The 71,667-nt window shown below is 46.3% G+C and overlaps 4 protein-coding genes across 4 annotated transcripts; 2 read left to right on the top strand and 2 right to left on the bottom strand.

The window, feature by feature from the left end:
• Window positions 1–5,328: 5,328 nt before the first annotated feature.
• LOC136521224 (protein CYTOKININ-RESPONSIVE GATA TRANSCRIPTION FACTOR 1-like) lies at window positions 5,329–7,578 on the bottom strand. The gene is made up of 3 exons (XM_066514931.1): window positions 7,019–7,578; window positions 6,532–6,906; window positions 5,329–6,371 (listed from the first exon to the last, which is right to left on the bottom strand). The coding sequence occupies exons 1-3, from the start codon at window positions 7,265–7,267 to the stop codon at window positions 5,850–5,852; spliced, it is 1,146 nt and encodes a 381-aa protein (XP_066371028.1). The 5' UTR covers window positions 7,268–7,578; the 3' UTR covers window positions 5,329–5,849.
• A 12,590-nt stretch (window positions 7,579–20,168) lies between these two features.
• LOC136520464 (elongation factor 1-gamma 2-like) lies at window positions 20,169–23,744 on the top strand. The gene is made up of 7 exons (XM_066514000.1): window positions 20,169–20,324; window positions 21,441–21,590; window positions 21,663–21,723; window positions 21,807–21,859; window positions 21,934–22,035; window positions 22,120–22,618; window positions 23,225–23,744. The coding sequence occupies exons 1-7, from the start codon at window positions 20,316–20,318 to the stop codon at window positions 23,602–23,604; spliced, it is 1,254 nt and encodes a 417-aa protein (XP_066370097.1). The 5' UTR covers window positions 20,169–20,315; the 3' UTR covers window positions 23,605–23,744.
• A 408-nt stretch (window positions 23,745–24,152) lies between these two features.
• On the bottom strand, window positions 24,153–27,925 carry LOC136522666 (uncharacterized). Its single transcript, XM_066516477.1, has 8 exons — window positions 27,739–27,925; window positions 27,527–27,658; window positions 26,583–26,791; window positions 25,898–26,041; window positions 25,529–25,743; window positions 25,197–25,455; window positions 24,615–24,768; window positions 24,153–24,505 (listed from the first exon to the last, which is right to left on the bottom strand). The coding sequence occupies exons 1-7, from the start codon at window positions 27,818–27,820 to the stop codon at window positions 24,640–24,642; spliced, it is 1,170 nt and encodes a 389-aa protein (XP_066372574.1). The 5' UTR covers window positions 27,821–27,925; the 3' UTR covers window positions 24,153–24,505; window positions 24,615–24,639.
• Window positions 27,926–58,645: 30,720 nt separating this feature from the next.
• Window positions 58,646–58,954, top strand: LOC136524126 (uncharacterized). Its single transcript, XM_066517593.1, has one exon. It carries the CDS (start codon window positions 58,646–58,648, stop codon window positions 58,952–58,954), a length of 309 nt encoding a protein of 102 aa, XP_066373690.1.
• Window positions 58,955–71,667: the final 12,713 nt, after the last annotated feature.

Here is a 71,667-nt window from a genome sequence, read left to right as displayed (position 1 = left end):
TTTCCATCGTAGGGGCATGACAACTTTGATTGCCCGATTGATCTCCATTACCATGACCTAACTTAATTGCATCTGCAAAACACACGTTAGTCATAGTAATCTTGTATTGTCATTAATCACCGAAACCCAACTAGGGGCCTAGATGCTTTCACACATGAGAAGAACAGTGTCAGTGTAGGGGCGGCCGGTACTTAGTACTTACCCAAGGAGGAGGAGATGAAAGTGGGTGTGGACGGTTATGGAGTTGGCCGACGTCATGTGAAGGGAATGGCGGCGCGTGCAAGGGACTTGCTCGGGCGGCGGTGGAGGAGGACCTCGCCTGCTGACATCCTCGGGCCTCGGGCTTGTGGAAGACGACGACCTCGGGCTTAACTTGAAGACGACGGTGCTGGCAAACTATGGCTGCACGCATGGTGGAATCACGGCAGCGTGGCGGCACGCTTCCTACTCAGGTTCCTAGAGTCAATGGTTGGAGAGGGGTGGCGGTGCTCTCTGCTCAGGAGGGTCTTGGTGCGGCGGAAGACAAAATTACGAGATGAGAGAACCTGAGACTTGGACTTATACGAGATGATGAGAGAGCCTGAGACTGGACTTTTTTTTATTGACAGACAGAGACACCTGGACTTGGACTTGAAAATTTATGCCCCGCACCAGCGCGAAAGGGTATTCTTTTTCAGCTTTCCTTAAAAATCCAGATCTTTTTTTGAAATGTTAAAAATACATATTGAGAAAACTAGTAAATTGTAGAGCATAGATGATATTAGAAGAACGTCCCGCGCGTTGCTGTGGGAATAGTAGGTGAAATTATACTCTTTATATTTACTACTATGAATAAATAAATATCATAATACTACAGGGTAGTGGATGTGGACAACTAAATATATATATGCTAGTAAATGATGTCGTTTGCTGAATAGCTTGAATGAAGACATAATGACATGTGTTAGTTGGATGTGTTAGTGGATGCTGATGTGGACACTTTGCATGGTGAGATAGTTGCATCTGCTAGTGTGTTGTTCTGGTGGATACTGATGTGGACACTTTGTATGGCAAGATAAATTGCTAGTGCGGTTTGAAAATATAAGATATATATATATATATATATATATATATATATATATATATATATATATATATATATATATATATATATATATATATATTAGATTATTAAAAAGATTCATCCTTTCTATAGGTGGGGGACTCGTATGCCCGTGGTAAATAAATCTCTCTTAGGCTAGTTTAGAAACTCAAATCCTTTTGGGATCCATGACTTTTTCTAGGGCGAGAAATCCATGGGATATCATTTAAATAACCATTTTTAGTTCTTCATGGAGGGTTTTCCATCACCGAGTGTGCCCCCTTGTCCAAATTAGCGATTATTTTTCTTTTCTCTTCTATCATTTCTCTCCATCGCCATGGTGCCATAGGCGAGCCGCAAGCCAGCACGATGCCGTTTGCCTGGCTTGGCGGCGCGGAGGCTGAGGGTTAGTTTGGCAAAACATATTCATGATTCTTAAGTTTCACTTCTTGATTCTTTGATGAATTGATTCTGGTGGAAGAGTGAATAGATTCTGAAGTGATTCTAGTAGTGATTAAATGGGGAGCAGCAGGGAGTGGTGGAGAGCACATAGTTTTTACTCCCAGATCGTAGTGTAAATATAGAAGTGACTCTCGTCAGCTTTCCACCAAAATCCAGATACATTTTAAGTGTTTGGTTTGCCAAAATGGCTCTAAGAGCATCTCCAGCGGTGCTACCCAAATCAGACACCCTACTTGTCTGTTTGGGTAGCCCCTATTTCAACGGGGCCCATTTTTCTTCCAACTCCAGCAGTACTACCTAACCAGGCCACCTAAACTCATCGTAGTAGTCATCCTCTCTCATGTTCTTCTCACCATGGATGGAACAGAGAGATGGAGCACCACTGTGCCGGGGTAGAACAGCTATGACGGGGGTATGCCCACCGCGCTGAGGACCTCCGCCCATAGGAGCTCGCCCACGGGAGCCGTCAAGGCAGCACCGCCATGCCGAGGAGGGCCGGGGAGGCACCGTCGGTTGGAGAAGGCGGGTTGTCAGGCAAGGCCACTCCACCAGGAGGGGAAGCTGCCAGGGCTGGGGGCAGTCGCGGGGGAAGAAGTCATGGAGAAAGAAAATTTTAGGTAGTCCACAGTAGGGGGCCAACAGGAATGGGTAGTGGGAGGGGAAAATTAAAGACTACTAACAGGAATGGGTATAATGATTCGAATCTACCAAATTAAAGACTAGATGCTTTGATTTATGAGAATTCTTTTTTCTAGCACGTTTGGCGATAATTAACGTGGTGCCTCCGTTTGGGCCTTTAATTAGTAATAGCAAGACGGTAAATTATTTAAGTTTGCTTTGGTTGGAAATTATCTCATAGTATATCTAGCGATACATCATACCGATTTTGTTCTAATTAAAAAATGGTCAATTAGTTATATTTGCTTTAAGATATGTGTAATTTTGTTTCAAAAATGAGTGGGGGCATGTGCACCCCTCCTTGTCTACCAAATTAGTTATCATCTCACTTTTTTATTGTAGGAAGCCTCATAGCAGGCACATTCCACAAGGCGTGATAATCTTCCTCGTCAGCTCCGCGGGGTCATGTTTGCGCTCATCCTCCTAGTGAGTGTCTTGAACTACTATCAACAATGCAAGAAGTCCCGGCGTCCCCTCCTCTTCGGCAGTGCTTCGAGAGGCTGGCGTCTTCGCAAGCTCCAACGTGCTGCGACAGACGCCTCCCTAAACTACTAAACGGCTACAGACACCTCCCCAAACTACTACACAGTCGAAGGCGAGGTGGAGATCCTGTTGGAGTCAGAGGATTAGAGGCCCGTGGCGGCACACTCTAGGTCCAGGCTGGAGGATGCCCAACGTTCCACCTCATCCGCCGCTGCGTCCTTAGCGACCTTCCACTCCGCCACCATGCAGATGTAGTATGAGTATAAGTTAATTGTGTTAGTTTATTATAGTTGATTATATGTATATATCAGCACCATAATCGCATAATAATTATGCAGTTCTAATCTATCGCCGCCCTAGTCGCCCGACATTCGACACCCTGTCCCTTAGTGCACGCTGCTATGGTGCGATCGTCTTCTTACAGCTACATGAAAGAAGACATATTTTCTTTGAAACCCAGAATTTGAGTGGGGGCACGTGCCCCCGCTCCTTATTTACTTGGTTCGCCAAGACATGCTAGTGCTGCTAAAACTCATGATTTGTCTTCCTATGTTACTAATAACTATAGCCGAATCAATAAAAATTCAGCAACATATGCAAGTGCTAATTAATACTCATGATTCGGCTTCATATGTTACCAATAACCATGGCCGAATCAATGAAAATTCAACACCATATGCAAAGATCAATTATCACAATTCGTCTTCATATTTAACTCATGACCATAGCCGAATTAGTGAAATTTTAGCAAGCATGCATGTGCCATCAACCAACAGTGTAGCATACGATTTATTCACTAAACCTGGGAGTATTAAGTGGTGGTTTTATTTTGCTGGAACATATGATGCTTTTCATGCTCGGACTAGGAAATTTGATAAATACTATTTTGAAAAGTTGAAAGGTCAAGAGTATCGAGATCCTGATGAGAGTGAAGCCAGAATTATGCAAGAAGAAAGGCATTGTTAGCTAGCACCATTGGCAAAGAAAGAGTTGATTCGGATAGAAGCGAGTGTTCGGCTGACAAAACTGAACAAAACAATATTCATTCCAAATCAATCTCATCTCAAGAAACAAATCTAGTTATAGCAAAGCATGGGAATGCAAGAAATTAGCTAGACTTAACTTTTCAAGAGCCAAAGGAGTTGTGTATTTATCTAGTGACTATCGTGTTGTTCATAGTTCGCAAATTATAGCCGAACTACGCTTGTTGACAAAGAACACTGAGTCACTAAGGATGAAACCCCTGGAGACAAGGAGATAGTGTCAGAGTGCCAGCAGTTGGTGGCTTATGATGGTGCTAGAAGGGGCAACAACACTAAAATTAGGGACCTGCACTTCTCCGACATGATCAACAAGGTACAGAGTATAAGTAGTTTACCAAATTCCCAATTTGGTCATATTGTTTCAATTGCTACATCTATTAGCGATGCTCTTGCTAGTAGTGTTAAGACACTAATTGAATAAGGTATTTTAATTGTCGATGATGGAATAAATTTATATTGTATCTGCCATCATATTATGCCTTATCAAGAGACCGATAACAATATTTTGTCAACGTTAAAGCTTTCCCCAATGTTCATCTTGGATTCTATATCTACGTGGGTTGCTTTACTTGCTTTAAATTCAGTTCTATACTTGGTCCCAAATGAGATACAAATTCTATAATTATTTTGGGTTTAATGATTCAGGGCAAGATTGAGAAATTTTGCAGATGCCGATGTTGGTTTTATGATCAATTATAGAACATCTGGCAAGAAAGACAAGTGCAAAGGTGTGGTTGAATGGATTGTTGTCAAATTTAACCCATTTGTTTGCCTAGCTTTAAAGCTGATTCCACAAAAGAGTCGGTTAAAGAAATCAAGTACACTATTGACTTTACTTTTTGTGATCATGTCTTTGATATTTTGTTGAAGAATAATTTTATTAGAATCGTTGATCACAAAGCTTTGCTATCACCTCCAAACTTAGAAGAGCTTACATGCATATTGCAAGTGACATAATTCATTTGATCATAATATTTCTAATTGCAATATGTTTCGTCAAGTGATCCAATCGGTCATTAATAAAGGGCGATTGAGATTTCCTAAAGCTCAATAAATTGACCAATTGAATTCAATTAGTCTTGATATGGCAAACAAACTTTGAATTTGCTAACACCAACCGATTCATCTGAAGCTACAATTTCAAATGCCACAGAGAGATTGGAGTCCTCAAGTGGAAACGAGGCCGTTCTCCATGAATTGCAAATTGGAGATATTATAGAGAGGACAGCGAGGTGATTACAATTCCAGAAGATACAGGGATTAGGCGAAGTCTCTCCAGCTAAAGAAAAATAGAAACGCTGAATCTCTCTCGGCGTTTCTCTCTGAACCTATCCTGTTCGTGCTAATTCTCCCCTAAACTCTACTCCACTTCCAGATTCCATCAGGATCTTGACCTGAGTCCTGACAAGATGGCATATGATAAAGGAGATTAGGAGAATGTTGCATGAAAACCAGTGAAATGGAGACCACCAGACAAGCTGACAAAAACTTTATATACTGCAGCTCAAAGCAGACCATACTGACAGAACCAAAGCAAAAGTCATGAACGAGTCGCGATGAACACAAGCACGCTTTGCATCGATATGTCTTCAGATTGCCATTACTTTTAACTCCCTTACAAGAAACTCAACCAAGACGAAGAATAAATAACAATAGCAGCCATTGACCAGATTATAGGGGGGGAGGGGGAGGGGGAGGGGGGGGGGGGGGGGGGCACTAGTGCGCTCAAAACTGAAACACCTCACGGTCTCACACTACATGCAATTATATCGCCGTCCTGGCTATTGTAGCTAGAGATGATAATCACGATTTTGCCTCATCACTTCCACTCGTGATCTTCTCGCTCCAATATATCATCTCAACTAGATCTCTTCTCTCTCTCATCAAACGAATCACATGACTTGAACAGTGACACGGGTTACACTGGCAACAAGAACAAGAAGCCAAATAAAAAACACTACAGGTCGTACGGTAGGCGGCGATGGTAACACCACTAACAGTAACACACTAACAGTAACGCTAACAGTCAAAGGCACTAGCTAGGTAGCTAGCTGCAAAAAGCCACGCTGCTGGGGCCTTTGTAGAGGTAGATCGATCGTCGATCAACTCCGGACAAGACCGCAGGACAGCGTCATCAGCAACATGGCAGCGTCCGTGATCTCGTCCTGCTGCACCGGCAACGCCGGCGACGCCCGGAATAAGCTGTAGGAGGCAGCAGCTGCAGATGCGGGAGCCGCTGGACTCCTGCTCCAGCTGATGAGCCCGCCAATGTCGTCGACAAGCAGGTCCCTGCTCGGACAGGCGTCGTCGTCACCAACCTCGGCTGCGGCGGCCTGCACGACGACAGCCGCCCTGTCAGTGGCAGCGGCAGGAGCTGCGACGGCCGCAGCGTGATGATCCTGCTGGACCTGGACCACCTTGCACCGTTTCTTGAACGGCAGCGACCGGTCCACGTCCACTCTCTTCTCCTTGTTCACCTTGGGGTGTGCTGCCGCGGCCGCGGCGGCGTTGCTGGGCGAGGCCTTGCCGCTGTCGGTGGGCATTGCTGGCCCCGAGCCGGAGGCGGCGGCCATCATCGCCCGCCGCGCCTTCCGCTGCCTGATACCGCACGCGTTGCAGAGCGACTGCGCCATGAAAAACAAGATACAGTCATTGGCTTGCAATAATATAATTATATATGCAGCATGCATCTCTTCTCTCTAATTAATCGTACTGATACATGGTGCAAGGACCACGACATCACGTAGTACGAGTTGGATTGCAAGAGGCAACAAACAAAGATACCTTGGGGCCGCAAGGACCACTCCTCCACAAGGGCGTCTTGGTGGTGTTGCAGTCGGAGCACACCCTAATAACACCCAAATTTGGTTGGCCGCTCATGTTCATGTCGGCGTCGTACCCTGCCTGATGCGCCCTTCTCCTCGGCTTCTTCCCCGCAGCACCACTGGGATCGGCAGTGGCCTTCCTCGTGATCCTCATCTTGGCCGCCGGCGGCGTCCAGCTGCAAGCATCCATCGACCCGCCACCGACCACCTGGTGCAGCTTCCCCATATCGTATGGATCGTACGAGGCAGGCTCGATCATGTCGTCACGGATGCTCTCCATAGTCGGGAACGGCGTCGTGAAGACACTACTCGCAGCTGATGATCCACCAATCATCTGATATATATAACAGAAATTATAAAAGGGCAGCATGAGTGACGAAATTAAATCTGTGAAGATATGATTGGGAAATTGAACACATACTATTGTACAGTTAAGTAACACGTACATGTTGGGGCTCGAGCATAGCTTGATGACGATGCTGCCTCAACAAGTGATGGTCTGCTGATCCATAGCTCAGACTGCTTTCGCTGGCGCTACTATTGCTGATCACAAAGGGAAAAAGGATTGGGGGATCCTTTGGCAGCGTGAAGGCTTGGAAGTGGCCTTGGTGGTGGTGATGATGATGATCTTGGTGATGATCTCCCTCCATGAGAGGGAGGGCAGTGGAGAGCTGGCTCATGTAGATGGCAGACATATGGGAGCTAGCTAGGGACTGATGAGAGGAATTTGCTTGCGCTCGAGATCTGGATAGAGCTATGGACGACCTAGCAGGATCTCGTATATATAGCTAGGTGATGATGAGTGAAGATCAGATGAAAGATATGGAGAGAGGAGGAGGAAAACAGCAGCCGCGGCGGCGGCTGGTGCTGTGTGTATGTCAGAATAATGGCAATTTGTTGGAGCGAGGGATCAAAAGGCAAGCGAACTAGCGATCATGAACGAAAGGGGGAGGCATGTCCCTTTTATAAAGGGACAAGGAGGGAGGTGCCTAGGCTGTGTAGATCATTCGTGTGTGATCCCTTTCACAGACACACGCACGAGAGAGAGAGAGAGAGAGAGAGAGAGAGAGAGAGAGAGAGAGAGAGATGTGGAGGGACCGAGGGTGCAGTGCAAAGAGATAGATGAGCTATAGATCGGAGGGGAACAGTAAAACACGTCGGCTGCAGTGCAACACACGTTATTCCTAGGCGGTCCGATCGGCCAGGAGAAGATGTGTGATCGAGGAGGTCCAATCCAAGGGAGGGAGGCGCTTCGGCGGCTTCGCTTGCATATCACCCGTACGTTTGTCACTGGCACTCAATCATCGCCTGCAACTGTGCCATGCTCTCGGCTTAATTAGGGCAAAAACAAGGGACTCTCTGTAACACAAATGGTTTGTACTCGTCAGTTGCAGAGAACATTATTGTCTAGCTAGATTTAATTAGTGCTTGCTTACACTTCAGATCCCAAGGTTTGGATTTGGACCTAATCATATCTCATGATCGATCTCATGATCATACCCAATACCATCATATTGATTGGGAAATTAAATTAATTATATGCTTACACTTCAGATCCCAAGGTTTGGATTTGGACCTAATCATATATATATGTGCTCTCATCTGAGGCCTTGCTGGGATGTAGTCAAATTGACATCAATCCACATGTGTTTTGGAGCGGATTGGAGTGAAACTTGAACTAAATTTCACCCCAACACATGCGAATTCAGGTGAATCCGATAACATCCAAATAAGGTCTAAAGTCCTGTCAAGGTTCTACTCAGTCTGCATCAAAACCTGGAGTAGCCGTTTGGAAGGAGGATAATCCCCCTCCAACTATTCATGCTCACTATGAGAAGGATTGACACATGAAAAATAGTTTGCTTTCCACACTGATATTCTAGCACTATTTGTCCAATTGCCTTTGGATGATCACTTTTATTACTTTGGAACCTTTGGACTCCAGCAATCTCAAATGATCGAGCAGGGGAGGATTGGCATCAAACTAGTCATTTCGCCAATGGAAAACTTTCTTTTACAAGCGTCAAGATCCAATGTCTTTTGAACCTTGGTCTCAACTAGCTACTAACTCACACACTTGTGAATACTGGATGATCTGGACCCGTTTGGTAGAGCTCCATATGATTCTGATTCTCTATGAGAGCTGATTCTCCAAGAGAAGTGATCTTGTGGCTCAAAGTTATTCTCTTTGATTTTTTTAGCATAAACTCTCAAAATCACGATGGAGAATCACTTCACAGAATTAAGAGAATCTACTTTTTTCAGCTCTCAACCCCTTAGTTTATTTATGATAATCACTTCATAGAATCGGCAAAGAATCATTTTTCTCTGAAAAAATATTTGACAGAGCTACTACTGGATTCAACAGATAATCAACTCTGAGAGCTCTGCCAAACGGAGCCAAGCGTCTTGACTACCCTCCACGTGCTGGAACCATTTCGATGTAAACACTTCATCTCTCCACTCAATCGCTGCTTCAGTTGTTCAAGTGTCTAACATGCATGTTCAGTCTTTACAGCGCCGGGCATGCATGCACACCACGCCAAACTTAACTGTTGCACACCCAAAAAGAAATTTTTAGTGGACACAGCATGCAGGTCTTGAACCTGTGCACATCTCTAGATCAAAGTCCAGCGAAGCCTCCAGGGTTCACATTGGTCCATTCAGCATTCTAATCTTTCATGTGTTTCTCCATTTCTCTAGCATCAACAATAATCTCCAAACACTTGAATAATATTCACCGCGTCCAAGAATACAAAGGCCAATGCTCCAACATGTACTTTTTCCTCCTCGTGGATAATCCGGTGTGTACGATGTTCCCACGACGTCAATTCAATTTAACCCTTGTTCCTGCTAGCTTGTCTTGTATAGCGTATCCATGAGACCTACTGAGATATATACTTGACAAACTAACCTCAATAATTATATTGTTGTCCAATCACCAAAATTAAATCACAATATGCCTAAAATGAGGCCGTACTTTGGATGTGTTTGGTTGAGCTATAGTTTCTGAAAAAGCTGTTAAGGTTGGGGGTAGTGGAAAAGTTGTAAGCTATTTATTCTTGAAACAACTGTGAAATAGCTCTCTATTTTCACCATTTCAAAAGCACAAGTTGGTTTCAAAATTGTACTAGCTGCTTCAGAAAAAACAGCTTCTAATTTTCACACCTTTGGCAGACTTTTGGCTTTTTGGAAGCAAAAGCAGCTCCCATAAAGTCCAACCAAAGGCACCCTTAATTTGCTCCAATGGCCATGGCCATAAGGGCATCCACAATGTATATGGACCAAGTAGTCCATATGTATGAGACCCACATGGCCAGTCTATAGCTACTATTGTTTTCTTGCAATGTTCAGCCAACAAGCAGTCTATTAGAAGAGTCCCACTAGAAACCTTCCATCATTTCAGCCAACAAGAAAGAGAGAGAGGAGTGGGAAACAATTCATTGCTTGTGGGTAGTCCGTAAGCTTATGGTTAGCTTTTACTAAGGACAACTCTATAGATAGGTTCCACAATATTTCAGTTAGTTGGTAGGTAATATTTTGGTCCTATGAACTGTTCTAATTGACACAGTGTGGTTGCTCCATACTCTATATTTTACTGTACATGAACTCCATTGGGCATGGCCACATAACATTTCAGAACCCACACGCAGCTACTAGCCTCACTACAACGCTAGATGCCAGCATCGTACCTCTTCTTTAAAACATGCTATTTGTAGTGGAAAATGATGTGACAGTTGGGAAGATCTAGCATGTTCAAATTAAAAAGAAAAATAAAGCTTTTCATGTGCCTTTGGACGCTCACGAGCTGTGCACGCTCAGAGATTTGCATGAAGACAGCCTATACATCTTCCTCTAGCTTCATGGCCCTATTTCTGTTTGGGTGTACAGACAAAGAACACCACTACTAAAAAACGATTTGTAGCAACTGGAGGCTTTTCTTAGAAGCCGCCTCTACAGTGGCCCTTCAAAACTGAGCCTTTTTAGAAATATATTTGTAAAAGCGGTTGTTGTTTTGAGCCGCCTTTAAAAGTGCTCCTAATTTTAGAAGTGGCTGAGGTGGCTGGAAATAGAGTCGTCTTTAAATAGGAGCTACCCAATAAAATTTTAATTTTTCAAATGATCTCAATGGAAAATGACCAAAGCAAAAGGTTTAGATCTTGAAAAGTTATGCAACTTTGTAGTTGATAATTTTTTTATTTGAAATCATCTATGCAAAGAAAATTATGATTGAATTTATCACATTTGAAATCAAAATTTTCAAACGATCTCAGATGGAGAAACGACTAAAACTAAAGTTAGTTATAGATCTCAAAAGGTTATAAAACTTTATAGTTGGCAGATTTTTTATTTAAATTTGTTTAGGGTCTAAAATACTCATTTCAAAACCGAATAAAAATAAAATGAGGAAGACAAATATCCTAAATAGACAAAAGTGTTTTATGGGTAAAGTGCTTAAAAGAGGAACATGCGGTAGAGGCATCCCAGCCATCTCTAAAAATATAAATGGCTTCGGCAGGTAAAGAGGCATTCGTTGCCTCCAATACCCACCGCGAGCACAGTCGGTACTTGTTCTTTGTAGACAAAGCACCAAACAAAATCTTTACATTACATAGATTTGTGTAACTTTCCGAATGTGTTCATTTTGCTGTTCACAAATAAATCCAAACCTCTGGAATCATGGCCCTCAAGGGACCAGAACTAGATACTAAAACCAACCCTTACCAAGAAAAGGAAAACACCAGTAACGATAATGAGTCATCCATTATAAGCAGACATTTCTCTATAATTGACAGGTAATATATGTGGAAAACAATTTGCTTGTTTGACTATCCAAGTGGGATGTACTTCGATGGTCAATAACATCCTTAATAATTGTCCGAGCAATGGTTGTCTCATTTTTTATTGCGGAGTAAAATGCTGAAGTTTCTTATAATCTATCGTGCACTTAAGCTTTCTCTAGCGTCTACTAGTACTTTTTTTTTACTGCTAACACTTCAAGAGCCTTCTCCACCACATAGATGATGCGGAGTGAGTAGCCACGGTAAGCCTGAGCTCCAGCCAACATCCTCACCGCCTCCTTCCTCACCCTGACAATATTCTCCTCTACATCCTTATGCCTACTTTTACCCTTTATTACACGACTCCGATCGGCGACTTTTGTGTGCCAACCCACCTATTCATGATGCATCCACCTTTGTGGCTCCAAACTTTTTCTCGACATACTTTTTATAATTTGCCACACTTATCTAAGGTTAGTTGCAGCAAATTAAGGTTGGAAAGATGGTAACGGATACCCGAAACCCGACGTGTTTTTACCCTATTAAGGCAAGGACGTGGGTTAATTTCTCTACCCATGTTGGATTCGTTAATGGGCAAAAAGCCAGACCCAATAAGTTGGCAGCGTAGTCTAGCACCCGAACTCGTACACCCATAGGTTTTTAAACCCGATCCATCATAGAAGAGTAGCTTATATCAGTCCACAATACTCTAAATTTCTCAACTAGATCGATCCATTAGAGGCGTATATAAAACGACTTTTTCCATCCTAAACCTTAACCTACCTCACCCCTTCCCCCCATCACCCACCCAGCCATACTACAACGACGGTGGGCGTGCATCTAGATCACACATTTACACTCAAGCTTGCTCATCACGTGCATATGAGAGGCTGAGATCCCAACTAATTGATATATGTTGGTCGGCTTATGTATGGTTGGTGAAATGTGATTTCTCATTTAATTACATTTCATTGCACTATGCATACATGAGTATACCAATTGTGAATGTGTATACCTATTGGTGATGATGTGGTGTGTTTGCTGTTGTGGGCACGGACGACCCATTGGGTACCTATGACCCAAGTGGGCATGGGTCTGGACACGAATTAAACCCGTCATGGGCCATGGGTTTTCTAGTGAGCATATTTTATATTCATGGGAACTCCTGCGAGTTTGTATTATATTTGACTCCCACAGGCCACAAAATATCTAGCTACATGGCTTGCTGAATTCTCTGCATTTATATCAGATCTTGTGTACGTCCAAACGATCATGATGGGCTGCAAGTGCATGCACCAGCGCGAATAGAGGAAAAGTAAAAAACAGTACTTTCCCACAAGGATTACCAAAAAAAGGCAAGGCACGGCATGCAAAGGCGCAAAGCTCACCCATACCGGACATACTCTCTCTCTCCTTATTACCACAGCGCGACTGCTTTCTCCTGGTCCATTCCATCTATCCTCTGTTACGAACGACCAGAATGTCCAGTGAAACGAATCCGGAGAGCGACGGCTCTTCCCCGGCATGACGGAGCCCATACGCCCCCAACAGCGTGCGTCCAAAATCAGCTGGGCGACTTGTTCCTCGCGCCTCTCCCCTCGTGATCTGGCCCTTAATGGGGACAGATGCACGTCCAAACAAGAGACTGATTGGCCCGAATCTATGCACAAGGGCACGCGGGCCGCGCCCACTTCACAACTCAAACCTTGCCCCGTCCTGTCCGGTCCTTTACAGCCGGATATACTCCTACTCAGGGATGAGTCCTAATCGGATCACGGTGGTTGCATCAAAATAAGATGGGAATTAAATTATTCATAACGAGGGAGGAAAAGCAATTGGCAACATTGTGTGTTTGACACACTTACAAGGGAGATCTTTCAACGATGTAGGTATGTTTCCTCCGCGCATGGAGATTGGAGCTGGATCTCTGAACTTCTTGTTGGCAGGTAGAGACGCGGAGCTGCAGAATCTGACCAGAAATCTGCAGGTTTATCATCAAACATGCTTTAGTGGTTCAGTAGTCAGCACCAGTTCCATATCTATACAAACGTATTCGTAATCAGTGATTAAACAGCCCAATTAACATGAGTTTGGTAAAGGAAGGATAACGCGAAACAGCCACAAGAAAAACAGAGGAACATTTGAGGGTTAAATTAGCTGATAAGAAGAGTCCTAATCCCTGACACTACATAGCATTCGAAAAGGGACAAGACTGAAGCTATTATATAAAGCAGTGCAGGCCAAGTATATCAGCATGGTATTGTTATCCAAGTCATACAGTGACCGAAGATCCCACTTCCAGGAAGGCACAACTGTTTACTAGCAAACCATGTCTATGGCAGCACAAGAAAACCCAACTGCAAGACTGATGCCCAGTAAAAGGGGTGATCTAAGGGCAGCATATCCATCAAAATCCTATATATATTTGGACACTTCAGAAACGCAAGGGCAAAAAGCATTCAGGGCAAGCACCGTCAAGGTTCTTATCATATCATTCCTACAGCTGGATAATGTTTCTAACAGAAACGCAGCTACAGCTAGATTGTATGATGGTTAGGCTGGATACGTATGCGGTCTATGAATCACTCCTAGAGCGAGCAAGACAGAGAGAGTAACTCACTATCACAAGTTGTAAGGTGGTAAGGCAAGGTTCAATCATAGACATGCGCCCAACAGATACCCAACAAATACGTAACTTTCAGAAGGCTCTGCAAATCCAAAGGGATCATGGCGTTGAGCAAAAGGACACTGTGCTGCCATCTCTACAGGGACCCTCTCTGTAGGGGTAACAGCAAATGCATGGTTGGTGATCCAAGAACTAAACAATTACGGTACACATACAGGTACCTCATCAATCAAAGGGTGAGGGCTGTACGGTGCAGCACAGGATTATATACATAGCAAACTAAACTTATTTTAGAGTGCTTGCACAATGAGTTGTGTCGGTTGTCGGCGCTCAAATGAGACAAAGAAACTATAAGACATACGTGGGTAGACCAGCTAATTAAAAATAGTTTTGATGGGATCACGTTAATAGGGATCTCCAGATACTAACATGAAATATCCATTCTTTTAATAAATTTTCATGATCCCTTTCAAGGTACCAGGAAAAAGATGGGCCAAGATATTTGAGATGGTATTGCACTAAACTCTCTACCACCAGAAAATCTAAAGCAAAAGTGACAGATTAGGTCATATCTGGTTAATCAGAAAGGTAGAGAAGATCCTGCTGCTCAGGAATTATTTAATATAAAAATGAAAAGGCACATGTACAAACTGTAATAGTTTATCCAATTAGTATAAGAATTAAACTAAAATGTGACATTGACTAGTCAGATGATAGGGATGTGATCAGGCCATAATGTTGTAAGTGGTTGTGGATGGCACACACCCGCAAGGCCGCAACTGCAGCAACCGGTTGCTATCAGAGGATCAACAAAAAAACAGAATAAGCAAAGGGAGGAGGATTAAGGATAAGGTTAGCCTACGGGTAGGATGAAGGGAGGAACCACAGCCACTTATTTCAGGGCTAAATGCTTGACATTCTTGCATAATGTTAACCAACAAAGAAAAAATAATAATAATAATAATAAATATGAAAGAGATTTCTGTGCCAGGCAGATTAGGGAAGAAAGTGAATTGGTCAGTATCTTAATTCAGCTACTTTGTAAGGAAAAAAGCTCTACATGGTCCATATGAATCATCAGTTTGAGTAGAAACAGAGTTCACAAGTAAAAGTTATGTCCAAGTCCTTTTGTAAATTTGTCAGACTAAATAGAGGTCTGGTGACAGGTTCATTTCTTGATTACTGACAACAGCAACAAAGCATTTCAGGGATGGGTGGCTAGTTTCATACTTCTGGCTTGCCTTTTATGAATTGAGATACATGGTGTGTACCCAACTACCCATGTATGTTGTTTGATATGAAAAGCCTTTATATCTCTGCAACTATCTATTAACAAGAAATATAACAATAGTGGAAAAAAATATTGCATGAGCAAAGGCTTTGAAGGGAAGACCCTGTCTTATACTTCTACTGCATTATCAGTAATATTCTCACAATACATTAGTCATTTTTCTAAAAAAGAAAAGATAAAGGACCTAACTTCTAGATTGTGCGGCAAGTTGGCAACATAGCAATCACAGGTACGATTTCTGATAGAACGCTTTGAAATGAATAACTTTATTTGGAGAATGGGGAATCATATGACCTTTCCTGTTTCCAAAAGAGGAAAAATATGTCCATCATTGCCATATCTTTTTTTCCCTTCTACATATTCTCTTTGTTCTTGGGTTAACTATCAAGAAAGGGAGGCAGAACACACAGAAACGTTAAAAAGGTTGAGTCCCCAGGCCCTTTTCCAATGTTACTGCATTGTGCATCTCTGCATTTCTTCTTGTTGCTTCAATACTAACAGGTACAAGTGTGCACAAGCTATCTTTGTTAGAAAGAAATAACTTACTTAGAATGTGTGACCCTGACTGGTCCAGATATTCTGACAACTGGTATCTGGCTACAATCTCAAATTATTCTACCAGTGTCGCACCACCACCAGCAATATTGATACTTATTCTAAATTACTAAAATAGCATCCTGAAACTGACAGGAAAAATAAATAAATTCGCATCCAGTAGAGCGTCCACTCCATGGTATCTGCTTTGCGTTGCTCCAAGCTCTATGAGTAATTTGTGCATTCTGCACTAAAGCCAAGGATTCTTCATCAGGTAGCTCTTTTGGTTGTGGCAATGGGACTTAGCAATTATAGTTACTGTTACAATGAAATGGACAAAGAATGAGCTTTTCTCTGTAAAGGGCTGCAATGATACGAAATCTCCAAGAATTGATACCTCAAAGAAGGTAGGCTGCAATATTTGGTACTTCTCTCTTTGAAATATGTTGATGAGTCAAATGCTTCTCTATTTCGTTATCGTTATGTGTTTATAGTATCATTGTTATCTATGAGCATATTTGCAATCATTTGCTTTGCCCTTTTAGAAATCTGTTGTGCAACATTTGTTGGAGTTAAATTATATATAATATTTTATTTTTCTTATTCATCCTTTACATTCTTATATGTCTTTATATTTATCTTCATGTGCTGATTCTTTCCTCTCACCATAACCAATTTTTTGCCCTTTTTTCATAGGTAATTCAGCATTTATAGAAAGTTAATATATAAGTTTTGTACAGACTCTGACACAACAACAATGCTGTGGATTCCAGCTTACAAGTTTCAGCGCCAAGCAATAGAGCTAAGCAACAACCTTCCAGTCAACAAGTTAACATCCAACCAAACGAACGAGATGAGTCTAGACAAATGAAGTCAACTAAAATGAAAAAAAAAAAAACTAAAGAACTGCCTCCAATAGACTACACCTTCCACCTCAATCTCATAATCAGTTAATTCTATTTAGTTTAGACTGAAAAAAGGGTGTGGATGTTTTTCTTACTGTAATCGCATGCAAGAAAATTACCTCAAAAATTGTGTAAAAGCTCCTAAATTAAGAAAAGATAGCTGACAACCCATATAACAAATGAACTTTCTGCAATAACATGATACTATTTTACCATAAAATACATCAAACAGAAAAGAAGGATATGGTCCATCAACCTATTACTTTTCACTTGTGTCAAGAAAAAAACTCAGTTTCATGATGCAAATCTCAACCTTTGTGGGTTTTTTCCCTCCATGAGTGACTATGTGAATTACATGGGTATTAAAAAGTTCAAATGTGCAAGCCCATTTCATGCATATGTATCTTGCTACGGAACAATGAATTTTCATAATTTCATCAAACATAGCATAGCACGACACAAAGAATCAGGACTAGCAAAAAAGAAAGACTTTAATGGCACAGAAATTGCTGAGCTACAGGGAGGGTGATGCATGCATGCATGTTTCATTCTAAAAGTCAAGACCTTCTTCCCTGAAGGGAACAAAGGGAGGAGGGGAGGAGTATGTTAGTTGTATTTTACTCTCATAGTATTGGGTTGGTCCCAGACTTGTCCCTTCAAATCTCAACAGCAACGACCCACCAGTAACCACTTACCAGTACCAGTCAAATTCCCAAGAACATTGACCCTTAACCTCACTGAAAAAGAAAGTATACTTGACACTCCTCTATATCACTGAGACTAAACTTTGTCAAACAGTCTCACATTTTTCTGAACATTTGCAAAGGAAGGAGTTCCATAGGTTTCACTTTTTTTCTTCATTTTCTTAAAAGGGACACGTGACGCTTTGCAATAGAATCAATTAGCAGTTACTCTGCTTACCTGGAACAGAGCTAAAAATAACATAGCTCACTACAAATTTGTAACTCCGTGGCCTGCAGAAGCTAGTACAAGAAAACACAACGGGCAAATCTGTTCTGTAACAACCACCTAAGAACATCCCCACGCTGCACGCTGCAGCATTTGGGTAGGGGGTAGGTTAGTTACGGAACTCCTGCAGATTTGTATAGCCAATGCTTATACTGAATAAGAACAAAGCATCCATACTAACAAGTAACAACCACCTAAGAACATCCCCATCCTACATCCTAGATCCCAGGAAGCAGGTGAGGACACCAGAAACACTTCGATCGCATTTCGTCGAACATCTCGATCGCGCACAACGCGAGCAACATCGATCGCCAGCTGTAAGAGGGATGGTTGGATGGAGGATGGGAATGGGGGAGGGGGGTTCACCCATGGCAGCCTTCTGTGAGCCGGAGGACACGCCGTCGCCATGGCCGCGAGCACGCGACTTGCGTCGCGTGTTACCGTTGGCTTTCGCCGTTCGCCATGGCCAGGCACCTCGCGCTCGCGGGGCGCACGCACTGACGAACGGTGCGGTCTGTCGAAGCGCGTAGCAAAAACTCGACTTCAGAAACGCTGGGCCATGTACGGCCCGAAAGTCAAAGGCCATGAGCTTTATGGGCCGAAAGCCCAACGGGACTGCATGTTCTTTCGGATGGTCGAGGAGATGCTGTTGCTGCCAGGCGATACGGAATATCTGCTTCAGGCTTCATTCCTGATGCCTTCTCGGTATTAAGCTGATTCCTTTTCTTTTTCTTCCTTTTTTTTTCATTGAAGTCATAGTACATACAGTATGTAGTCATGTGATTATATGGATATGCGCTCGGACGTCCGCGTCTGGACGCCCCGCGGCTGCTCTGTTTTCCCTTGGGGCCGGCGACGACGTAGAGGATGGGTGGGGCACGGGCAGCAATGGGCAGAGGATAGCAGCAATAGACGCGGATCTCAGCGGCAAAGCGGAGCTCGCCGGCGACGTGGACCTTTGCAGCGCGCAGAAGGCAGCGCATACGGAGTTGGGCGACGATGCGCAGAGGGCAAGATGGGACACGATGGTGATGCAGAGAACGGGAGGGGGAGGGCGGCAACGGTACGCAGAGGGCGGGGTTGGCGCACGGCGATGATGCAGAGGACGGGTGGGACAGCGGCAGCGCGTAGAGGATTTTGGCTTCCGCACGGACGCCCCTGGGGCCCACCACTGCAATATCAGCGATGTACTACTGAAACATGTCCAGATTGTGGTTGAAACATGTATAATATCGTTGTTGCAATATTCATAAACACAACACTTGCAACATATGTCTAAAGCACCTGCAACATACTCTCAAAACACTTGGAACTGTTGAAACATAGGCTTTTAGAGCAACATCCCCTTGCAACACAGCATCTGCAACATGCGTCTGAAAGCACTTGCAACGTGCGCTCGAAACATATGCTGCAACATAAGTTTTTCATAGTAACATTTCCTTTTGCTGGGTGAATGGAGGCTTATCGGCATGGAGAGCTCGACGGCGGTGCGTGGAGCTCCCTGGTGGTGTAGATGTCGGTGGCGCAGATCTTGGCGGCACGCAGAAGGTGATGCCGCACGGAGCTGGGCGACGGCGCGCGAGGGTAGGGTGGGGCGGGCGTGATGACGCATGGGGTGTGGCGACGATGCAAAGGACTGGTGAGGGCTACGACGGCGGTGCTCAAACGACACACGCATTTTGGAATGGAGCGTGGGGCGTATCATTATCATTTCTTATATATATATATATATGTACTGTCACTTTTTATAATCACCTCGGAAGGAATCCAGCGAAATACGAGTAACATTAGTTGTAAACAAAGCGAATGAAAAACGAGCAAAAATCATGTGATAAAGCTTTATGAAATTTGTTTTTTTTTTCTATAACCACGTAGGAGAACTTTGAAGTGTATTTTGACTCAAAGACGGTATCCCTTGCAAAAAAAAGGTCAGGAGACGCGCTACAGCCAGATCCAAATTGAAAAAGGTTTGATGTTAAATTCTTGCACAAATTTAGTTGTTAATTTTAACTGCGCCAAGTCAAATCTTTTCTCTATCGGAATTTTAGAGCCTGTTTGAATCTTATTTTTCTCAATGAGAATCCCGATTCTAGACAGTAAATGTAAAATATGGATTCTAGATATCAAATATAGAATCTATTTTTTTAGATTAAAAATGAGAAGTATATGGATCTCATTCTTACCAGGATTATGGCTTTTGTATAGTGAAAATATCGAAATAGTTGATTTTGGATAGATAGTTTGTTTCTACAATATTTGATCCCATTCTCAGTTTTTCCACCCTATTCTTATTTTTCTCAGGAGATTAAACAGGACCTTACTTAGCCGTCACGTAGGTAAAGATTAGTTAATTTGAATGGGTACTTTTTAAAAAATCCAGGCCCCACGCGGCCACACATCCGGCTCATCTTGCGATCAATCCAGTCCGTCCAATGCTTGCCATCCGAACACCCCGCTGCCGCAACCCTAGATTCCGCCTTCCTTCTCTCTCTGTCCCCTCCTCCGCTGCGCCGCCATCATATAAGTCCGCCGCCCTCTCCCTCCGTAAACCCCTCTCTTCCTCCCGCGACCTGCTCCTGCGATCTGCCCAGCAGATCTGAGGTTCCGGTCGGACGTGAACCAGCGGCAACCGTCGGCATGGCGCTCGTGAGTTCCTTCTCCTTCCTTTCTCTTTTTTTATCGCTCTTTCAGAAGAGCTGTGTAGTCGCATGTCTGACTGTCCGTGAGGAAGTTTTGGTATGCTCGGCGGTTTGATTTATAGGGTTTTGTGCTTCCTTCCGTGTAGTTTAACTTGATCTGATTGGTGATGCGCGCTGCTGAGCTGTGGTCTCTGTTGGATGCGATTTTCGTGAGTTATAGCCTCATAGGTGTCGGAACTGTATATGTGATCGGAACGTGTTAGTTGTTTAGATCCTCAGCTTTTCCTTTGGGTAGGCCTATATGCCAATTTTCTGGTTGTTATCCCCTGTTCACACCCGTCGGTTCATACTGAGTTTGATTGAACTTAGTAGTCTGATCACAGTGCATGTGATGTCACTTAGAGTTCCTGGCTCACTAGTAGAATGGCACTGGAAAAGACCTTTGACCTTTGATACCCTGGTGACCATGTAGTTTTTACAAGGGAATTGCTCTATGGTCAATGGCATTTACCTCGTGTATTTGAGCCATTGGATTCATTTAGGTGCTATCATCTCAAGTGATTTTAACCATCATCTCAAGCGCTTTTAAGTTTTTAACCTTCTGATCCTAAGTTGTACTTGAGTTGTAAGTTGAAGAAAATGTTTGTACATGGAGGCAATGCTCTTTTGGTTTCTGAAAGGAAGATGAGGAATTGAAGTTGGGAGGCCGAGCATGACTATGTTATAGTTTGTTTTTATAAGCTAGCAATTTAGGCAATTCAATTGTAGTAATGTTTTGGCTACACAATGGTACTGTTTGCGTTATTAAAGCATCTTTATTGGAATCTGTGTGAAAATGTTCATTTGTGCCTTGTTGGGAAACAGACATGTCATCTGCTACTTCATATTGTGATTTGTGAATGCTCAGTCTGGGATGTTTCATGTTGCTGCATTTGCTTGTGTATTTTTTTCCTAAATGGTGAAATACATGTGTTCTGTGGATTATGTTTATGTTCTGGTTCTATCACTTAGGCAATGGTGTAGATGTCATTGCCTGCTTGCATGTGTACTATTAAATTACCATGCACAAACAGAGAGGTGTTTCAATTTGTAATACAATATGTCTAATTTTTTTATTGCATAGGTATTGCATACTGGGGCTGGAAACAAGAATGCCTTCAAGGCACTTATTGCTGCAGAATACAGTGGGGTCAAGGTTGAGTTGACCAAGAATTTTGAGATGGGTGTCTCCAACAAGACCCCTGAGTTTCTTAAGATGAACCCCCTTGGGAAGGTACACCATGCACCAATCATTATCTTTGAATTGTTATGTATAGTGGTTCATGAACTAAAAATTACTCTTCAGGTTCCTGTTCTGGAGACTCCTGATGGCCCTGTTTTTGAGAGTAATGCTATTGCACGCTATGGTATATATAGAACCCCACACTTTTCAATTTAATTTTTTCTTAACTTTTTGCCGCTGATGACCATGTCTCTGTTTTCCTTTCAGTTGCTCGTTTGAAAGACGACAACCCTCTTCTTGGGTCTTCCCGTATTGAACAAGTGAGTGATTTATCGAGTGTTAACATAGTTAACTGAGTTTTACTGCTTGTGAACCTCATCAATGGTTCTTGCAGGCCCACGTTGAGCAATGGGTGGACTTTGCTGCAACAGAAGTTGACCCTGGTGTTGCATGGTACTTGTATCCAAGGCTTGGGTACATCCCTTATGCTCACACAGTAAGTTGTGGGCTGGGAAACTTGGTTCTGGTATTATTGAACATTTACTAGCTATAGTATTAACCCTTTTTTGTGTGTCTGCAGACTGAGGAAACAGCTATTGCTTCATTGAAGAGATCGCTTGGTGCTCTGAACACACACCTTGCCTCAAACACATACCTTGTTGGGCATTCTGTTACTCTAGCTGACATTGTATTGACATGCAACCTGTACCATGGAATTGCACGGATCTTGACCAAGAGCTTCACTTCTGATTTTCCTCATGTCGAGAGGTATTTCTGGACCATGGTTAACCAGCCTAACTTCAAGAAGGTCATTGGTGAGGTCAAGCAGGCAGAGTCTGTACCTCCTGTTCAGAAAAAGGCCGCTCCTCCTAAGGAGCCGAAGGCAAAGGTTGTCAAGAAAGAAGCCCCAAAGGAGGCACCCAAGCCAAAGGTGGTTGAGGCACCAGCAGAAGAGGAAGCACCAAAGCCAAAGCCAAAGAATCCTCTTGACTTGTTGCCACCAAGCAAAATGGTCCTTGATGACTGGAAGAGGCTATACTCAAACACAAAGACCAACTTCCGGGAGGTTGCCATCAAAGGTATCATCTCCATGCTTTCAATAATATGGTCAATATGTTTGCTTCTTCCCTAACAATTTTTAACTGCAAGTAGTTGGTGTTAGAATTCTGTACTTTGCAATCTATCAATCTTACAGGAAAACAAATTTGGGAGTCACCTTCCTGACTAGAATTTGATTTTGGCCTTATAAGAATAATATTTTTAGACACCTGAAGGATTATGCAAGCTGAGTCAATCACAGATAGCCGCAAAGAGTTTATGTCGACGTGAACTAACAAAGTGCTAATAGTAGTTATGTCTGCTTTAATGTCATCCATTTGCCACAGCTATTTACTACTCCCTCCATTTTGCTAGGACAAGCATTTGATCAACAGTTTATTAATACATAGTTTGTGACAAAATCATGCGATTAGATTCATATTAAAAAATATATGTACTTATGGTTATAATTTTGTATAACAAAAATGGGTACTACTGTGGTATTTTCCTGTCAAAAGCCTCGTGCTATTGAAACAAAATACTGGAAAGAAAAACGGAGGGAGTACTGAAAGTAAATTAATTACATGAATGGCTTTTTCCTTTTCTACGTTTGTGGAGTCTTGACCAATAATCCGTCTGTGTTTCAGGTTTCTGGGACATGTACGACCCAGAGGGCTACTCTCTGTGGTTCTGTGACTACAAGTACAATGATGAGAACACCGTCTCCTTTGTGACCCTGAACAAGGTTGGTGGATTCCTGCAGCGGATGGACCTGGTCCGCAAGTACGCCTTTGGTAAGATGCTTGTGATAGGCTCTGAGCCACCCTTCAAGTTGAAGGGCCTTTGGCTCTTCCGTGGCCAGGAGGTTCCCAAGTTTGTAATGGATGAGGTCTATGACATGGAGCTCTACGAGTGGACCAAGGTGGACATCTCTGATGAGGCCCAGAAGGAGCGTGTCAGTGCCATGATTGAGGACCAGGAGCCCTTTGAGGGCGAGGCCTTGCTTGACGCGAAATGCTTCAAGTGAGTGTGCTTGCCTGGAGTCAGAACTGTTTAGGCCTTGAATTGGATGTTTATGGAGGAGTTTGCCCTTTTACTTGTCTATGTTGATCTGGTATACCTTGCTATGAACTGGTTAAAGTTTGTGCTGGTTTGAGAATTTTTGTCTATCTTGTGGTTTTGTTTGTCTGAGATGTTGTGATTATGTTTTTTTTTAAAAAAAAGACATGCAAGAACTTACAAGACGGCAGAGCCATTTAGGAAAGCCTTCTAGGACTTTATCATGCCTTCAGAATAGTTTTGATCTAGGAAAGCCTTCTAGGACTATATCCTTTAGCAGAGTTTTAATCCGAGTGGTAGTTGGTGCTATTTGTGCAAAGGTTTTAGCAGATGCAAATGGTATTATTCTCGTTTTAACCTCCCAGGAATGTGTGTTCACAACATAGTTTGCGATAAGTTGGGACATCTCCGGTGATGGACCTGGTGAAAGTGCGATGAGCGACGGCATAAAGCATCTGCAAATAGCACAAATTTTGCCGGTGACATCGAAACAGCGCCAGTTTTACTCAATGCTAATAACATCCCATGGCGAAATTGCCTTTACTGCAACATAGATATAGTGTACAGTGGTGTGGAACCACATTACATATTCAACAGGAAGGGGCAAACCAAAAGAACAAAAGGTGAATTCCCAAGTGGTCAGCCTGTGTATGGTTCTTGTATGGGTTCTAACTTCTAATGAGCTATCAAACAGTTTCACACCAATCTCACATCCCTGCAAGTAGCTTAACATATTCTTGTTGCGTAATGAATGATACTTGTCCATTTTATGTTGAACCAAATTCTTGAACTCTTGCGATGAAAGCCTCATGGTCAGCAATTTTTATATTATAAGTTGAGGAACACATAACAGCTTTGAGTATGATCAACTGTAAAGAAAAGATAAACTTGTTAACAAAACACATAATACCAAAGGGCAAAATCTAATAGTCAGGTTAGTTTGGTAAAGATAACGAGGATGAGAGTGAGGGAGGATACCATGTGTCAGTTTTTAACCAAAAGTTCAGAAGTCATATTTTGTCCGGCCACTTCTCAAGATTAGGCATAGCATATCGGACAGCTTAGAGGTTGAGTTGTAGAAATTCCATGCCTCAAGCATCAAACGCTTTCTTGAACCTTTGAAATGGATAACCTGAAAACGGTACAAGAATTATTCTGGATGTCACAGTAAATAGAAAGCATATACAACAATGTTACACAACATGCACATTTATTGGATTAGTATAATCCTGTAAGAATGACCCATATTTGCATGCTGACGAAATGGTCATCAATCGGAGCATATAGCTTATAACAAAAGAAAACATCATGAATCCACAATGCACAGTATTATCATAGTACCAAGAAATTTATTTGAATTATAAATGCCATATATGTGAGAAAAAGAAACAGTGTACCAATCTTCGTAGTTTTCACATCTATATTAGCATCATGTATTCATGTGTAAGGAGCCTGCAGAATACTATTTTCTACTAATGTTAGGCCAAAATTTATTTCCATGAAGAAAAAGAGGAAAACTTGGACCAATTAAGTTCCTTACAAGTAAGAAAAGTGTTATACCTTAACATCCAAGGGTATACCATGAAACTGTCCAGCACCCTCAGGCGGGGTCCAATTATAAACAGCACAAGACAAGAAGAGAACAGATGCTCCATTAACTTCACCAGTAAATGCTTCATGCTTAGAAAATTTTCCAAAAGCCGATGGTAGATGAGACTTGACAACCCATGCCAGTGCTAATTGGTCACCAAGCATACGGGAAGCCTTGATATATCTTAAGCTGTAAGCTTCAAGGACTTGTTTCAAGAGTTCCACAGCTCTGAAAAAAGAGAGTTTAATTTGAAGTTTGCCAGCTTTCTACAATACGATCTATTCAATAGCTGTCAACTTACTTAGTGATGCCATCCCTGGTTCCTCTTACCGCAACAAACCCAGAGTTCAAAGGTTGCCCTTTGTTATTACGAAAAGTAAGAGCCAGATGACATTGGGGATATTTTTTGAATATATGTCCAAGATCATCAACCACTGCTATATCGGAATCAGTTAAAACAAAATGACTCCACCCCTCCACCCTATCAAATTCCACAAGTTTTTGCTCCAGAAATGCCTGAATATGAGGATAAGATACATAAATATAATTCTTACAGTTGAAAATAATGCATAAAGATGATGATAGCAGTAATACATGGATCACATTAGAAGTAATTTTGAGAAAGCATATGCAGAAAATTTAACGATCTAAATGAAGCCGATAGACTTACAATGTATGTCTTTATTCTTTGAAGCATCAAATTTCCTCGAGAATAGTTTCCTTCAATAGGCAATAGTGTAGCACTCCCTTGATTTACTGAAATTTTTGAACCAGGATCAGTCAATATGATCACGTTGCTTCTTGGCATTGATACCTGCAGGGTTCTACAGATAGGATCAGGTGTTAAACAACTCACATCACAATTGTTGTTGGGAATAATGTAGCACACTGTGTATTTTAAGCTTCAAATAAGATGAAAAAGGGATATTTGCTATGGGGCATAGGTAACAAGATCATGAACTCATACGTCATTTCTAGAAAGGGTTATGATAGTGATGTTAGTATTCACATTCATTACATTACTTTCATGTTTTCCTACCACACAAAAAGGATAACAATCTCAACAATAGGGAGAAAGTACCAATTCTTTGGTAACTCTTAAACAGGACTGTTTGATAGCAATCAATCACAACATGCAATAATGCAAGACTTGGAACATCTTAGCTGAAATGCTGGATATGCTATCATAAACATAGGGATGGAACTAGAAATTCAACTGTAATTCAAATATATGGGGTGTCCTGCAATCTATCACTCACAAGTGAGAGAAAATTATTTGAGCCATCAAAATATTATTGTTAAACTTGCCACCAGTAAACAAAATTCACACAAACTTAGAGAAAAGGAAGAGGTACCTTTATGAAACTGATGAAAGTGTTCAGAATGGCCATGGACCTTTCTATTTTGCTATAAGAATGGTTTCCAACAGTTACAGAATCAGATGGAACATTGCCATCTCCAGCTGAGACAGAATTGTAGGTTGTGAATACAGTAACAAAAGAAATGTGTTCTCCAGAATAGTTCTCTTCACTTGATAGGCCAATCTTATTCAGAGCTCTAAGTCCTGAGCAAAGTGACAGAAACATCATCAGTCATATGAACTCAATCACCAGGTTATGTTGTGCCAACAGCAAGGAGGTACCAATTTGAGAAAGTGACAGAATGCAATCTACCATTATTAAGTTAAGATTACAGAACATCATCGACAACTATAAGCAAATTAACAACTGTTTAGATCTAAGTGGAACATCATTACATCAAGATTCTAGATTTATCTGAAACATGCTGTTCAAAGCAATGCATTAGAGAGATTATTTTACTGCTCCTGATGAACTGATTTTTGCAAAAAACAACATTCTTATCCTGATTTTGCCCCATGCTTGTCACAGAAAAACACAGGCTTCCAGTTTGTTAGGCTGTAAATCCAGCTCAGCAAAATCTAATATTACAGTGGCAGAGCAACAATGCAGAATGAGCATATAATCGTATCCCATCTTTTTTTTTATCTAAAAGAAAAATATTACCGTGTGATGGCATAGCAAAACGATTCCAGTGCATGATGAATAACCGAGCTAACTTTTGACACTTTATTAGTTGGACATGGACTACCCAATGTGAAATTTGTAACCTCAACACAAAACATTCCATTGCCACAATGACATTGGTAACAGTTGCTCAATTTTCAAAGCAATCCTCCGTTTCTAGACAGCCCTAGATGTCTCGAACTAAGATCTAAGCAGCCTCCATAACGACCACTAAATTCAGCATGAATTGAGCTTGCCGAAGCGAGAGGATTAACCTTGGCACTGTAGGCGGTCGGGGCGGCCCTGTCCGGCGGCGGGACCGAGCACGAGACGGTCAGGCCGCTTCGGCGCGGTTGGGGGTGGCAAGCACACGCCCTTCTCCGGCGCCCAGGGGTGCAGCCTGGACACTGGAGCGGATTGGATCGTCAGGGGGGAGGGGCGTCCTCATTGTGAGGGGAATTGGACGAGAGAAAGGAGAGGTCCGTACCGGAGTAGATGAGCGGGACGAGGAGGAAGAGGAGCAGCGGGCCTAGACGTACGGCGCGGATCCGAGGCCTCGGGGCCGCCATATAGAGGCGAAGAGGCGGCAGCGGAGCCCCGGTACCGTCGGGGGATGAAATCGCGTCGGCTTCGCCGCGGCAGTGGTCGGTGGGCTAATGATAAGCGTATTTCAGGTTCCGGCGTTCCGCAGCATATAAAATTCAAACCGTCCAACGTTTTATCGATGCTTCCCGTTCCGAATTATAAGTCGTATGTACATAACAAAATAGATTAATTAAAAAATTAAAAATAACTTATAATTTAAAACGGAAAAAATAACTTTTAGCTATTATAATATAAATATGATAATAATAATCATAAACAATATATCTAAATCTATCTATACCTATAGTAATAAATAAATAATAATTTTAAAAGGTGAAAATTTCCCCCTCACTCTTTTATCGGTCAGTCCATCTACCACATCTCATCATTCGCAACACAATTCTGAAGTCAATCCGAGACCATGTTTTACACAATTAATGCATGTCTAGCCACGACTAGACGTATTAAAACGGATGATATGATCATTGTACAAATGTCTGAGCCGTCAATCATCCAGGGGACAATACAATAAGTTGTACGTCTCGTTGCAAAGTATTTCTAGTATAAAATAAATGGATAGTTAAAGTATAACTTGAAAGACCATCTCATGTCAAACTATAGCGGATAAACAAATTTAGAGGAAATATCATTTCATGTCTGGCCTTGACAATTGAAATGTCATTGATTTTTATTGAATAAATTGTCCATGTTTCTGTTGGGGTATGGGTCCCGGTATCCACAAGACAAGACATGGGCCACACCATTAAAGGTGGCCCAGTCCACAAGATCAAGACGTGCACGGCGCTGCTCGACGTGCACCATAAGATATTGTATAGTACCACATAGGGCACTTTTCTCGTAACCCTACCTCTCCAGACTATATAAGGAGAGGCAGGGGTTCTTTAGTGGACACGATCCATACATCTCAATACAATACATGAGAATATAGGATGTAGGTATTACGTCATACTGACGGCCGAACTTGTCTAAATCTTGTGTCTCGGTGCTTGTATTACCATCTCGCTCTTGATGTCGCTCACCTCTACAACAAATCTACCGTCGTGGGATACCCCTCGGTGGACTGCCGAGCATCTTTTGTCAATAGTTAGCGCTCCAGATAGGGGTATGCGCTTGATCCATGGCTAGTCAGATGGACCTCAAATCAACAACACGTTCTCGTCATCAATCTCGTGGAGATCCATGCCGATCCACAACGATGATTCATCGCTGGCTACATCAGCCCCCGCGGCTGTAGATCCGATCTCGGAACCGCCTCCAAGGTCGCCTTCATCAATAACTCGCCGCCCACTTCCTCGCTACCAGAGGAGGCAAATCATCAACGACGATCTGATTGCATCCATCGATCAGATCTATTGGTGGCTGCTCGGAAAACTCTAGGGGTTACGACCCTGCCTTTCGGGTTCACTAACGTCACTGCCACCTTCCAAGATGCCCTAAGGGGCAAATTCATCAACTAGGTTGAAGACGTCCATCCTCTCGCCGACCAGATAGCGTCATACGTTGTCGACCAGTCGTTCTGTCTAAAGCTAAGTCACGCTTTAATATTTTTCTAAATATTCTCTAATCTTCGTTAATCATCATAATGTTTCTCCGAACTGTTTTCTCCATGTTTGCTCTCCAAACGATTTTTCAAACCCCCGAACAGTCATGTTGATGCTCGGACGCTTCCAGAGACGGCCCTATCTCCGGCTCCTCCCTACACGTGCACAAGCGTCTGCCCTCTACGTTATGGGTGGTCGGCAGCGGTTTAAGGTCCTAATATGGCTAGAGGGGGGTGAGTAGCCTATTTAAAAATCTACAAATCAACTAGAGCAATTTGATTAGTATGATAAATAGCAAAAAGCAAACTTGCTCTAGCTCTACAAGGGTTGCAAGTCACCTATCCAACAATTCTAGTTGCAATGATTTCTAGGCACACAACTTGCAAAGTTACTACTCACTAAGAGCTCTCAATCTTGCTACTCTAAAGAGCTCCACTAGATGAACTTAAAATAACAAAGCAAGCTCTCAATTCTAATTACACTAAAGAGCTTGCCACAACTAGTTTGCAAAAATATAAATGAATGAGTAGGGTGATTATACCACCGTGTAGAGGAGTGAATCAATCACAAGGTGAATATTAAATCAATTACCGGGAGAATACCAAATGGCAAGAGACAACCGATTTTCTCCCGAGGTTCACGTGCTTGCCAACACGCTACGTTCCCATTGTGTCGACCAACACTTGGTGGTTCGACGGCTAAGAGGTGTTGCACAAACCTCGTCCACACGATTGGACACCGCAAGAACCTACCCACAAGTGAGGTAACTCAATGACACGAGCAATCCACTAGAGTTACCTTTCGGCGCTCCATCGGGGAAGGTACAAATCCCCTCACAATCACCGGAGATGACCACGAACAATCACCAACTCATGCTAATCCTCCACCGCTGTACCAAGCCGTCTAGGTGGTGGCAACCACCAAGAGCAACAAGTGAAATCCGCAGCAAAACACGAATTCCAAGTGCCTCTAGATGCAATCACTCAAGCAATGCACTTGGATTCTCTCCCAATCTCACAAAGATGATAGATCAATGATGGAGATGAGTGGGAGGGCTTTGGCTAAGTTCACAAGGTTGCTATGTCAATGAAAATTTGCAAGAGAGTGAGCTTGAGCCGGCCATGGGGCTTAAATAGAAGCCCCCACGAAATAGAGCCATTGGGCTCCTCACTGCACTGAACACGGGCCGACCGGACGCTCTGGTCAGATTGACCGGACGCTGGACCTCAGCGTCCAGTCATGCGATGTGGGCCACGTGTCATCGGCTTCAAATGCCGATCGCCCGATTACAACGGTCAATTGATGACTGGACATGTCAGTTAGAAAGTGACCGGACGTTTGACGACCGGACGCGTCCGATCATGCTCGACCAGACCCACCTAGCGTCCGGTCACTCAATGTCTCCACTGTGCACCACACGTCAGTGTACGTCAGCATTGACTGGATGCACCTTGCCAGCGGCCAGTCACTCTTCGCACCAGCGTCCGGTCACAAGACCGAGACGCGTGCTCACTGCTGCTACTGATCGGACTCTGAACCCCGCATCCAGTCACTACACCACCAGTGTCCGGTCACTCTATGAACCCCTTGTCTTTTCAGTCTAGGGCATCGGTGGCACCGTCGGACTGTCCGCACTCTATGGGCGGACACTCCGCCGGTGAAGTTTCTAACCCTTGCTCAAATGTGCCAACCACCAAGTGTATCACCTTGTGCACATGTGTGTTAGCATATTTTCACAAACATTTTCAAGGGTGTTAGCACTCCACTAGATCCTAAATGCATATGCAATGAGTTAGAGCATCTAGTGGTACTTTGATAACCGCATTTCGATATGAGTTTCACCCCTCTTAATAGTACGGCTATCGATCCTAAATGTGATCACACTCGCTAAGTGTCTCGATCACTAAAACAAAATGGCTTCTATAATTTTCACCTTTGCCTTGAGTCTTTTGTTTTTCTCTTTCTTCTTTTTCAAGTTTAAGCATTTGATCATCACCATGCCATCACCATCGTCATGATCTTTGCCATTGCTTCATCACTTGGAGTAGTGCTACCTATCTCATAATCACTTTAATAAACTAGGTTAGCACTTAGGGTTTCATCAATTAACCAAAACCAAACTAGAGCTTTCAATCTCCCTCTTTTTGGTAATTGATGACAACCCTTTCACAAAGATATGAATTGTAATTTAATTGAATCCATGTTGCTTGCCCAAGCATATTTACCATGTGTAAAGGATATGGACAAGTTTCATGAATCCCAAATGGTAGCAACTGCTCCCCTTACATATGTGCTAAGAGTTTGGATTGTAGCTTGCACATATGCTTAGATAGGAAATATAGGAGTCAATTTCTACCAAATAATGCTAAGGTATAAGAGATGGACCTTTTGAAGCGTGATACCAATCGGAGTGCACCAATATACCATCCTTAGCACCATTAGTAACTAAACATACACAAAAACTAGAATACCCCTTGAGATCAATATTACAAGCAAAGGTCTAGTTTCCATAGAATGAACATAAGTCTAGTTACTTTAGCCTATGCATGCTAGTTTTTCATTTCAACATTCAAACCTATAACTAGCATACATCACACAAGCATGGATATTGAAATTAAGAACTTGTACCATGCAAGCAAATATATGAAATGCACATTCAAATACAACATACAAGTTTATGAGCTTGCTCCCCCTACTTGTGTGCAATTTTGATTGATCCCCTTACAATGTCATTTCATTTGTTTGCTCCCCCTATCTTACTATCTTTGTGAATTTCTCTCTCTCTTTGTCAACAATTAGCACAAAAAGAGGGCTCAAATTTTAGATAGGTTGGGGTGAAACCATGTGAAGTGAGGATCATTTTCCCAAATTGGTTCAATCTAGATTACTTGCAAAAGTTATTTAACTCGGTTTGATCCAAGGACAAGCTTCTTCACACCTCCAAATAAGGGTTATCTTGTACCATGTTGAGTTAAACACTTATAGCTCATTTTATAGATCAAACACTAGGTTTACAAGCCCACAAACATGTCATATGCTACCACTAGATCATTTCAAACATACAAGCAATAGTGATACCATACAAGCATCAAATTCATTTGATTTTCATGAATGAGCCTATTCAAATGTGAAATATGTCTGGATGCACTAATCATGTTCTTAGCAAGGATGTATGACATGCCAAACAACTTTTACCTTAGATTGCTCGAAGGAGAGGCATGTCATATAAATTGGGGGTGCATCAACACATATTGGAGAAGTCAAGTATGTTCAATTCATTCCTTAGCTTGCAAAACCTATTTTCATCAAGTGGCTTGGTGAAGATATCGGCGAGTTGATCTTCGGTGCCCACACTCTCAATGTAAATGTCTCCTTTTTGTTGGTGATCTCTTATGAAATGATGGCGGACATCAATGCGCTTTGTTCTTGAATGTTGAACTGGGTTGTTGGTGAGCTTTACGACACTCTCATTGTCACATAGCATGGCACTTGCTTGAATTTGATTCCAAAGTCATTCAAAGTAGCCTTCATCCAAAGTAATTGAGCACAACAACTACCGACCGAAATGTACTCCGCTTCGGCGGTTGAAAGTGCTACACTATTTTGCTTCTTTGATGACCAAGACACAAGTGATCTTCCCAATAGTTGACATGTGCTCGATGTTCTCTTTCTCTCAACTTTGCATCCCGCATAATCAGAGTCCGAATATCTAATCAACTTAAATCTTGCTCCTTTGGGATACCACAATCCAACATTTTGTGTATGCTTCAAGTACCTCAATATTCTCTTTGTTGCTTTCAAATGACTTTCTCTTGGTGAGGCTTGAAATCTAGCACACATGCATACATTAAACATCACATCTGGCCTTGATGCGATCACATAGAGTAGGCTTCCAATCATAGACCGATACATCTTTTGATCCACCATGTTGCCACTAGCATCACTATCCAAGCTTCCACTTGTCCCCATTGGTGTACTAATAGCTTTAGCATCATCCATTCCAAACTTCTTAAGCATGTCCTTGATATACTTGCCTTAACTCACAAATGTGCCATTCTTCATTTGCTTGATTTGAAGACCAAGGAAGTAACTAAGCTCTCCAATCATAGATATCTCAAACTCGCTTGCCATCATCTTACCAAACTCTTCACAAAAATCTTGATTTGTTGACCTAAATATGATATCATCAACATAGATTTGCATTATAAATAAGTCATTTTCAAGCTTCTTGATGAAGAGAGTGGTGTCAACCTTTCCCATCTTAAATCCCTTAGAGAGTAGGAAGTCCCTCAATCTCTCATACCATGCTCTAGGTGCTTGCTTCAATCCATACAAAGCCTTTCTCAACTTGTAAACATGGTTGAGTTTCTTTTCATCTTCAAAACTAGGAGGTTGCTCAACATACAAAAGCTCATTGATGTACCCATTGAGAAATGCACTTTTCACATCCATTTGGTATAACTTGATGTTGTGGGCACAAGCATAAGCTAGCAAGATCCTAATTGCTTCTAATCTTCCAACCGGGGCATATGTTTCTCCAAAGTCAAGACCTCCAACTTAAGTGTAACCTTGAGTCACTAATCTTGCTTTGTTCCTTATTACTATCCCATCTTGATCTTGCTTGTTCCGAAAGACCCATTTGGTTCCAATCACATTATGATCCTTAGGCCTCTCAACTAAATCTCATACTTGGTTTCTTATGAAGTTGTTTAGCTCTTTATGCATAGCATTGACCCAATCAACATCCCTCAAAGCTTTATTTATCTTCTTAGGTTTAATGGATGACACAAATGAGAAATGCTCACAAAATGAAGCCAATCTTGATCTTGTTTGCATACCTCTTGAAATATCACCAATGATAGTGTCTAATGGATGATCTCTTGTAATATTGGTTGGTTGAAGCACTTGCACTTGATTGCTAGCATCTGATTGATCACTTAGTTGAGATGATGAACTAGCCATTTGTTGATCTTGCACATTGCCATCACTAGTGCTTGCTTGGATTTGATCATGAGAACCACTAGCTTGTACATTTGAGTTAGAGAGTACTTGATTCTTGTCATCTTCAACATCAATCACCACTTTAGGCCTTAACTCACCAATGTCCATGTTTCTCATTGCCTTGACCAATTGAGTGCCTTTCACATCATCTAGATTCTCATCTTCCTCTTGGAAACTATTTGTTTCATCAAACTCCACATCATGAACCTCTTCAAGAGTACCACTAGCCAAATTCCAAACTCTATAAGCCTTGCTAGTAGTGGAGTAACCAAGCAAGAAATCTTCATCACATTTCTTTTCAAACTTTCTCAATCTAGTGCCTTTCTTCAATATATAGCATTTACAACCGAATACCCAAAAGTATGCTATGTTAGGCTTTCTTTCATTCAAAAGCTCATAAGGTGTCTTCGCCATCATGGGGTGATAATAGAGTCGGTTGCTATAATAGTAAGCCATGTTGATTGCTTCGGCCCAAAATGAATGACTCACATTGTACTCACTCAACATTGATCTTGCCATGTCAATCAAAGTTCTATTCTTCCTTTCAACTAAGCCATTTGATTGAGAAGTATACTTGGCCGAGAATTAATGTCTAATTCCAAATTCATCACACAACTCATCAATTCTAGTGTTCTTGAATTCACTACCATTGTCACTTCTAACTTTCTTGATGGTTGTTTCAAACTCATTGTGAATGCCCTTGACAAATAATTTGAATGTTGCAAACACATCACTCTTGTCAATAAGAAAGAACACCCATGTGTATCTAGTGAAATCATCCACAATCACAAATCCATATTTGTTTCCACCAATGCTAGTGTATGTGGTTGGTTCAAACAAGTCCATGTGCATCAACTCAAATGCCTTGGATGTGCTCATCATGCTCTTCTTAGGATATGTGTTACCAACTTGCTTTCTGGCTTGACATGCACTACATAGCTTATCCTTCTCAAATGTGACATCTTTCAAGCCTCTAACTAAGTCATGCTTAATCAATTTGTTCAATTGTTTCATTTCAACATGACCAAGCCTTCTATGCCATAACCAACCCATGCTAGACTTAGTGATCAAACATGTTGACAATTGAGCTTCTCTAGCATTGAAATCAACCAAGTATAGATTCTCATATCTAAATCCTTTAAATATCAAGTTAGAGCCATCTACACTTATAATCTCTACATCATCCACACCAAATATGCACTTGAAACCAAGATCATACAATTGAGCTACCGATAATAGGTTGAAGTTCAAGCTCTCTACTAGTAGCACATTGGAGATGCTCAAATCATTGGATATTGCAATCTTACCAAGCCCTTTGACCTTGCCTTTGCCATTGTCACCAAATGTGATACTATCAATCCCATTGCTCTTGTTTTCATTGATTGAATTGAACATTCTTGGATCACCGGTCATGTGTTGTGTGCACCCACTATCAAGCACCCAATGCCTTCCTCCAGCTTTATAATTGACCTACAAAAGAGGATCAATTCCTTTTAGGTACCCAAACTTGTTTGGGTCCTTAAAGGTTAGTTACCAAGGTCTTTGGTACCCAAATGGCCTTCTTCTTTGGGCCCACAATTGGTATACCAATGAACTTAGCCTTCACATCATTGGCACCCTTAAAAAGCATGTAACAAGAATCAAATTTAATTGAGGATACATTAGGCAGTGTTATCCTAAACGCTAAACGGTAAACAGTCGGTCACCTACCGTTTAGCCTATTATTCGGGCAAAACGGGTGTTTAAACGGGAAAAACGGCCGTTTAAACGGTCAAAACAACCGATTAAACGGAAACGGTGTACCACCGTGTAGCGTTTAAACGGTGTGTAAACGGGCTAAACGGCCGTTTAGGCGAACAGTGACATTAGGTAGATTGTTCTTGTTAATCTTGCAATTTTGCTCTATATGCCCAACTTGCTTGCATCTATTGCAAAACCGACCATTGCCTTTCACAAAGCTAACTTTGGGAGTGACAAAGGCCGCCTTGCCTTTCTTGGGGGTATAGCCTAATCCCTCTTTGTTGAGAGAAAACCTTTGGCTACCTAAGCACTTTAGCAAGCAGGCTTCTCCACCATAGGCATTGCCTAAGGCACGAGTGAGCTCATTCACCTCCTTCTTGAGGGTCTTATTTTTGACTATTAGTGAGGTTTCACAAGTGAGACCATCATTCAAAGGTGAAGTAGAAGTGGTAGTGCTACAAGAAGTGTTAGTGGGAGCAACAAAATTAGATTCATCAATAAGATCACATGTTAGTCCCACATCACATGATATGATCACTTGCTCCTTCTTGGCTTCCTCCACTTTAACTTGCTCAATGAGAGAGGAGTAAGCCTTTTCAAGCTTAGAGTGAGCTTTGCCAAGCTTCTCATGGGCTTCCATTAGCCTCTCATGAGTAGCATTGAGCTCATTAAAGGATTGCTCAAGAAATTTTACTTTCTTGCATAATTCTTTGCACTCCTTTCTCTTTATCTCATTGCAAGCGTGCACTTGCTCACACATGTCCAAGAGCTCCTCCTTGGTGTACTCCTCATCCTCATCATTATCATTCCTACAAGAGTCACTTTCACATTCATCATCATCACTCTCATCATATTTTACCTTGGTAGGCTTTGCCATGAGACATGTTGATAGAGTGTCAAAGATGGAGAGCTTCTTGTTGATGGCGATACTTGCTAGTGCTCTCTTGATAGATTTCTTGTCATCATCACTAGAGCTATCACCATCCGAGGAACCATCACTATCCCAAGTGACTACATAGCCTCCACCCTTCTTCTTTTTTTGGAAGGTCATTCTCTTCTCCTTCTTTTCCTTCTTTTCATTTTTATCTTTCTTGTGCTTCTTCTCATCTTCATCATTATCACTATTGTAGGGACAATTTGCTACAACATGATCAGGGCTCTTGCAATTGTAGCATCTTCTCACATACTCTTTGCTCTTGGTGTGATCTCTTCTCTTTCTTGCACTATAGTCCTTCTTCTTCATGAATTTGCCCATCTTGCGCACAAATAGAGCCATGGCTTCATCATCAATGTCACTAAGATCATCATCATCACTTGATTCTTTCTTGGACTTGCACTTGTTCTTAGATGATGATGAGCTAGCCTTAAATGCTACACTCTTCTTCTTCTTGTCCTCTTCTTCCTTCTTGTCCTCCTTGTTATCCCCCTCCCTTTCCACACGGTATGTCTTTTGGGTCATGACATCACCTAGTACTTGGTTGGGGGTAATCTCTTTCAATCCTCCTCTTATGATGACCAATCTCAACATCTCAAATCTTGGAGGTAGGCACACCAAGAACCGATGAGAGATATCATCATCCTTGATCTTCTCTCCCAATGCCTTCAAATCATTGACAATCACTTGCAAATGATAGAACATCTCTGGAATGCTCTCATCTTCCTTTATCTTGAAGCTTGTCAATTTATCCTTGAGGATATACAATTTGGCACTCTTCACCGCCGGTGTGCCCTCATATGTTTTCTCCAATCTCTTCCACACCTCATTTGCTCTTTCACAATCCTTGTTTTGCTCAAACACCTTGGAATCAATGGCATTGTATATGGTGTTGAGAGCCATTGTATTGCATTGCTTGTTGATCTTATCTTGGTTGGTGGGATCATCGGGATCAATGATAGAATAGTCATTCTCGGTCACTTCCCATACTTGATCATTGATTGAACCAAGATACATCCTCATCTTTCTCTTCCAATAATCATAGCATGTGCCATCAAAGAACGGTGGTTTGCCTCCCACATGGTTGAACACAACTTGAGCTATAATTTAACACCGAGGTTGTTAAGCCTTCAATCAAACAATGACCATGGCTCTAATACCACTTGAAAGGTCCTAATATGACTAGAGGGGGGTGAATAGCCAATTTAAAAATCTACAAATCAACTAGAGCAATTTGATTAGTATGACAAATAGCGAAAATCAAACTTGCTCTAGCTCTACAAGGGTTGCAAGCCACCTATCCAACAATTCTAGTTGCAATGATTCCTAGGCACACAACTTGCAAAGTTACTACTCACTAAGAGCTCTCAATCTTGCTACTCTAAAGAGCTCCACTAGATGAACTTAAAATAACAAAGCAAGCTCTCAATTCTAATTACACTAAAGAGCTTGTCACAACTAGTTTGCAAGAATATAAATGAGTGAGTAGGGTGATTATACCACCGTGTAGAGGAGTAAACCAATCACAAGGTGAATATTAAATCAATCACCGGGAGAATACCAAATGGGAAGAGACAACCGATTTTCTCCCGAGGTTCACGTGCTTGCCAACACGCTATGTCCCCGTTGTCGCAGAACCGACCAATTTATAAGAGTACAAGTACGATGGCAGCCCGCAAGTGGTCGTACTGTCATACTTGAACCCATATAAACCCGGTAGTCCATCGAGTACCACGATGGGTCTCGATAAACGATTTACAACAACCAAGATCGTACATGATTCAACATACATGCCACATATTACATAAAGTTCACAGATACATTTCTTCATCAGAGTATGAATGAAAGTTATTACAAACCGAGTTTGATAGATAAAGCGGAAGCAATTAAGTTCAAAAATAAAGTTTCCAACATAGTTTGATACAATGCCAAGTCGGATCACGGTCCACAAAAGCAAGGATAGGAATTAATAAAGAAGCCTGCCCAAGGCTTACTCCTCATCCACGGCGGGATAGAAGCAACTCTTGCAATAACCATGATACACAGTGCCATCTGCAACAATGGGAAATAAAACCCTGAGTACGAGAAGGTACTCAGCTAGACTTACCCGTCATGAACTAGAAATAAAATGACTCCAAGGATTATGCAAGGCTGTATAAGTGGACGTAACTTGACAACATTTTGCGTAAAAGGCAATTGGCCCATTGTACAATTATGATTCCTTTATCAAGTTAATTATAACTATCCATTTCTAGATTAGCAACTATCCTGTGCCAACATATGGTATATCATTTAGAAGCATACAATAGTAACCATAGCAGGTATTGTAATTCCATATTCATCCGAACCATCTTGTTTCATAACACAGTTACTAAGATGTTGGAGCTAGTCAAGTTTCTCACTATTCGAGAGAGACGGCGATTCGAATCGATTTCAACTAGCTGGGAATTTATTCCTAACACAAACCCAGGTCTACCAGCCATGATAGCCTTAGGTCACCTTTGGTACAACTCAGGTACACATTTCATGGGTCCATACCACGCCGCACAATCTAGAACACCAGATGCCAGGATGTTCAGGCCAAGCCTGCCCTTGGGCTCAGTCTGATCGTTCCTCGGAAGGAGCGCACAACAGAACAGGTCCTGGCCTGAGTTGAATTACTCGGCTTCACGGTCAGAATGAGTTATCCGGTCAGCTAAGTGAGAGGCATGTGTTCAATCTTGTCAGAAGTTCCAACAATGGTACGGTCCTTGATCGACACAGACGGGGATAGATCCACACCCAAGACCTCCATGCCTTGTTGCTTCTCTATCGATCTCCCGCCCAGTCTCGATTTACTTTTACCCCATGGTTCTGTTCCACGATAGCAGATATAGCCAACCATGCTCCGGTATCCACCTATATCTTGTAGGTGACAGGACATCACCCGACTTCTACCGGTCTAAGCATGGCTAAGCATATATTCGATCCTAGACCTATATCGGTTAAAGGTGTAATATCTGGATAAGGAATGTACATGCACCAAGTGGTTCCATTCAACTCTTATAACCTAATGCATCAATCATAAGTACTTAAGTAAACATTTGTAAAATACTAGGAGACTTAGAATGCTCCGGGGCTTGCCTTGTAGAAAGGAAGTAGGGCGGTGGTCAGGACACTCCAGAAGCTCTTTAGGGTTCTGCTCCATGCCTTCGGGAGCTGCGGCTTGCGGATTCTCCTGTTGGTCCCCTTCCTCTGCTTCTTCGAATTCTAGCAACGTTATCTCTTCCTTCGATCCTAGATGCATGAATATGGCATAAGTATTACGAATGCATATATGTTAACAAGTGCATCATGTTTATTGAGTAGGTGCATATCTCTTCTCGATTATTTAATTAACTACTTCCACAATGCATCGATTATACCACAAAATAGTAGCTACTTGTTTCACTCATAACTGGAGTTCTACTCATCCAAATACAGTGATCTTGGACTTTCTGGCAATCTTATCAAATTCTCTACAACTTTGTTATTAACCATTTTTACAGTACACATCATTTTCAACATGCAACTCATCAAACCCCAGAATCTGTCCGGAAACTATTCAATTTGCAATACAAAGTAACAATACTTCTACTTCATGAAATCAGTCAAAATTTGACAACATAAAATCTACCAACAGTTAAGCATACCAAATATATTTAAGATAACATAATGGTGAAGCTTAAACTATTTCTTTATATGACTTTATCATTTTATTTGGATACATAGGTTAAATAATAAATATATATCAAATGTGCATCAAAAATTCTTAAAAATTTATAGTGTCCTTCTAAGCCTATCAAAGGACTACTGTAAAAGTTTCATGCCATTTTGCCACGTAGAACACCCTATACAAAAATGACAAGGCAGCATGACTTGAAATAGCATAAATGGAAAACCCTATTGAAAAGTGTCAAGCAACAGATTTCCTATTTTTCTTAGCATCCATATGGTACTAGGATTACCTCCAACAATTTTCATGAATTTTGGATTCATAAATAATTTATAAAAATTCATGCAAGGATTAACTATTCATAAAAGAAAAATCTATAACTATAAATCTACACATGCACTGGTCCTCAAATTTTTACCAGAGCTGCTATATGCTAAGACTAGCCTACCACAAAAATTTCATAATTTTTGGAGCACAGAAACTCTAGATATAAAATAAACAAATTTGAATGCATTCACAAGCACATTTCAAATCTCTATTTAAATCTCCAAAAATTTCCACTGTAAATGTCAAGAACATATTTTTCCTAAATACTACACTTCCTAAGGAACACTACACAATTTATTGTACAATTTTTGAAGCTACCAAATTGGAGATCTAAAATTCACAAAATATATGAAATCTGCATTCAAAATGAACTAGCTTTAATACATGGAGTCGCTGACAAGCGGGACCCACTGGTCAGTTTACCCCACTGGTCAGCGAGACAAAATAGAGCACGATGGTGCCGCTCGATGCTGCGCGGCTGGAGCTCATCGACGATGAGTCCGCCGACGGTGACGTCTTCACCGAGCGACCTACGTGACCTAGCGCACCGGGTGAGCTACTCGGTGGAACCTCTCGTCGGGGTTATGTACAGTGGCGGCGCTCATGGTAGAGCGGTGGCGCTGGACGACGGCGCTACACTGATGGAGGCTACGGCGGCTCAATCAAACGCTACGCCGAGCATCACCGAGCTACGGCGGACCTAGCTAGCGCCCTATCGTGGCCTGGGGTGGACGGTGGCGACGTGGCCATGGAGACGGGGCTAGCGGCGGAGCTCCAACGAGCTCGCACGTGTTGCAGTGGCTTACCAAGCGCGGTCAGCGAGCGCGGGTGGAGGCAGTGGGTTGCTAGGGAGCTAGTGGTGCTGCTACGGTGAAGAACGGACGGCTCGCCGCGAGCCTACATAGGCTATGGCGACAGCGGTGCTGCCGGAGCTCGGTGGCGTTGCCTGGTTCTGCGGCGAGAGCAAGGGAGGGCGCTGGAGAGGGAGAGAGCTGGCGTGAGTGAGTGGAAATGGAGCAGGCGCACGTGGGGTGATAATGGCCGGCTCAGGCCTGGCGCTGCCTGGCGGATCAGAGCAGCAACGACGCGTGGCCTTCATCGCGTCCACACGGCATTCGCGTTCTGGCGCCGGTCGGCCACCGAGCGCTAGTTCAGTTCGTCAGTCATCCACGAAGCCGAGCCTGATAGCGGGTTTTGCAATCGAAATAACTCCCTAAGCAAAGCAATTTAGTGAATTCTTTTAGAACAAAAGTCGTAGTCCTAAGTACCATCTCCAAATGTTGTTCAATGATCTCGTGCTAATTCACAACATAAACTGAGTTATATCATGCCAAAGGTCGGGCTGACAGCACTGTTAGGGCATGACTTAGAACAAAAACGGCTAAGTGTTGCAAAAGTTGATTTTTCTGATTTTTGTGATCCAATTTCACACATGTTAGGAGCTGAATCAGTTAATGACCTAAAAATAAAAGTTGTTCCTTTTAGCAAATTCTACAACTTTGCTTTAGTGATCTCCTCCATGCAAGGTCTCTAACACCTAGTTCAAACTTGGTCAAACAAGCTACATTCAAATGATGATACATATTTAAACTATGACTTAATGACCTAATTAGCCCTAGCCATAAATACCAAAGTTGTTCATGATGATATTCTAAACATGTTTAAGCTATTTGTAAGGTCACACAATCATCTACATGTTTACACTCATGATCATATGCACATACACATGGAAACATGAAATAATAAGAATGTTGCATATGTTTTAATCAAATGTTTCAAGTGTCAAAGCTTATATATAAATGCTTTATGATCATGCTCATGCTATGCAAGTCAAGTTATGCAAGGCTAACACCTAAGGTGTTACACCCGTTGTGTCGACCAACACTTGGTGGTTCGGCGGCTAAGAGGTGTTGCACAAACCTCGTCCACACGATTGGACACCGCAAGAACCTACCCACAAGTGAGGTAACTCAATGACACGAGCAATCCACTAGAGTTACCTTTTGGCGCTCCACCGAGAAAGGTACAAATCCCCTCACAATCATCGGAGATGGCCACGAACAATCACCAACTCGTGTCAATCCTCCACCGCTGCACCAAGCTGTCTAGGTGGTGGCAACCACCATGAGCAACAAGCAAAATCCGTAGCAAAACACAAATTCCAAGTGCCTCTAGATGCAATCACTCAAGCAATGCACTTGGATTCTCTCCCAATCTCACAAAGATGATGGATCAATGATGGAGATGAGTGGGAGAGCTTTGGCTAAGCTCACAAGGTTGCTATGTTAATGAAAATGTGCAAGAGAGTGAGTTTGAGCGGGTCATGGGGCTTAAATAGAAGCCCCCACGAAATAGAGCCATTGGGCTCCTCACTGCACTGAACATGGGCCGATCGGACGCTCCAGTTAGGTTGACCGGACGCTGGACCTCAGCGTTCGGTCATGCGATGTGGGCCATGTGTCATCGGCTTCAAACGCCGATTGCCTGATTACAACGGTCAATTGATGACCAGACGCGTCAGTTAGAAAGTGATCGGATGCTGGACCTCAGTGTCTGGTCGTTTCTAGTAAGGTTCCAAACATGAATTTTCACAATCGGACGTGTCCTGTCATGCTCGACCGGACCCACCCAGCGTCCGGTCACTCAATGTCTCCACTGTGCACCACACGTCAACGTACGTCAGCATTGACCGGACGCACCTTGCCAGCGTCTAGTCACTCTTCGCACCAGCATCCGGTCATAAGACCAAGACGCGTGCTCACTGCTGCTACTGATCGGACTCTGAACCCCACGTCCAGTCACTACACCACCAGCGTCTGGTGACTCTGTGAACCCCTTGTCTTTTCAGTCTAGGGCACCGGTGGCACCATCAGACTGTCCGCACTCTATGGGCGGACACTCCGCCGGTGAGGTTTCTAACCCTTGCTCAAATGTGCCAACCACCAAGTGTATGACCTTGTGCACATGTGTATTAGCATATTTTCACAAACATTTTCAAGGGTGTTAGCACTCCACTAGATCCTAAATGCATATGCAATGAGTTAGAGCATCTAGTGGCACTTTGATAACCGCATTTCGATATGAGTTTCACCCCTCTTAATAGTACGGCTATCGATCCTAAATGTGATCACACTCGCTAAGTGTCTCGATCACTAAAACAAAATGGCTTCTACAATTTTCACCTTTGCCTTGAGCCTTTTGTTTTTCTCTTTCTTCTTTTTCAAGTTTAAGCATTTGTTCATCACCATGCCATCACCATCGTCATGATCTTTGCCATTGCTTCATCACTTGGAGTAGTGCTACCTATCTCATAATCACTTTGATAAACTAGGTTAGCACTTAGGGTTTCATCAATTAACCAAAACCAAACTAGAGCTTTCAAGCGGCTCCTTAGCGATGCCTGTTCCTCCTACACGTGCACGGGCTCCGCGCTCTGCGTTATGGTTAATAGGCTAGCTAGGGCTGGAGACTTAGCTATACACTAACTATTTAGGTGGTTTATATTAAATACATCTTCACACCAACTAATCACTGAGCTCCAAAACCACGTGGGATGAATGAAATTTTACTTTTTTTACTATTAATCTTGCATTCCCGTGGAGTCACTTGCTCCAAAACCTTAGAAACCATTTCAATTTCATCAATCATGTAGGGCCTATTCTGCTACCTGCTACGGCCGTTGTTCCAGCTGCTACGACCGTGGTACTGTTGAATGGCTGAAAACTTTGGCTGCAACCAGCAACCGAATAGGGCCGTAGTAATTGTTACTATCATTAATCACAATTAAACACATTTTTGACTTTTGACTTGTAGTTTGTTACATTTGATGTGTATATGGGTTTTCATGTTCAGAATGTGTGAATCCTAGGTGGCTCCTGGTGTGGCCACTGATCCAAAAAGTCTTCATCGGCTGGAGGTCTCTAGGATTAGTAGGAAGCAAAACTAAGCTAAAAGTGAAACACAAACCTGCGCAGGGACTAATTCACAACAAAGGAAGTAGAGGTCGTGATCTGCAAGTCTGCAAATTTGTCCATATTTTTATAAATTAGTCCCTGCTTAGGTCTTGTGGCGAATTGCATCTTGAAATAAAATGCGAGGATTAGAATAACTGAAGGAGAAGAAATAACACGTATAGAAGAAGTTTTCATTGGTCTTGGCCATAACCAAGTGTACTAGGTGAGGCTTGATCATCACCTTCAATTACACATTTGGCATTCCTCTAGCCAAAACTAAATAAGACCATCCACAGATAGACTTAAATCATACTTAGGGCACTCGCAATACAAGAAACTATTAGTAGTTTTTATAGCATGGGGCATCGTATTAAGGAACGATTCTTCTAAATGCAATATTTTCTATAACATAGGACATAAGTAGTGATAAAAACCATGTTTGCTCTCTCAACGTGGTTAGAGTAGTTTCTTGTCCATCGATAACTGTGAAGGCCATGTTAAGCCCCACAATCTACAATAATATACACAACATAGGTCTAATTCAAATTAGGTCAAATATCAGTACATTACATATACTTATAAATTTGACCATTCTGAAACAGCAAACGATTTAGTAAACCCCTCTTCAGCAAAAATATGAAAACCCACATAGAAATATATTAGAAATTCAAATTCATTTTTTTAAATAATGCACGTCCATAATGTATCTATAGATGCATTTTATCTTAAAAGTTGACATACAAACTCAATGTAGAAAAATTAATAAACCTTAGGTACATATATGCACTACAAAGATAACACTCATAGGAATTTGTATTCTTCTCCGCCAGTGTCGATGAAATGAGCTAAGGCTAAAAAAATTAATAAATCTTAGGCACATACTTCCTCTGTCCCCAATTAACGGTCGCCGTTGGTTTCTGTCGGTGTTTTGTAAACCGGACTAGTAAACTTATATGATTTCCGCGCTGCTCTAGGAAGACGATGGTAGCATATAAAAGACATGAGGATTTATACTGGTTCAGGCTGGAGCCCTATGTCCAGTCTCATAGATGACCGAGCGCGCGTTCCTCGCTTGAATGCTCTGAAGTTCTTACAATGGGAGGTGCAAGAATGGTTGAAGAGGAAGAAGAGCTAGAGTTAGGAGTCAGGTAGCCCAAAGGGAAGCTTCAGGAGCCCTGCTATGATGGAGAGTGAGTGAACGAGTAGGGGACTCAGGATGTCTAGAAAGGGTGCCTTGGTTGCCCTTATATAGAGTTCGGGGCCAGGACATATACAAAGCAGGAGGTTCTCTCAACTAAAGGGTCATGAGCCTGAGAAGGGCCTAACTAACTTGGTTTGTAAGCTATACTATCTTGTGGAGCATGTCCGGGCGTGGCTTTCGTCATGGTCTTGTAGCCACATCATGACATGATGTGGCGTGGTGCTACCGTGCCGGCCATGGCAGCACGATGGTGGTTCGCCAACCATCCTGTGCGACGTGGTCTTCGCCATGGTCTTCGTCATCGTCTCCTAGTTCCCTAGGGCGTCGTACATGAGTTGGCAGCCACCCCTGGGTCGTCGATTGCCTCGTTGTCTTGAGGAGTAGAGGGCCACGATCCCAATCGTTGGGGTCGTGGTTCCCGCTAGTCTGGATGGTCTCTATGTCAAAGCCCTCGTTGTGGACCCCATCCCATAGTGGGTGGGATCATACCCACATCTTGTCGGGCTGTATCCGACCGGTGGTCAACGTACCTATAGTCACCGCCCTGGGCGGTATTGTCTTGTTGTGTGGCATGGTACAGGAATGGTGTCTAACTGGACCGAGGTGACCGCTGTCATCTCGACCCTTGTGGGGTCATTACGGCGTGCTTATTCTTGTTAGAACAGGCACGCTTGGCCGGGCTCAACTTCTCCTTGTTCTTCCCAGGGGTCATGATGAGGGTGAGGTCATGCGCCCTTCGAGCGCCGTGCGGCTAAGGCATGAGGGAGGGATCGCGACTAACCCTGGCTTAGCTAGGCCTTAGTCGTTCGGGCTTTCGCTAGCTGATGTGTTGTGGGCTGCGTGGCCTTGTGATTAATCGGTGCCTTGAGACACCCCGGGTTATAACCCTGACAATTTTCGTGCCAAAAATTTGACTCAATTTATAAAAAATACAAGCAACATTTGTATCTCCAAATAAATTTATTAAAAACTAAATATCTATCTAGTGATATTAATTATGTATCATAAATATTAATATTTTTATATATATTTTGTCGGTGCAGAAAGTGACCAACTAGTGAATATTTGTAGTTTTTCCGTATGTTGTGATCGCAGGTGGCCTAGCACTCAATGACACATGATTTATACTGGTTCAGGCAACGTGCCCTATGTCTTGTTTGGGTCGGTCGGTGACTTTATTCTTGAGCCTAGGTGCTCAAAGTTTGTAATGGGGTTACAAACGAGAAGGAGGAAGAAGGGGTGTATAGGAGGTCCGGTCGGCTCTGGTCGGAAGGGCCAAGAGCGATAGGAGCTATGCTATGAGCTAAGTGTTCAAGCATGTGCTTGGAGTCCGAACCCGATGGTTCTGTGGTCATGAGCTAGTGAACTTGATCGGTGCTTGTTATCTTCAAGAAGGGCTCTCTCCTTTATTGGAGGGGGGCACGTCGCCTTTTATAGATAAAGGGGATGGCTTTATAAGTGAGAGGGTGGGGGTATGTATGCTACCGAGCCTTGTTGCCCACACTGGTGGGTACAAGATAATGGTAGACGCCTACAACACTATTGATGTCACTGTAGAATGTCAGAGAGGTCGTGCTGCCTTTTTCAGGGATGGTGGACGTCGGTACCTGCAAATACTATTTGATGCTTAGAGGCATGTGAGGAGTCTCGCTATGTTCACCTGGTATGGCAAATCCTGGCACCCATACCGCTATTGATGCCTAGAGGCACGTGGGGGGCCTTACTGTATGGGAGTTTTAGCGGCCCCTATAATACTATAGAGGGAGATGTCGGTGCCTACAATACTGGTGTCAGGGTGGCTGTAGAGTACTATTCCATGCTAGGTATGGTCCCTGGTACAGTTGTTTTGACTTGTGAGCCTTGCCTTGCTTTTCTCCACACGTCTTCTGGTTCCTACTAAGCGGGCATCCCTGGTTGGATGGCTCCAGTCGGCTCTGAGTGCGCTAGTCAGACAAGAGCGGTGAGCAGGGTTCCTGCGATCCCCAGTCAGAGACACGGGGTTGAAGTCAGAAGTAGTATTTTGGGCCAGGCCTTCCGATCATAGAGGCCGTCTGGTGGCGGCTGGAGTCGAAGCGAACGCTCCGGTCAGAGAGGTGGGCCAAAGCAGCCGATGAGAGGGTGCTGTTCCTCTTCGGCCAAACCTTCCAGTCAGTGACTGAGCTGCCCTTCCAGCCTATTGTTTTAGACTCTTGGGCCGGCCCATGAGTTATGTGTTGTCTGCTCAGGCCGAGCCTTGGTGTGGAAGTCGATCCTCGAGGGACCCTAGGTTTATGAACCCGACAGGAGCCCCCGAGCCCTCGGATGATTCAGACAGAATCATCTGGGGGATTTTTGACTTGCTGGTGGGTGCGCGCGAGCGCACCCGTGGGTGTAGCCCCCAAGCCCTTAGGCGGTTCGGGTAGAACCATCTAGGGGGTTTTTTGTATTATCAGTGGGGGAGTTTTTATTTTGAGACAGAGTTTTGTCGCCCAAGGCATTGTTGTGCAGCCGAGGCAGTTTTAGTTTGTTTTGAGAGATTAGGTGAGAGGGAGCTTATGGATCCTAGCATCGGTGCACACCATGGGATCGAGCGAGGGAGTCAGTCAAGGGTTTTGGATGAGACAGGGCTCACTGATCCTAGCATTGATGCACGCCGTGGGATCGGGTGAGGTAGTTAGTTTTGGACGAGATAGAGCTCACTGATCTTGGCATCGATGCGCGCCGTGGGATCGAGTGAGGGAGTCGGTCTTGGATGAGATAGGGCTCACTGATGTTGGTGTCGATGCATGCCGTGGGATCAAGTGAGGGAGTCAGTCTTGGATGAGACAGAGCTCACTAATGCTATCGTCGATGCGCACCGTGGGATCGAGCGAGTTAGAGTCATGTTTTGGACAAGGCAGAGCTCACTGATTCTAGCGTTAATGCACGTCGTGGGATCGAGCGAGGGAGTTAGTCTTGGACAAGATAGAGCTCACTGATGCTGGCGTTGATGCATGCCATGGGATCGAGCGAGGGAGTTAGTCTTGGACAAGATAGAGCTCACTGATGCTGGTGTCGATGCGCGCTGTGGGATCGAGCGAGTCAGAGTCGTGTTTTGGATGAGACAAAGCTCACTGATCCTGGCATCGATGCACACCGTGGGATCAAGTGAGGGAGTTAGTCTTGGACGAGACAGAGCTCACTGATGCTGGCATCGATGCGCGTTGTGGGATCAAGTGAGTCGGAGTCATGGGGCGAGATCGGGGTCGCAAACCTAGGTTTTTGGAGCATAGTTGGAAGCATAGCCGGATGGGGCGAGATCGGGGTCGCAAACTTAGGTTTTTTGGAGCGCAGTCGGAAGGGGCGAGTTTGGGGTCGCAGTCCTAGGCTTTTTGTCTTGAGCCCCCGAGCCCTGTTGGGCCTTAGTAGGGGTCGATGTGAGTTGTGTGTGTTACCCCATCCTTGGTTCCTCACAACTGGAGGGGCTGAGTTTTGTCGCTTGTCCTGATCGCTGGGGCTCAAGTGATGTGCTCGGTGAGTTCGCTAACAGGTGTGATCGAGTGGAATCCGGGTCCATCGTTTGAGATGAGGTTGGTGTAGCCCTCTTGTGATATTCCACTACTCCTTTACCTGCAACCCAGTAGATGCCTGGGTCATTCCAGAGACCGACCTAGGTGGCCTAATGGCCTCCCCTCGATGGAGATTCTATGGGTTTGGCGAGAGGTTCAGGATCAAACAAGAAGGTTGAGATAACCCGGTCTGCTTGACCGGGTGAGGGCCGCACGGGGCTCATCTACGTTTTTCTCCCCTGGCTCTGTTGGTTGCTCATGTCGAATGAGGCAACCGCCACTTCGTGACGCAACATGGAACGTTGTGATGCATTTCGCTGCACGTGTGATTCTTAGTTCCCGAGCCCCTAGGCGGTTCAGGGCTCGAATCGTCCGGGAGGTTTGGGCATATGGAATGAATGCGCGTATGGATGTATGAAATGATTGTAAGGAAATAGAGGGGGTTGGTAGTGCTCACCTTGATGGCTTGAGTGACAGGGTTCAGAGAGCTTTAGTCGGAAATGTTCAACCGGGACCTGTGCTCGTCAATCATGGGTGAGCTCTTGTGTGAACAGCTTTTGTATTAATGAACATATGCTCACCTTGATGACTTGAGTGACGGGGTTCGGAGAGCTTTAGTTGGCAATGTCCAACCGGGACCCACGTTCATCGTTCATGGGTGAGCCTCTTGATGACCTGAGTGATGGGGTTCGAAGAGCTTCTGTCAGAAATGTTCGACCGAGACCCATGCTCATCATTTGTGATAGAGTCACCCTTTGCTTCCTTACCTATCTCTTGGTGTCTATCCTGAGTGATTCGATTGACTCAGGGGGCCCGATGATCTCCCTTGGCGGAGATCTTATTTGGGTTTCTCGAGGCCTGGCTTGGGGAAGCGGGGTGCTGCCCGCATGTGGTGGCGCTTCGGTTTTCATGCCTGTCGTGCGGTAGTGGTGGGCTCGATCTAGGCCACGTCCTATCTGATCAGGAGCTGTTCCATCAGGTAGGGCATGTCTCATCGGTCAGGGTGCGTCTTATCTACATTAAATGGGAAAGAGCGAGAGAGTTCCTTGCTCCGCCGTTTTGCCTTCTCTTGATCGGCACACCCTTCCCTAACTGCTATTCCCTTTAAGTAGGAGAGGGGAAAGGGTTTTTGACCCATTCTTTTGCCTGTTCCTCATCTGCCGCCGTCTCTCCTCTTCCTTCTTGTCATGAGCGTTCCGGAGAGCCATGGTGGTTTCTAGGAAAGAAAGGGGAGAGAGCGAGGGAGAAGAAGAAGAACTCACTGATCCTTCTACGATCCTAGAGCGAAATGTTAGACTAGACATCGTCCACCATGAGGGAGTCGATGTTGAAGGCCTTTGTTGCAAAGGGATTTCTACCATCGAAGGAGGTGGCGCACTGGAGGGTTCCTGGATGAGAGGAGTCCCCGCAACCTTGGCCCGACGAGGTGGTTTCCTTCCTCGCCTTCCACGAGCGTGGGCTAGGATACCCCACGCACTGGTTCCCACGTAGCCTTCTCAACGAGTGGGGTTTGGAGCTACAACATCTTAATCCGATGGGGGTGCTGCACATCACCGGTTTCATCACCGTTTGCGAGGCTTTCCTTGGGATGGAGCCACACATGGATTTCTTCCGATGGCTCTTCTCCCTGAGAGCCTTGACAGTGGGGGACCTAGCCGAGGTCGCGCCAATGGGGGGTTTTGCCCTGTAGAGAAAACCAGGTGTGGGAGACTCATATCCCCTGTACCTTCCCTTCGACTCCAACCAAGGGTGGCATGGGAAGTGGTTCTACATCAGGAATCTAGCGGCGGTGCCGTTCTCGGCGTTCACCGGTGGGAGGTCGGAGAAGTAGGATAGTTGGACATGGGGTTGTGCCAAAAAGGAGAAGCATAAGGTGGGGATCATCGAGGAGGAGCTCCGGAAGCTCGTAAAGCGTGGCCTTAATGGGGTGCGGGTGTTCCACACCCTGTACCATCGCCGGGTTGCACCATTGGTGGAGAGGATGTGGCCAATGTGGCTGTACAGCGGCCTGTCAGACCTGGACCACGCATCACCGGAGGATCTACCGGACGATGAGGTCTAGAGTCACCTTGGCTGGGTGCTATAGTTGAAGCCTAGAGAGAAGGTCGAAGGGAGGCCCGTGCCTTTCAACTCCTTAATCGTGTCCACCCTGGTATGCTTCCTTCTTTTTAGCCCACATGTCTTCCTCTACTTTTTCTATGTGTATTTTTTCTTTTTTTATTGGGAGTCACACACTCCATAGGGGCTTGGAAAATACAAGTCCCGACCGCACCTTCCCAAGGGTCCGGAGGGTGTGGCCAAGCAGGCCGCTTAGAAGGAGGTGGCAGACACCAGGAAGAAGAAGGCCGAGGTCGCCCACCGGAGGCACAAGAAGGAGAAGGAGGTTGCCCGGTGCATGAAGGCTGGGGAGAGGAAGAGCGATGTCGAGGCTGAGCTCGAGTTGGAGGACCCCACGGATGTGGATGACATGGTTTTCTTCGAGGAGGAGGGAAGTTGGTAGGTCGTTGTGACCTCGGCGGAGCGTCGCGACCCCATGGCGATGTCCACCGGTGATGAGCAAGAGGCCACGCAGCGCGTGGCGGCTTTTGCACCGAGGAAGCACGCTGTGAGCGTGGACACTGTCGATGAACGTGTGGTAAAGCAGATGTGGTCACCACGCCCTTTGGTGGCATTGTTGGTCCCATCGCCGCCTGTGGCGGATGCGACCGAGCAAGCCGATCGGTCCGCGGAGTGGACTGGCACTTGTGCGTCACTGGGATCGACAACGGCACACAACTCATAGCTGGGGGTGGCCTCGCCTATCGCGGATGTGGTCGAGCAAGCTAGGCGGCCCAAGGAGTAGATTGGCGCCCGCAAGTCACATGACTCGCAGCCGGAGGATGCCCCACCCCCTGCTCCGGTCGGGGAGTCTCGAGCCAAGGGCTAGGGTGACCCACAGGTCAGGAAGCAGCCAGTTGGGATGACTCCACCCTCAGCCAAAGCGAGGGGGCGTGGGTCATAGTCTAGGAGTGGCCCATGCCCTACAGGCCTGTCGACGCTGGTCTTGCCTTTAGAGTTGTACCACTCACCACCTAGTATGTTCTCTTTTGTTTCTTTCCAATCTTTTGTCATTGAGTTTTTCTCTCGAGTGTGATTTACCTGTGCCCTCCGTCAGTGGCCGGGGGATGATGGGGTTGAGCATTGCCCCAACTCCCGTGCGGGAGGCATGGAGGCCCACCCTACAGCGTGCTGCGATGAGTAGTGGGGGAGCAGGATGGCGGTGGTGAGCCTTTCCCTTTTAGGGGCGGTTGTTGCCATAGTGACGGTGGCGGTGTCAATGTTGGTGGCGATTCTAGTGCTGGTGGCGGGGGCTGCATCGGAAGTAACCCTCGTGGCCCCTCCTTCCCCGGTCGCGGTAGAAGAGGAGAGGGGGACCGAGCTCCCTGCCTCATCGGGTGGAGCGCCGCATGGCTCACCCGCGTGTTTAGAGCCGAAGGCGCTAGGGGAGAGCATGGTCGGGATGAAGTCTGAACATTCGGTGGCGGTCCATGCAACTGAGGTGGTGGACATCCCGTCTGATGACGAGGTAGATGATACGGTGGAGCCGCCGGTGTCATCGTGGGAGCTAGCGATGGTCCGGTCAGAGGCTAGGCCCTTCGGTGACCTACCAGAGGGTAACCTGGAGTGGCCCTGCCCTGAGGACCCGGCGAAGGTGTGGTTCATCCTCCGAGATTCCCAAGAGTGTCAGCTCTAGGACATCCTCAGGGAGTAGGGGCACACCTTGGTGTCTAAACTCGCTAATCTGTCCGTGAAGCTTAGAGACGCCTAGGAGCAGGTTAAGTTCGCTCAGTAATTGATTGAGGTTGACCTATAGCTGGCTGTGGAGGTGAGTTTCGTGGACTTGTCTTTGACCTCTGAATCTTTTGTTGGTTGCCTTAGCATGTTTGTTTTTCATAGATTCTGAAGGGGACGTCATCCCGCAAGTCCCGCTTTCTCCGAATGGAGCATGCCCGGATGGCCGAGCTTGAGCATCAGCTAGCGTCCGCCCGTCGCAAGTCCTAGGATCGGGCAGCCGAGGCAACCATGGCACGGGCAGAGGGCAGCATGCAGTCGAGCGAGCGACTACCGCCGAGCAAGGGCTTGAGGCGGTGAAGGCCCATCAGGCAGAGACCGAGGTAGGGTTGTAGACATCCTTGGCGAACACCGAGGTGGCATTGCGAGAGTCCTTGGCGGCCCTTGAGCTAGAGCGGGCCACTTTAGTGTCGGCGTAGAATGCCCTGGAGTCGACATGGAAGGCCCTAGAGGCGGAGCGGAAGGCATGGTCGGAGGCGGACCAGGAGGTGCTCGTGCTCTGAGGCTAGGTGATGGGGACGGAGGATGCGAGTGCCCGGCTATGCGAGCAGGCAGCCCGGTAGGCAGAGGATCTCTCCATCCTTGAGAACTTCCATGTCGATACGTGCTTTTTCTGTTCTTCATTGTTGTTGTTTTTCCTTCAGCCTGTTTCTGAGCTTGTCGCTCTTCTCTCAGAGCTGGGTGGAAAGGTGAAGACACTGGAGTGGGACCTAGAGATGATCAAGGTGACCCTCAGCCAGAATACAAAGGAACTGGCCAAGTCCCCTGAAGAGCGACGTGCTCTCGAGGGGGATCTTGACCAGATCCACAATGTTGCCTAGCTTGTCGTCTCGAACGTCTTTGGGTTAGCGCCTAGTACTAGCGTGCCCGCGGTCCAGCTAGTGAAGGTTTCGGATGCGGTTCGGGACCTTATTAGGAGCGGGCTATTCTATGGGGCATCAGGGGTGCTAACTTCGGTGGCAACACACCATCCGAACCTGGACTTTGCTGCCATCTGCAGTGGGTATGCTGAAGGCTTGAGCATGAGGACATCTAGTCGATCGGGGAGGGCTTGCTACTGCATGCAAGGTCGGTGGCAGAGCAAGTCTCTGCCCAGTGGGTGACGGACATCCGCTGTGAAGATATGGCTAGAAGTATGCACGGAGAAGATGCTGCCTAGTCTATAGATGTCATGGAGCCTAGGTCAGAGGTGAACGTCGCTCCAGCCCTAACCGAGCCGAATGTCGTGCCACTAGGGAGTGAGCAGTCCACGCCCCCATCAGTCGCTCCGATAGTAGATGCTACCAGGCCAGTCTAATAGCTTGCAAAATATAAGTAGTTTAGTGAAGGGAGAAGTTTAAGTTTATGGGGGAGCCCCCATGTAAATATTACTGTGTGCTTAATGACTACAGTCAGTTTTGTTTTCTGTGATGGAATTGCTCCTTTCGGGGGAGCCTGTTCCCTTTCATTCCTTAGTTTTCCCTTAGCATAATTTTGTTTTTTTATTCTTTCTTTCTTGTACCTGCCCGTTTGTCCCGTAGGCCACGACCTTGGGAGCCCGGGGCATGGCCCGCAAGGCTTGGCTGCTCGTAACCATAGAGAAAGGTGGGGTGCGATCAGTTGGAATGAAAAGCAAAGCTACGTAAAGTAAAACTAAGGAACAAACTACCCCATTGGTTGGGTAGGAAGGAATTTCACCATATATAAACAAAACAGGGAGGTACTCATTAAGCATAATGATAGTAGTGTACCCTAGTGGAGCCCCTGAGCGCCCCGATACCCATGGCAAACCACATGGGCTATGCCTCCAGGGGTGGCCCAGCCTACAAGAAGGAGCCTTGCAGGGCATGATTCTACTCGGCGCCTCCCATAAGATATGAGGAGAATATCCTGAAGATGTTACGAGATCTGTTAGGATACGTACGATCCCATGATTCTTGTAATCTGTTATTACTTTCTGGTTATCTCTCAGATCTAACCGACTTGTAACCCTGCCCCCTAGACTATATAAGGCAGGCAGGGACCCCCTACAAAATCACAACAAATCATACGATAGCTAATACAAACCAACAGACCACAGGAGTAAGGTATTACATCATACTGATGGCCTGAACCTGTATAACTCATGTGTCTCTGTTGCCTTCTTGTTCTTGATTGCACGCTCCTCTGCCGATCAATCTACCTTCGTGGGATACTCCTCGGAGGACTACCAACAATATTCTATCGACAGTTGGCGTGCCAGGTAGGGGTGTGCGTGCTGTTTCCTTGTTGAACAAGATGGCTTTTTCCGTAGGCTCTTCATCCCTCCCGTAGCCCAGCCAGATCTTCACGGTTGGATCCATCACGTGGGTCATCAACACCGACGGAGTCAGAGAGCTTCTCGAGCCGGTGCAGATCCATTCTGCGTCGACCACCCTCACACCTGCAACTATAGATCCAATCTCAGAACCACTTCTGAGGTCGTCTTCATCAGCTACTCACCGCTCGCTTCCTCGCTACCGGAGGAGGCATGTCAACAATGACGATCTGATTGAGTCTATCGATCGGGTTGGCTCAAAACTCGTCGATTGCCTCTCCATTGCCGAGTCGGCTCTAGACACCCTCGTTCAGCATCGACCACCTTCCGATCCTGATCTATTAGTGCTTAGTGCTCGGCAAGCTTTGGGGCTCGCCGCCCTACCCTTCAGGCTCACCAATGCTGCCACTACATATTAGGATGCCCTGAGGGGCAAATTCGCCGACCAGATCGCCGACCAGCTCTCGCCGACCGTCAACATGCTGCACACTAGCCGAGGTCCCAGAACATCCCTCCAAACTATCCTGGAGGAAAATCCAGACTCTGAGTCTCAAGGCTCCACGGAGCCCCTCACCGAGACCTTCACCGAGCAACCCCCGCTCTTGCCTTTCCGGGGTGGCGTAATCTTCAACGTTAGCATCGACAGCCCTCCTCAGAATGGTGAAACAGATGAGGAACGCGCCACCAAGGAAAACAGGAATGTCAACCACGTGCAATGCCATGATATCGAGCGCGCCCTTGCGATGGCCAAGGCTGCTTGTGATAACCAGTTTGACTCGCAAGGAAGGCCCCTCCATTGCAACCTCGACGAAGAATTCCTCCACGTTGACGACCACGACATCTTCAAGACTCCGAGTGCCAATCTGGCGGTGGCCGCCAATGAGCTTGCACACCTCTCGTAGACTCCCGAGCTCGCCAAGGTTGCCGCTATGCTTAAAGGGGCACACTGTCAAGTTAATGAGATTCAAGAGGTTCAGCGACCTTCATGCTCCACAAGCGCGATTCGCCGATCAGCCGCTCCTAGATCCAATCGCCACCCTAGTCAAAGCTGGCTCGCCGACCAATCTCTACCTCCCTAGGGGGGAGGCCACCACACCGAGCATCATTGCCAGTACGACCAAGAGGTCGAATAGGACGCCCGAGTGTACCTCAGTAACCTTCAGGATGCACAACGGTGTATCGATCAACGTCGCTTCGGGCGCCACGAAGATGAAGTACGATGCCGCTAGGAGTATGAGTGAGAGTACGGTAATCCGAACTCAGCTCTAGAGCCGATCATCGCTGGAAATACTGCTGATATCGGCGTCGACAACTCGGAAGGGCCCCTAGCATTCACCAGGGCACTCCGAACACTCCGGTGGCCCCATGGTTTCAAAATCACCGAGGTTGAGCCCTATGAAGGAAGGATGAACCCAACTCAGTGGATGCAGGCTTACTCCACTACCATCTGTGCCGTTGGAGGAGACACCAATGTCATGGTGAATTATCTCCCTGTCATGCTCATGCTAGCCGCCATGAGCTGGTTCACAAGCCTTGCCCCGAATTCCATCGAATCTTGGGAAGAGCTGAAGAAAGTCTTCACTGACAACTACATGGCTACATGCAGGCGGCCGGGCACCAAGTACGATCTCAACCGCATCACGCAAACGCCATCCAAACTACTCCACAGCTACATCAGACGCTTCTCCAAGATGAGGAATTCTATTCCCAACATCACGGAAGCCAAAGTCATCACCGCCTTCGTCCGAGGACTTCATCACCACGAACTCCATTCTAAGTTCAACAGAAAGCCACCTACTAGCATCGACGAGATGACCACAACCACCAACCAGTACACCGACGCCGAGGATGTGGAGGTGCATTTTAATGAAGACACGGGCACTAATCGCCCGCCTCACTGCCACGATGACTGCACCGATGACCGACAGCACAACAACCATCGCTACGATGACCACAGTTTCCACTAGGACAACAGACGTGATTGGCTAGATGGATTCAAACCTGGTCAGAATCGTCGCCGCCGACCAGACCACTTTGTTGCCAATGTCAATGAGCTGCATGCCAAGTGTAACTATGATGAGCAGTACAAGAAGATCCTCGACAGCCCATGCCCCTGCACAAGAACGCCAAACACAAGATGAAAGACTGCCTTGGTTTGGCTAAGGAGTTCTAGGACAAAAAGCACGATGATGACAATGGTGGGAACGGAGGACGCCGACCACCTGGGGGTAATAACAATGCCTTCCAGGACCATGACAAGGTGGTCGCCACCATCTTCGGGGGTTTCTCCTCCAACGAGAGCAGAAGGGAACGAAAGCTCGCCGCCCGACGAGTGCTCGCCGTCGCTTCAGAAGAAACTACCATCAACCCTAGCTATCGCCCGTGGTCTGAAGTACCCATCACTTTTAGTAGGGCCGACCAGTGGGCGGATGTACCTTACATAGGGAATTTTCCCCTTGTCCTCGACACGACTGTCTAGAAGGTGCTCTTTAGAAAAGTCCTCATCGACGGTGGGAGCGCTTTGAATCTACTCTTCATCGGGGCCCTAAGGGAGCTCAGCCTCGGGACAACAGATCTCACACCCTCAGACTCCTCCTTCTAGGGTGTGGTACCTAGCAGGGCATCCAGACCGCTTGGGGAGGTTACCCTACTAGTATAGTTTGGCACGACAACCAACTACCGAGTGGAGCATATCAACTTCTACGTCGCCGACTTCGACACCGCCTACCATGCCATACTAGGGCGTCCGGCTCTAGCCAAGTTCATGGCCATTCCACACTACGCGTATTTGGTGTTGAAGATGCCTTCGCCCGCAGGAGTCCTGTCTCTGCGGGGCAACCTTTCCGTCGCCTACGCTTGCGAGACAGAGAGTGTCGCCCTCGCCAAAGCCACTGACCTCTCCATCCAGATGGCTAGCATGGTCGCCGAAGCCAAGATGGCGTCTGCTGACAACATGGAGATCCCAGAGCCTCCTCGTGCCTCTGCCAAGTCCAAGAAAGTCAAGGAGATTGGCCTCGGCCTCGACGATCCTTCCAAGATGGTGAAAATCGGGGCTCACCTTGACCCCAAATAGGAAAGCGTGCTTGTCTCCTTCCTATGTGCCAACACCGATGTGTTTGCTTGGAAACCTACAGACATGCCAGGGGTACCACGAGAGAAGATCGAGCACTCCTTGAATGTCTCACCGACTGCTAGACCGATCAAGCAAAAACTTCGCCAATTCGTGCCGAACAAAAAGGAGGCCATTATGGTAGAAATAAAATGGCTCTTAGCTACTGGATTTATAAAAGAAGTGTATCATCCAGATTGGTTAGCTATTCCTGTTCTTATTAAGAAAAAGAATAAAGAATGGAGAATGTGTGTTGATTATACTAATCTTAACAAACACTGCCCTAAAGACCCCTTCGGCTTGCCTCGGATAGACAAGGTTGTAGACTCCACCGCCGGCTACGAGTTGCTCTCCTTTCTTGATTGTTACTCTGGCTATCATCAGATCTCCCTCAAGAAAGAAGACCAGGTCAAGATGTCGTTCATCACGCCTTTCAGTGCATACTGCTACACCACTATTGTTCAGACTAAAGAACGCTGGAGCGACCTACCAAAGGGCTATCCAGACGTACCTTGACCAATAGATCAGCCACAATGTCGAAGCCTACATTGACAATGTGGTCGTCAAGACTAAAACCGCCGACAATCTTATCACTGACCTTGAAGAAACTTTCTCCAACCTGAACAAATACCGATGGAAGATGAGCCCTTCAAAGTGCATCTTTGGAGTTCCATCTGGTATCCTGCTGGGCTACATCATCAGGGCTCGGGGCATCAAACCAAACCCTGACAAGGTCTCTACCATCACCAACATGAAACGGCCGACATGTGTCAAGGATATACAGAAGCTTATAGGCTGCATGGCTGCGTTAAGCCATTTTATCTCACGCCTCAGTGAAAAAGGGCAACCTTTCTTCAAGCTCCTCAAGGCCTCCATGGTGTTGTGCTAGACCTGATGAGTGCGCCCTCGGGCGCCGCTCGTCGATCTATGCACGTGGGGCGCAGTGTGGTGCGTCGGGCGTGCCAATGCAGTTGGTTGCTGATGCAGCCACCGTTGTCGTAGTTCCTCCCTGTGCTCAAGTGTGAGCTCGGGGGTCTCCGCGTGAGGGTCTAGAGAGGTGTGAGTCCGTGAGGACTTCGCTTCCACCGGTGGGTGTCTTGGAGGGTCCGCCATGGCGTACTCCTAGGACGGATGATGACTAGGTGCCATGTCATCGATGCTGGAGCCATCACTCTCGCCATCGTCATCCATGAGGTCAAGGAAATAGGTGGGAGCAGAGCTCACCATTCCCACGTATTCGGATGTGAGAGGGGTTGATGCAGGCATCCTTTGAAGCCCCTGGGCACATGCGTCCATGGAAGACATGAGGCCATAGGGGTACTAGTCATACGGCAGTTGCATTGGAGACAACAGGGTTTCGTTGGGTAATCGGCAGAAGATAGAGAATAGTAAGTAAATAACAGCGTGTATAATACTCACAGCGGGGTTTGAGCAAAGAGTTTGCTTAGAAAGAAGTGCATATGCCACGTCGTCAAAGCCATGTGTCCCAAAGTCGATGGAGGGTGCTCCTCCGATGGGTGCCAGGATGTGAGCCTCCTCGCGGAGATGTAGCACACCGAGCCGGTCAGTGATGAAGTCTAGGCTTCCAAAGAGGAAGGCCTAGGATGGCTCAAAGACGGGTGTTGGAGACCTAACACCGGGGTACCCCAGGAGGTGGAAGCAATAACCATCGAACATTAAAAACTTCTAGACGGACAAGGGCGCCGCTACGTTTCTTGCCCGAATGATGAGAGTTTGGTTCCGCCTCGCCCGACCCCTGAGGGCCAGGCTCAGTCTCGCCCAAGGAATAAGGGCCAGCTCCGCCTCGCCCGAGAGCTTAGGGATTGATTCTGCCTCGCTCGACCCCCGAGGGACGGGCTCGATCTCGCTCGAGGGACACCCACAGCTCTACTTCCTGCTCTGACCCTGCGACCGGGGCTCGTGGGAAGCCTGCTCACCTCTCTTCTCCGACCGGCGCACTAAGGGCCGACTGGAGCCATCCGACCGGGGCTCCCCATTCGAAGGGAACCAGAAGACATGTGGAGAAAGGCAAGGCATGGCTCATAAGTCAAAACCACTGAACCAGAGTCCATACCCTACGCCCCGATAGGAAAAGTACTGCTAGGGAACGACGGGATGGGTGCTTTAGACCCTTCTAGGCGTAGCAGAGCCTAAATAGTGTTGTGGGCGCATGCTCTTCGCCCTACAGAGTTGTGGGTGCCGCCTTTAGCCCTCAGGCATGGAACCCGATGTAGACATACGACAACCACTACGGTCCAGAAAAAGACTCGTGTCCTCCACAAATGACGGATATGCTATCACCACGATATGGTCCCAAGGGAGCGGCACCCGCTTCATGGCCCCTCGGGTCCACTAGATCGGAGTATTCGCTTCAGTCTCTAGATGCCCCCTCTGATCAAAAGGCTTTGCGCACAACACTACTTCTTGCTCCGACCCCACAACTTCGACCCCACGACCGGGGCTCACAGGAAGCCTGCTCACCGCTCTTCTCCAACTGGCACACTGAGGGCCGACTAGAGCCATTCGACTAGGGGCTCCCCATTCGTAGGGAACTAGAAGACGTGCGGAGAAAGGTAAGGCATGGCTCATAAGTCAAAACCACTGTACTAGAGTCCATACCCTACGTGGGGCAGTACTCTGTAGCCATCCTAACATTCTACAGTGGCATCGATAGTATTGTAGGCGCTTATCATCCTTTCGCACCCACCGGAATGGACAACAAGGCTTGGTAGATGTGAACAACAAGGCTTGGTAGCGTACGCATCCGAGCCCTCTCACTTGTAAAGTCGTCCCCTTCATCTATAAAAGGGGATGTGCTTCCTTCAACAAAGGGACCGACTCTTGATGAACAACACACATCACACACAGTCAAGCTGCTATCAGGCTCTAGACATCCTTTCGACCCTTCCATCAGAGACTTGGGACCAGTCCCTCTCTCGACCATTTATACCCCCTACTACGAACCATTTTTGGCGCTAATAACATGAGCAGCAATAGACTGGATGTAGGGACATTCAACCTGAACTAGTATAAATCTTGTGTCCATTAGCGCACCAACTAGGCCTAACACGCATAACTATAAATTTACTCGCCGGTGCTTATTCGAAACACCGACAGTTGGCGTGCTAGGTAGGGGACTTTGTGCGTTCCAAATTAGGCCTTGGATGGCTAACCACGCAGTCAGCTAGGTCCTAGGTGCACACGTGCATTTTGGTGACTTGGATTTCATCGTCACACTAGGTGGAGAGCTAGCACTAACCCACGCGACCGTCCAGTCTCTCCCTCCCATCAACTTCAGCTACTAGAGGCTTGAGGGCCAGCCCAGCGTCTCCCTTGGGCCCTAGTCATCTAGGGAGGCCCCACACCACATCACCCTCTCTCCGGAATGCTCCACACGATGCACCTCGATGGTGTTGCCGTTTAGCCTCCGCAACGCTACGGCAACCGCTGGCCACCATCTGGCACTATGCATGGTCTAGCCGCCTACGAACAGCGAGTTCATGGGGGCAATTGAACATGATCCTGAGACACTCCATGGGCTCCTCATGGAGGAACCAGAGTCATCCTCCAGCTCTAACTCCAGCAGGGGGAGCCATCACCCTTCCTGGGAATGCTTCATGACGCAAACCCCCAAGGGGCACGTCCAAAGCATCTCCGGAGAGGAGGCAACCCCAACAGGCAACACCGACGCCAGGACCAAGGGGGAGGTAGAGGCTCCATCTCACGTAAGGATGGAGCAGCTAAGAGCGTGAAAGCCGGAGATCAATGATGCCGGACAACAGCTTGTCTAGGAGTACCGGAAGATCGATGAGGAAATCAAGCATCATGGAGATGGTGGACACGCACATGCCACGACCCGTGATGTGCACCACAGGATCCTCACCGATGATGGGACTCTCCCTCACTTCGCTCGGGCAAGCGAGAACATCGCCACCGTGATGGCCTTGCTTCACGGCCTCCCGGAGGCCGCGATGTCCGAGGATCGCTGGGCCCACCGAGAGATTCGCACGTTGCTTGAGCGTGCGGCGGCGCAGCAGGCGGAAAGATCATTGTCTCAGTGATGCGAGTTTGAGTCTAGCCAGTGCACACCCTTGGTACGCCCCACCAAGGATGCATCCATTCACCAGACACCGCCAGGCGGCAGGTAGCACTCCGCTATCTCGGTACATCAATGTCTCGGCCACAACCACGACATGCACAGCACCATCGACACCCGTAGGTGCACCCACGACAGCAGAAGGGAAGGAGCCTACCGTGGCTATCATCCCCGACATGGCGGATGCTACGACAGTGGCGAGGACCGAAGCTCAAGCCCCGGCCTGCTAGGCCCTCAGGCCTTCGGCCGACACATCCTCAACACTGCTTTCCCACCAAGGTATCGACCGCCCACCAATATCCCTAAATATTCTAGAGAAACAAACCCTGAGCTTTGGTTCAAAGACTATCGGCTTGCCTATCAAGCCAGTGGTGCGAGTGATGACGATTTCATTATTCGCAATCTCCCGCTATTCTTGGCTAATTTGGCACGAGCGTGGTTGGAGCACCTACCGTCCAATGCCATTCAAAGTTGGGCGGATCTCATGGAGATCTTTGTGGGGAACTTCTAGGGCATGTACAAATGCCTAGGAAACCCATGGGACCTAAAGAACTGCCTCTAGAAGGCTGATGAAACCCTCCATGGGTACATCCGGTGCTTCTCCTGATAGTGCAACGAGCTCCCTAATGTCGCCGACACCGACATGATAGGAGCCTTCCTATCTGAGAAAACCTGCGAATCCCTGGTCCACAAGCTAGGGCACAAGGGCCCGTAGACCACCAAGGAACTTCTGGACATCGCCACCAGCCATGCCTCAGGAGAGGAGGCGGTCGAAGCCATCTTTGACCACCTTGACGGTGAGGCGAGGTGGGACGAGGACGTCGGCAAAGGCGCCTCCAATCGTCTTGCCAAAAGAAAGAATAAGAAGTAACGGCACGACAACTCGCTCGTGGTCGCTGCCCACCGCAAAGGTGGCCAGAAGCCCACGGAGGGCACTTCGAACCACTTTGAAAAAATGCTCGAGGGGCCATGCCTAAACCACGCTTTCCTGGCCAAGCATCTATATAAGGATTGCGGCCTCATGCACAAATACTTGTCCGGGGGCCTCAACAAAGGGGGGCAGGGGAAGGAACCTGCCCCTAGCGCAGACGACACCGAGGAGAAGGATGACGCTAAGTACAACTAGTAGGACTGCGGGAGACCCATGCCCCAGTGGCTACAACCTCTTTGCTCATCAGCGCGATCAGAATTAATTCACCTGCACTCCTAGTTTCTTACAACTTGGGCCACATGAAGGGTTGGAGGGCACCGAAACCTCTTCTCCAAAAAGAGGAAGCTGAAAAGTTGTTTGCCATCACACAAAGAACCCCCCAACCGGTTCTGCCTAAACCACCCGAGGGCTCGGGGGGCTACACCCACGGGTGCGCTCACGCGCACCCGCCAGCTCAAATCGCCCGGGGGCTTGGGGGCTCCTGTCGGGTTCATAAACCTGGGGTACCTCAAGGACCGACTTCCATGCCCAGGCTCGGCCTAGGAAAACAACATATATTCCATGGGACGACCCAAAAAACTAAAACACAGCAGGCCAGAAGTGTAGTCCAGTCATCGACTGGAAGGTCTACCCGTAAGAACAGGTGCCCGCTCATCAGCTTCTTTGGCCCACCTCTTCGACCAGAGCACTCGCTTCAGGCAGCAGCCGTCTCTAAGCAGTCTCTCCAATCGAAAGGCTTGGCCCAAAACGCTGCTTCCTGCTCCGACCCCATGACTCCGACCCCAAGACTAGGGCTCACGGGAAGCCTGCTCATCGCTCTTCTCTGACTGACGCACTAAGGGCCAATTGGAGCCATCCGACCGGGGGCTCCCCGTTCGGAAGGAACCAGAAGGCGTGCAGAGAAAGGCAAGGGGCCGCTAGAAACTCCCATACGGCATCAAGAAGTATTTACAGGTACCGTCGTCCATCCTTCCTGAATAAGATATCTTGACCCCCCATGCACATCTGACATCCTATAGTGACATCGACAATACAAGTACAATCTCTACTTAGTTTTACTACATGTACTACTATGGCCACCACGCCAAGCTCTCCATTGGCAATGTTCGAGCATGTACATGGGCCAGTTCGTCTACTGCGGCCACCGCACCACTCTCTCCATTAGCAACATCCCACCACGCTGTGGGATCTTCAAAGGCACCATCATCTGCAACGTCAAGCACCGTGCCGGCGAATGCGGTGCCCGTCCACCCCATTCAGGGACTACACCATCATCATCAGCTCCAACCTCAACAACGGTGTTGGGACAGGAGGCGCTTCCCACCGAAGGAAGGCTGCAACGAATGATGGCAAGGTCAACAATGCTTAGCACCCTCCAGTGCCCCTCCTCCATCGGTGGTGGTGGTGCGCCCATAGCAAGGGCGGCTCACACCGTCTCATCTATGTGGGATGACCTCCAGCTCGATATCATGCTCCGGATTCACAAGCAGACCTGTGAGTTGTTCTCTTCCTCGCATCACCCTTTCTTACTCAGGAACCACCGCATTCATTGGAAAGGAAGGAGAAGTGGTGGTGGCTCAGAGGCTGGCTTGGAATGGGGCGAGAACTCCACTCCCCCTCCCTATTTAAAGAAGGGGCACATGAGCGGAGGAAAGGTGAAAGGCCCATGGAACGACCCAATGATGGAACCTCCCTCCAGGGGGAGTCCAACGGGCCTCCTGGGTCGATCGGGCGGCCCAGGCAAAACAACGAACGAATGACCAATTGAAAGATAAGTACCCCTGTTTACTTACTTGAGTATTACATTCTTTACTGGGCCTCCGACCCTAGCAATGGCATGGGCATGGACATCGCTCGGGGGCTGCCAAGGGCACATGTTTGTTTAAACACCCTCTTAACCCGACCCCTCCTTATGTTTGGGAAACCAAAAGCACGACATGTGGGAATACAATGATGAGTACAACTGGACGAACCACCAGACCCTACGCCCCGACAGCTACGGTGTTTTTTTGGTTCACCAGCATAATCGCGTTCACAATTCCTCACACTACTAACCTTAGCTCCTGCCTTCCCGAAAGGAGTTTGGAGGGGTCCGCCTGTAGAACCCCCTTCGGGGGGAAGCTAACAGATCGCTTAGAAGCCACCGAGAGACGGAAATAAAAAATCACGATACTTATGCATGTTACGCTGGCCTCGTCACAAACGTCGGACCCAAACCTGGCACGAACATGTCTGGTAGGAGCTTCCCATGGCTCATACCACCAAGGTAACATTACTGACCCCCGCTTTCATCTCAATTAAATTATATGTTAAATTCATGCATTCAAACATTGCATATGCAAACCCTTGCATCTCAACGCATCGTGTCGTGTCATGAAGCAGTAGCCGCCTCATTCAATATGAGCGATGCCTGACTGGGGTTCGAAGGCTGGCCCGCGAAGGGCTCGAGGCCGCCTCATGTCAAACAGAGCTAGGGGAGAAAAACCGAAATGAGCCCCAACGGCCTTGCCCGACCCTGTTCAGAAGCAGACAGGGACATCTCGACCTTTCTCGTTTAATTCTAACCTCGAGCCAGACCCATAGAATCTCCATCGAGGAGAGGCCAACGGGCCGCCTAAGCCCAACAAATGTCTTGGGCATCTACCAGGAGGCAGGTTCAGAAGTAGTGGAATGCCACATGAGGGCTCTACCAACCCCATCAGCGAATGATGGATCCAAATTCCACACAAACATACCCATTAGCGAGCTCATTGAGCACGACACTCGAGCCATCGAGGCAAGTGTCGTCAACTCAGCCCCTCCGACCATGAAAACCGAGGATGGGGTAGTGCGCAAAAACATGGCCAACCCCTAGCAGACCCTCAAGGGCTCGGGGGCTTGAGCCACTCGATCCAAGATCGAGAGACCGAGGTTCGATGGCTGACCAACGAAGGGTCTAGGGCCGCCTCGCGTCGAACAAGAGCTAGGGGAGAAAACACAGATGAGCCTCAACGGCCTTTGCCTAGCCCGCATTAAGGTGAATAGGGTCATCTCAACCTTCTTGTTCAAATCCAGCCTCTAGCTGAGCCCATAGAAACCCCATTGAGGGGGAATCTATTGGAAGGCAGACCAAAGAGTAGCGGAACGCCACCTGAGGGCTTTGTCAACCCTATCGCGAAGCAAACAGGATCGGATTCTGTCCGAACATCCCCATTAGCAGGCTCATAACGCACGGTCACGCAGCAATCATCAAAGTCCTAAGGTAAGGGGTATGAGTAAATACAAACATAAGTTTGCCTCCCTCGCTCTGGTCTCTAGTAACATCCGACCCCAGCAACCGCAAGGGGTCAGATCTCACTCGGGGGCTGATAAAGGTATGGGAACCTCCTTTCTTTTCTTTTTGAGAAAATATTACATTTGACCTCCTCTTCACATCAAGACCAGTGGCAAGGTTCAACGGAACAGACTGGTAAGACCACAAAAGGCCCACGCCCAGATAGCTATGGTAATTTTACTCACCAGCACAATCAAGTTTCCCCTAAAAAAACCTCAGGCCCTATGGTCTTAACAAATGGAAGGGTCGATTGCCTAAATCTTTTTCATCGCAAAAAGAGAAGGTAAGATCAAAACAAACGAAACGAGACTTACGAAACCGTTTCCAGGACACAAAAATACTGACACTTGTTCACATATTACAAATAAGTGTTTATCAAGCTAACTACTTCCGCAAAGGGGGAACCTCTTGTTTCAGCTGGCCCGCCAGGTTCCACGCAAGGGGAGCCACTGCCTTTTCCATCTTGTCCAGCTCATCATCATCATAAATAGGCACAAAACCATGACTCATTACCTTTAGGTTGATCTCTTGATCGTAATGGGAATGGGCGATAGCAAAGGCTTGGGTGATCCCGGCATGGAAGGCATCCTCCTCAAGTTGGCCTACCTGCACCATGATTCCTATGACACGAGCTGCTAGCGAGCTGGATCCTTCTGGCTGCGCCACCTCTAGGGCATCGGTAACCACATCGACGATAGTTTGTAGAAGATCGTGCTTGTCGCTTTTGACCCAGAGGATCCCTCACACCTTGGCAAGCTCCTTCTCCAACCTAGTAACAACATTCTCAACATCCAACCTTTGGCTCACCACATCCCCAAGATCTGCCCGGAGGGAGTCGGCCACCCCACGTGCCTCGTCGCACTCCCAGATGGCCCAGTCCGCCCTCTGCTGCAACGCCGTGGACCTCTCCTCAGCCTTAAGCTTGAGATCTCGCTCCGTCTCCAACTCCACCAGGAGCTCGCTGGCCCGCTCACTGGCCACGGTGTCCTTCTATAGTAGCTCGTCCCGCTCCTTTTGAAGCCTGGCGGTTTCCTCCTCATCCAGCTTCACCTTCGCCGATAGATCCTCAACCATTACCTGGGCCTCAATCCACAGTTAGGACCTAGCTAGGCCGGCACTGAGTAAAATTCCCATGAACGGAATACCACGATTCCCTTAAAAATATCCCATCGATAAAAAACCAAGTTCTTCAGCCTTACCCACGAAGGGTCCGATACTACCCCCAGGCAACTCTACTCGAGTCACCCGGGGGCTCGGGGGCTACACCCATCGAGTGCGCTCGCGCGCACCCTCTGGCAAATTAACTCCGATAAAATTGAAAACACCCCCGGACGATTCTGTCCGAATCACCCGGGGGCTCGGGGGCTACTGTCGGGGACCTAACACCGGGGTACCCCAGGAGGTGGAACCAATAACCATCAAATGTTAAAAACTTTTGGACGAACAAGGGCGCCCTACGTTTCTTGCTCGAATGATGGGAGTTTGGTTCCACCTCGCCGGACCCCCAAGGGTCAGGCTCGGTCTCGCCCAAGGGATAAGGTCCAGCTTCGCCTCGCTCGAGAGCTTAGGGATTGACTCCACCTCACCTGACCCTCGAGGGACAGGCTTGGTTTCGCTCGAGGGACGCCCATAGCACTACTTCCTACTCCGACCCCGTGACTCTGACACCGCGACCGGGGCTCGCGAGAAGCCTGCTCACCGCTCTTCTCCGACCGACGCATTAAGGGCCGACTAGAGCCATCCGACCGAGGGCTCCCCATTCGGAGGGAACCAGAAGATGTGCGGAGAAAGGCAAGGTATGGCTCATAAGTCAAAACCACAGAACCAGAGTCCATACCCTGCGCCCCGACAGGAAAAGTACTACCAGGGAATAGCGGGATGGGTGCTTTAGACCCTTCCAGGCGTAGCAGAGCCTAAATAGTGTTGTGGGCGTGTGCTCTTCACCCTACAGAGTTGTGGGCGCCGTCTTCAGCCCTCGGGCATGGAACCCAACATAGACATACTATAACCACTATGGTCCAGAAAAAGACTCGCATCCTCCACAAATGACGGATATGCTATCACCACGATATGGTCCCAAGGGAGCGGCACCCGCTTCATGGCCCCTCGGGTCCACTAGATTGGAGTATTCGCTTCAGCCTCCGAACGCCCCCTCCGATCAAAAGGCTTTGCCCATAGCACTGCTTCCTGCTCTGACCCCGTGACCGGGGCTCGCGGGAAGCCTGCTCACCGCTCTTCTCCAACCGACGCACTGAGGGCCGACTAGAGCCATCCGATCGGGGGCTCCCCATTCGAAGGGAACCAGAAGATGTGCGGAGAAAGACAAGGCATGGCTCATAAGTTAAAACCACTGTACTAGAGTCCATACCCTACGTGGAGCAATACTCTGTAGCCATCCTGACATTCTACAGTGGCATCGACAGTATTGTAGGCGCTTATCATCCTTTTCGCACCCACCGGAATGGACAACAAGGCTTGGTAGACGTGAACAACAAGGCTAGGTAGCATACGCATCTGAGCCCTCTCACTTGTAAAGCCGTCCCCTTCATCTATAAAAGGGGATGTGCTTCCTTCAACGAAGGGACCGACTCTTGATGAACAACACACATGACACACAGTCAAGCTGCTATTAGGCTCTTGACATCCTTTTGACCCTTCCATCAGAGACTTGGGACCAGTCCCTCTCTCGACCGTTTGTACCCCCTACTACGAACCATTTTCGGTGCTAATAACACGAGCAGCAACAGACTGGACGTAGGAACATTCAGCTCAAACCAGTATAAATCTTGTGTCTATTAGCGCACCATCCGGGCCTAACGCGCATAACTATAAATTTACTCACCGGTGCTTATTTGAAACACCGACAACGGGTGGAACCCACATCCCAATGGGTGAGAGTGCGAGAAACTCTAGCGAGCCAAAGCGAATCATATCGCCCAAGCCCGCCACAGCGAGGGTGGCAGAAAAGTGGGCCATCCGATGACCAAAAAAGTGTTGAATGTACAGCGTCCTCCCCATAGACGGTGCCAACTGTCGGTGCAGAAAGTGACCAACTAGTGAATATTTATAGTTTTGTCGTACGTTGTGATCGGAGGTGACCTAGCACTCAATGATATAGGATTTATACTGGTTTAGGCAACGTGCCGTACGTCTAGTTTGGGTCGGTCGGTGACTTTATTCCTAAGCCCAGGTGCTCGAAGTTTGTAGTGGAGTTATAAACGAGAAGGAGGAAGAAGGGGTGTATAGGAGGTCCAGTCGGCTCTGGTGGGAAGGGCCAAGAGAGACAGGAGCTACGCTATGAGCTAAGTGTTTAAACGTATGCTTAGAGTCTGAACCCGACGGTTCTATGGTCGTGAGCTAGTGAACTTGATCGGTGCTTGTTATCTTCAAGAAGGGCTCCCTCCTTTGTTGGAGGAGGTGCGTCCCCTTTTATAAATAAAAGGGATGGCTTTACAAGTGAGAGGGTGAGGGTACGTATGCTACCGAGCCTTGTTGCCCACGTCTACCGAGCCTTGTTGCCCATATCGATGGGTACAAGATAATGGTAGGCGCCTACAACACTGTTGATGTCACTGTAGAATGTCAAAGAGGTCGTGCTGCCTTTTTCAGGGATAGTGGACATCGGTACCTACAAATACTGTTTGATGCCTAGAGGCATGTGAGGAGTCTCGTTATGTTCACCTGGTACGGTAAATCCTGGCGCCCATACCGCTATCGATGCCCAAAGGCACGTGGGGGCCTTACCGTATGGGAGTTTTAGTAGCCCCTACAATACTATAGAGGGAGATGTCGACGCCTATAATACTGTTTGTGTCAGGGTGGCTGTAGAGTACTGTTCCGTGCAGGGTATAGTTCATGGTACAGTGGTTTTGACTTGTGAGCCTTGTCTTGCTTTTCTCCGCACGTCTTCTGGTTCCTACCGAGCGGGCGTCCTCGGTCGGATGGCTCCAGTCGGCTCTGAGTTCGTCGGTCGGAGAAGAGTGGTGAGCAGGGTTCCTGCGATCCCCGGTCAGAGATGCGGGGTCGAAGTCGGAAGTAGTGTTTTGGGCCAGGCCTTCCGATTGGAGAGGCCGTCCGGTGACGGCTGGAGTCGAAGTGAACGCTCCGGTCGGAGAGGTGGGTCGAAGCAGCCAACGAGAGGGCGATGTTCCTCTTCGGCCAGACCTTCCGGTCGGTTCCGGCCTGTCGTTTTAGACTCTTGGACCAGCCCATGAGTTACGTGTTGTCTGCTCGGGCCAAGCCTTGACGTGGAAACCGGTCCCCGAGGGACCCCGGGTTTATGAACCCGACATATTTAGTGTGGGGGTATTAACCCCTATACCCTTATGGCTAAGCTT

This window comes from Miscanthus floridulus, chromosome 18, assembly GCF_019320115.1.
Source record: "Miscanthus floridulus cultivar M001 chromosome 18, ASM1932011v1, whole genome shotgun sequence".
NCBI classification, from domain to species: domain Eukaryota; kingdom Viridiplantae; phylum Streptophyta; class Magnoliopsida; order Poales; family Poaceae; genus Miscanthus; species Miscanthus floridulus.
This window is presented reverse-complemented; position numbering and strand designations above follow the sequence as displayed.

What these genes read in the sequence shown, in the direction of transcription:
- LOC136522666 (XM_066516477.1), bottom strand. Translation starts at nt 27,820, where the DNA reads ATGGCGGCCCCGAGGCCTCGGATCCGCGCCGTACGTCTAGGCCCGCTG. An exon ending in CGACCGCCTACAGTGCCAAG is followed by an intron (nt 26,792 to 27,526) that starts GTTAATCCTCTC and finishes CACTTTGCTCAG; the next exon opens with GACTTAGAGCTCTGAATAAG. An exon ending in GTATACCCTTGGATGTTAAG is followed by an intron (nt 24,769 to 25,196) that starts GTATAACACTTT and finishes TACCGTTTTCAG; the next exon opens with GTTATCCATTTCAAAGGTTC.
- LOC136521224 (XM_066514931.1), bottom strand. Translation starts at nt 7,267, where the DNA reads ATGTCTGCCATCTACATGAGCCAGCTCTCCACTGCCCTCCCTCTCATG. An exon ending in CTATGCTCGAGCCCCAACAT is followed by an intron (nt 6,907 to 7,018) that starts GTACGTGTTACT and finishes TATATATATCAG; the next exon opens with ATGATTGGTGGATCATCAGC. An exon ending in GTGGTCCTTGCGGCCCCAAG is followed by an intron (nt 6,372 to 6,531) that starts GTATCTTTGTTT and finishes TTCATGGCGCAG; the next exon opens with TCGCTCTGCAACGCGTGCGG.
- LOC136524126 (XM_066517593.1), top strand. Translation starts at nt 58,646, where the DNA reads ATGGCCATTCCACACTACGCGTATTTGGTGTTGAAGATGCCTTCGCCC.
- LOC136520464 (XM_066514000.1), top strand. An exon ending in AGATGAACCCCCTTGGGAAG is followed by an intron (nt 21,591 to 21,662) that starts GTACACCATGCA and finishes ATTACTCTTCAG; the next exon opens with GTTCCTGTTCTGGAGACTCC. An exon ending in ACATCCCTTATGCTCACACA is followed by an intron (nt 22,036 to 22,119) that starts GTAAGTTGTGGG and finishes GTGTGTCTGCAG; the next exon opens with ACTGAGGAAACAGCTATTGC.